This window comes from Rhinolophus ferrumequinum, chromosome 2, assembly GCF_004115265.2.
Source record: "Rhinolophus ferrumequinum isolate MPI-CBG mRhiFer1 chromosome 2, mRhiFer1_v1.p, whole genome shotgun sequence".
NCBI classification, from domain to species: domain Eukaryota; kingdom Metazoa; phylum Chordata; class Mammalia; order Chiroptera; family Rhinolophidae; genus Rhinolophus; species Rhinolophus ferrumequinum.
The window spans coordinates 35,711,323-35,783,411 of NC_046285.1; the positions used below are offsets into that span (position 1 = coordinate 35,711,323).

The window sequence follows — 72,089 nt, forward strand, 5'->3', positions numbered from 1 at the left end:
TACAAGAGTATTAAATTTTACTAAATGTGATGCTTTTGAAAAAAACTGAAAAAAATTTTTGTGTGTAATTTCAAACACAATTCTTTCAGGCAATTAATAAATGCCCAACGATCTTATCCATCGGTTTAAAGTGTACGTCAAGATTCCATAATTTTCTGAAAGCGTTTTTTTAATAGACGTGAGAAAAATTGGTATTTGTTGATGTTTTCAAATATATATTCCTCCATAGGATTCCAGAGTAATATTTTCTATTCTGTTTAGTAATAGTTGTTACCAGAACAATCTCTGTTTACAGCTAGGCATATAGCTAAAGATATGAGAAAGGGGCTCTACTGAAACCAGGATAATCAAATTTTAAAAAATCCAAGATATATACCTAACCAGTTCAACTGTGAGAAGTGAATACTTGATCACATTGCAATAAAGAAAGGTTTCTTCGGGTAACCAAATTTATGTATCCTCTCACTTGCAAAAATGAGGCTTATGAACATTACATTCTAAAAATGTCGGCTTGATCTGGGGGTGGGAACTCCCTGGGGAGTGAGGAGCCTCGCTTGAAGAGCTGCCTAGGAGGTGGGGTTGGAGGTGCGCCGAGATGGGGTTCTCACCCAACGCAGTGGGGCCGCTATTCCTACAAACGCTAGGGAGAGGTGCTGTAGTAGGGAAAGCAAAGGTTCCAGCACTTTCTAGTTGCCCTCAGGATGAGAGATATATTTCCCCACAGAATGAGTTACAAATACGATAATTGGTTTGTACACAAAAGTTACCCACCCATAATGCAGCTTAACTACGGCATCCCCTCAAATAAACAATCTTTTTAATAAAGATGACTAAGAAAGCCTTTATGGACTGATCCAAAGAGCTAAATTACTATTTATTTTAAAAATAAGTCAGCAGAGATCTTCCATGGAAGATATACTCCATGTTTTACACAGAATACACTTAAACTTCGCAAACAATCCATCTGTTTAGGGAGTTTATCAGCTTAGATGTTGTGAGTTTAATCTTGAGGAAGTTCGCAGGCACGTCACAGAAAATCAGAAAACGAAAAGCAATAGTTGTCTTTTTTGGAAGGCAGGCCTATGACCAAATATGACTATTTGAAGAGGAGGATGACACGGTGTTGTAATATCTGAAAAGAACAATCGCGGCAGTTTTGCACATCTGCACACTTGCATGCTATCTGGCATCTAGACTGGCACCAGATTGCAGTGTACAGACCTACAAATCACCTCTCTCCAAACTGGGCTTCTTACCAAGCATTTCCTCTTATCCAAATTGGGAAAAAAATATACCTGTTCTTCCCCAACTGGCTATTATCAGAGCTGAAAAGCTCCTCCCTTTTAATCAAAATGGCCAAATGAGTGAGTGCTAACTAGAATTCTGATTACTAAGTCCCCTCTCACTCCTATGCAGTCTGTAGTGCTGTTGTCATTACCTTCAGTCCAATTAGCCCTAACTCAGGGTTAAATACTTCATTTCCCTCTCATCTGATGGATGGGTACTTGAGCCTGAAGCTTATACGTATATGCAAAACAAACCCTGGATGTAGAGTTCAGACACAGTCTCACTTCATACACCGAAGACTGTCAATTGTGTTTAAATCTGAGCACAATTGAAATCATGTCCTATAAGCATGGAGTTACCATAATCCATTATTTTCAAAAGCTGTCAAACTTGAGGCCTTGAGCTGGAAAGGTGCTGCACAAAAATGAAACCCAGTTGCATTTGGAAGGCTCCCCCTCTGTGGGAGTTCTAATCAGGTTGAGTAAGATTCTGTGCTACACAGAGCAGCTTTCAGTGCAGGAGGCAGGCCATTAAATGCTTTCTGAACTCCATTAGTTACTCCTGCTGAGAGTGAAAAAGTCCTCATAAATGCATAAAAATTAAATTGCCTATGAGGTAAGGGGATGAGATACTACCTTGCTTCCAAATATTATTTTCCATTCAAATGGTCTACAATCACACGTACAATACAGACTCAGGACATACTTGCAGGAATGCACTGACTAGGAAGCCTGTGCCCCCAAATCTATGACATCTCATCATCTGGTAACAATCTTGATTTTGCTTCAAGTTAACTTCGCCTCAGTCCTCCCCGCACCACCCCTCTTGCTTTACTCCAGAGGGAACCACCATTCTAGGCTAGACATGGGCCTCAGGCCGGCTCAGTCAGAGCGTCAGAGATGCTTGGTCTCTGGGACTGGGTAAGGGAGGCACACGACCCAGTAAGAGCTCTGAGGTGCTGTCTGGGGTGGATGGCATTGCTGAGAGAGATGCCCTCTCTTTCCTCCCTTCTACTCTCCTTGAGTTTGGGAGAAGGTGGGTCTCGGACTGCTGCCAGCCTTTTGCCATCACATGTAACCTGCAAAGGAAGGCAACAGGGAGGAGAGGAAAGCTGAAAGCTGGTGAGACACTGGATCCTTATGACATTGTTTTGGGCCTAGAACCCAGTTAGTTGCACATCTGAAATTTCAGTTATATTAGCCAATAAATCCCATTTTTCTTAGATTTAGGTTTTCTTTCATTTGCAATTAAAATAGCCTTAATCGATAACACATTAAAACAGAGACCCATTTTAATCTACATTTCAGTTTTGGAAGAAGCTTCTCTCATTCTACAGATGAGGAGGGACGCTGAGACACAGGGAGGTGGCTTGCCTTACCTCCCAGGTCCTCTGTTAGTAAGCATAGCTAGGACTACAGCCCACGTCTCCTACTTTCTCATGTCATGTTTCCACTACACCGTAGGAAAAATGAACACATTGGACTTGTTTAAACTTTTAATTAAAACTTTGTTCCAATGAAAAGTTTCCTTATTGGGCATTATACTTTAAAAAGAATTTATAAATTAATATTTTAAGTCATCCTTTGCATTGTTACCTAGGATATGGACTTGAAAATACATTGATAAATGAAATTTCTCAGAAATGTGCTGTGGTCTGCTGTAGCAATAGAAATAGCCCAACAAAATAGCTTAAAATGTTTTATTAAGTATATAGAATATTACAGGGTAATATTTACAAAGTTATGTTTTTTAAATAAAAAAGTACCTTGGCAAAGATTGCAGATATTCAAAGCTTCAAACAGTGATAAATTGATTTAATACATATTAAAAACAAAACAAAAACCTTTAACAGTAACAGCTGTAAAACAACTTTGGTCTTTAAATCACTGCAAAAAATGGCTACTGACAAATAGCACACCTTTAATTGCTACGGAAAGAAGCCCCTAAGAGAGGATCTCGCACATAGCGACACTGGACTTTTCTTTACTTAGAATGGTTAATGGATATTCATCTGGTGTGGGATCTAATTCTCAACAATGGCTTTTTGTAAATAATGCTCCATTTAATAAAAACAAAAATGTTTCCCTCTCTCACCAACTCTGATAACAACACTTCTAAGATTCCACTGCGGTTGCCTTACAGAGAAGCTGATTACAAACGCTTTTTTTTCTCCCCAAAAGGCTAAATTTATGGGAAAGCTGGTCTTAAATGATAAGTAAGAGCTGTCAAAAACCAAAGGCAGGAAAACTTCTTGTTCACTGCTCATCTCTTAAAAGTTACCTGGATTATACCTATTAGCCATGGAAAATGACTTAACAAAGGTCCCCAGTGGATGATGTCAGTTAGTGGTTTTGAAAATATGACACGTGTAAAACTCTTTCTAAACATACTCTCCATCAAATACAATAAAAAGATAAAGGGTTTCCCAGCAATCATTTCTGTAGTTTCCAAGGACAGGTAAATAAAGGGGTATGTATTTCTATACATACACCACAGATGTCCATTTTTGAATATCAATTTTAGTACAACAGAAATCTAGAAGGTGATATAGAGCTTAATTCTTATTAATGAAATGGAAATGGAGGAGCAAACTTATCACTTTTTGAGCTCTATTAACTCAAACCACAATTTATTTGGTCATTTACTCAATTGACTACAGCATCCTGAAAAGAGCAACATTCCCAATTATGGGATAGCCTCATTATTTTAATTCTGACACTCTCAGAAATTTAAACAGAATGGACCTGGAGTTTCCGAGTGACAAATCATCATCTTTTAAGATTTTCAGAGCATGTGAAATTTGTCAAAAAACAAAACTCTGTAGCTTACCCGATGAAAAACAGAGGGATACCTACATACAGCCAACTCTCAATCATCAAACACATACTCAGTATCTACTGCATGTGAAACACTGCGGGGAGAATGAAAACACATAGCTCTTGCTATGGAGAAATTTTAAAATCAAGTGAAAGAAGCAACACAAATAAACCAATAGATATAAGCAGAGACAAATGAAGTACTAGGAAAGGTATGGAAAGATGAAAGGGGCAGCTAGACAGATGGGAATAGACTGCAAAAGGGAGCCAGTGGAGGAGGAAGTGCTGGCTGGAGGGTACTGTTTTGAAGGAAAGGAAAAATTTGATTTGGCCAAAAAGGTTGAAAAGGTTGTTGCAAAACTGACAAATGGTGTCACTCTAAGGACACAGAATAAATAAAACCGAACAAAGAGTCAATGGTAAAAACTGGGTGAGTACAAAGCAGATTATGGTGGTGGTGGGGAGGGAAACAGATATATGATGCCCAAAATATTGTTAGCCATTTTAATTAAGTGTGACAGAAAATTTAGAGCCATTACAAATCTGACTGAAAAAGAATGAACTGGCCCAATGATGCCCAAGCAAGAGGGCTCCTGCTGCCGTGGTCCCTTTTGCAGACAAGCTGACAAGTAAGAGCAAGAGTTGATTTCCTCTGGCATTTCTCCTGCTATCTCTCTCTATGCGTTGTCTAGGGCAGTGAATGCCTCATAAAATAGGCAGCATTATGGATAACATAAAGGATGGATAAGTTCCCAGACTGAACCCCAAATAAAGGAGAATTTACCAGATATTAAAAGGTACAATGTTAGTTTATAAAAAAGTTTACTAGAAAGATTTTCACACCTGACTTTTTCTTAATACAGAATAGGAATTTGGATCTTTGTCAAGTCCATCCGTTTTTCTCCTTTCAACAAAATTCATTTCTAAAGTAACAAATGATATTACTAAAATATAAATATTTTCAGAAGGAAAAAGAGCAGCAGGAGCCATGAGATTTGTATAAAGGGATACAGCTCCCTCTACATATGATAATATTTTGGACAGCAATCACAACTAGGAAAAAAATTATTTTTATTTTATTTTTTCAAGAAGAGCTGTTTTCATAGTGTGTTCAGTTTTCTGAGAGGCATCAGCAGGTCATAAATAAGTTAGATTTGCCATGGGCAAACCACTTGGTCCCAACATGAAATATGACAATTAATTTGGCATAAAAGAGGCACATGGGAACATTCAGTGGACTAAGAAATAACTATTAGTAGTACAACTACAAATGTGAATGTCTTATCATTACACGAAGAGGAAGAATCTCTAGTATTTTTAGAGGGTATTGGTGAGCAGTCAAAAAACTTGGCAAATTACCTAGAAGTTTTTAAAGTTTTACGTGATCAAATATTTGCATCAACTATAATCCCACCCAATAAAGATCTTTGTTTTTAAATGTTTTTGCTAAAAGCATGAATAGCATTTGCTCTCCTGTAGGTACCCCACTGTTGTCCATACAGAAGATGCATGTGCCTATCTGATACATGTGCACATACAAACACATACCCACAAAGGAGGAAAACGAGTGCTAATAGTCTAAAAGTACTCCAGGCGATCACAACTGTCAGAATGTTAGTTTTCTTCTAATGGGGGTAGGAAATGTGGGGGTTTTGTTTTACTTTTCAATCTTAGAGTCAGGGGAGTACGAGGCAGGACTACAGGAGGAAGATGATGAATGTTTATCATGCAACATAGATACAACAGTAATAAAACCACCCTTTCGAGGGCTGGTCTATGGCCTGACGGTGACACACATTATGTTGCCATGCAGGAGACTCATAGTTCAAATCTCAATCTTGGTTTTTCATGCCCCAGATCAGAAAAGAAGTGAAGAAACACTGTAGATTGTGCCTTCAAATCCAAGGAAGGGAATGCATATGTTACAACCATCGCTATTTTTGCTGAAAAGTGTGAACACAGTTCTCTGAGAACAAGTCTGGCTCCTTTCTGCAATGACGCTACTGTATCACTGGACCACGTTCAAAGAGGAGAAAAGGTGCTGTATCTTGTACAGCAGAAGCAAATAACAGGAGGACAAGACAGGGTTTAAAGGGTTGTGTGAATAAAAGAAAAACACATACATCAATAAAATTACCCTTAGTCTGGAAAGGATCTGTTACACTGTATGTTGAAGGAAGAATGTGTGAACGGCAATCCCAAGAATGAAGACCACAATCTCCATCGGCATTACATCACATGTAGGCAGAATACAAAATGTTCCCAAACTCCTGTCTGCACTTAATTTGCTATTCCCTTGACCCAGAATTGGCAGACACATTATTCAGCTGACACCGTAACTGCCAAAGTGGCTGTGAACCTGAGTTTGCTAAGGTTCCACGGAAGCCACTATTATTCAAAGACATCTCTGGGTAACCACCAGATTAGTGCCAGGTAATTCTCTTCTTGAACCAATTCCCTTCTGGTGACCTAGAGTCAAGAGGTCGCAGGACCTGAAAGGCATCATTCTTGGAAGTTGCCAACTCTAATTTTGCCCCTAACTGAATAAAAATCACAACAAAAAAACTGGATCTCAATTGGGCACAAAACACAGATCATAACTCTTTTATTAACTAAATTAAAAATGCTTTGAATAAAAACTCAACTTTAACAACCATTTAAAGGTCAATGATTTACTTTCAATAAGTGAAAACTCCAGTTACTTTTCTTGTTTTCTTCTCTTGAACAGTGAATCAAGGCCATGGTGCTTAAACACAAGTGTATTCATTTCACATCTTACTATTCTCCAAATCAGAGTCCATCACTTCAGTTACTCTGGAAAATTGAAAAATGAACATATAATTGTTATTCATGTCTATTTTTTGTGCATTAACAAGTTGATACATTTTAAAAATTTAGAATTGTTTCAGAGATGTAATATCTAAAAATAAAGGAAAAGTATTTGTAAAGGTCACAGACATAAACCAGGCAAATAGCCTTTTTAGTTGTAGGGCCAATGTCCAATGAAAATAAAGATAAGCAAAGCCTGATCATTTCCATTTGCTGGATTAGCTGAGAAGCCAACACATGCTGATTTTTCAAAGCAAAAGATACTGATCATAGAATAATATTCTATCACATTTACGTTAGATCTGTATCACTCATTTAATGTAAGTGAAATAAACAGGTGACTAGGTATAAATAAAAGAGGAAATAGTACTATGGTCCCTAGGAGGGTACTTTGAACCTCACTCACCAACAAGTCACACTATAAGCATCGTGTAGTTGTCAGTTGGAAAAGCCCACCAGACAGACATTTAACAGTAATTAACAAATTCTGAACAGTTAAATATTAGTGAAATTAAGGCAATTTCAAAGGTCATTGTAGATTTTATGTGCTATGAACAAACAAAAACTGCTGTAGCTCCTGAAACAGTGGTTGAAAAAAGTCACATCTTCAGAGAAGTTAACAAAGAAGAGGTACTCAAGGTTCTTATACTGGTTTTCTGACAGTGGAGAAAAGAAATTTAGTTTCTTCATACAACTACAGAAAAATGACATCGCAGTAGGAAAAGGAAAGAACAAAGAAATTAAAAAATAACACCAGAATGAAAACATGGACAAACCATGCCACTATTCCCAACACCAGTTTTTTTTTAATGCCATTTAATTTATTCCCATTAACTACAATTATTTTTTTTAAGGAGGGCCATGATTAGTGTAACAAAACATGCATTTCTGTAACAAAGCCTGTGACAGAACCTACAAAGTGGGATCATTCTGTTACTCCTTGTTGAACACAGCCTAAGCATTGTTTTAAACTTAATCCACCAACACACAATAGGTGTGTTTTTAATCTTATGCAAAAATTAATTGTACCCAGGGATATAGCCTCTTGAATTAAATGCTATACTTTGCTATAGAGGTGAGCAGGTAGGTCACAGACTTTAAAACAGTAAAATGGAAAGTGAACTATTTATATGATCAAGGCATGATTGCAAATACCAAAGGTATGAAGAAATTCTTGATAAGATACAAACACATTAAAATGTAAACAGAACTGAAAGATCATAGCATGTTAAGATGAAATCAAAATGAAATCCAGTACTCAATATCTCTGGCTTATTTATCTTTAAGAACAAATGTACGTCTTTACAATATTTAATAAAATTTTTAAGATGTTAGCCCAGAGTCCCCAAAAAAGAAGCAAAAGCTGGAGTGACTAAACATTTTTCTTTCTCTCTTGTTAAATCCTCTCCTAAAAGGTTAAAACCAAGTTCCTGCTTAGAAAAGCAGAGATATTAAGTCGCCATGGGTTAAATGCAACAAAATCAGCAACACAAGCACAAAAGAAACTCTGTCAAGATGATAAAAGATTTGTGCCAGATTATCTATGTGTCTTACAATAACTATTTTAAAGTTACAATCACCAGACACTAAATCTGAAAATGTTTTTTAAAAAGCAGTAATTTTGCTATGAGCCATATAACTGGAGAGTCTGATTAGTGACACCCTACAGCTTTTATATTACTAGTTTTGCAATTTTAACAGAGTAGATTTAAGTTTTATAAATCAAGAAATATAAACTTTTATGATTTGACAGTGTCCCTTTTATTAAAAAAAAACATTTTCAAGAAGCAATTTTATTTCTTTTCACTGGCCATACTTTAACCAATCTGTAATTGTAGGTGCACTTTATACTTACCATCGTTCATCATTCCTTTTGATTCTTTAAATGCTAAGAATTAGTAACAAACCAAGCAAGCAGTTAGTAAGGTTCCACAATTAAAAACCATTTCTAAATATGCAGTAATATCATGCCACCTCGTCCCCAGCTATAAATCCAATTAATTTTAAGGCATTTGATTCCAAATGCCTTTCTGTGGATCATACACACACAGCCCCCACAAGGAAACAAAGTCAGATGGGAATATAGATCTAGATTAAGGGAGAAAGAATGTGAGATGTTTTGGTCTCACTCCATGGTGAGAGCCTCTATCTTTCTGAAATTTATAAATCAGAAATTAAAATTAATTGAAATTCTACTCTACTGGGGGTATCTTGGCCAATATAAAAAGGCAATGAAAGGTCCCCTCGCCCAGTATCACTTGGCTAGTGCAAGCAGCTACTTGGGAGACACAGAACAGTGCATTTTTCTCAGAGATAAGAACATTACAAAAGCAATAGTTAATTCTTGATAAAAATTTTTTAAAAAAGAGTCAAGACAAGGAAAAGAAAAATAAAAAAAATAAAAACCTAGATTCTTCCCAAGGCACAGACAGAACATTCTAAGTGCTTTTGGGACCAGTTCAAATTATGATCTGGTAATTAAGAAAAATACACAAGTTTGTAATAACCACATACCATTAAGGGGTTCCTCTACAGCTTTCTGGAAAATATTTAAAATAGATGTATATAAAAATGGAATTTATTTCATGTTCTTTTCTACTAAAATGTATATACACTAACATTTAAACCATATAGTAAACAGTGACTCCTACAGTCTAAAGATAAGGCAAAAAAAGCAAAGCTTGCCAAGTCTCACGAATAGTTTAATAATAACTGTATTATTCTCTTAATATTATTTTTCTATGTAGAATTTCCCAGCCCACCCAGCCTCTCAGTTCAAGAAATCCTAACTTCTCGAAAAAAATTATTAAAGTGCAAACATAAATAGCAACATAATAAATAATACAGTTAAACAAGAGATGAGAGCAAAACAGAATCATTTTAAGTCATGCAACTTGAACTTGGTAACGGAAAGAAAATGTATTAGGATTTAAGGGTCTAATGGCTGGATTATCTCTAACAGAGGCACATTAAAAACTGCTGTGTGTTTGTGACCAATGTAGCTATGGCAGCGATTGTTTTAGAATAGACACCTGTGGTAGATGCACCCCCACACCCCTTGCCTTTCAGGCATGTCTGCTGAGGCTTGTCAGATTTAGGAGCATATGTAATCTCCACTTCCTGCCACACATAGGAGTTTCACTTTTGGCATTGCGGACAGAGCTATCATTAAATCTTTCATAGGAAGATGAGTACAGTATAGTCCTTTCCAGATCTTATTTCCATAAAGTAGCTCTTGTGCCTGTCATCATGATGAATCTCCATTTATAAAGGTTTTTTTTTTTTTTTTAACCTCCCCCTCATTTCTCCCTCTCAGTTTATCTCCTAAATTTACTCCTTTTCTTGGACTTTTGTCAGATAGCTTACTGAGGTAGTAAGATATAATGTAAACTACGGTATAGTTTGGAGGGAGAAAAATGCTTATAAAATGGGGGAAGGAGGGAAAGGAATCATCATGCGGAGCAGTTATTTTTAAGCAATATTTCATTTATTTTAGATTATTTAATAAAATCAATTTAATATAAATCTCTCTCCCTCATTTTTAAGCCTGAAATATCATTTTGTATATGCACATCAAATGAATCTAACTGGTGATGCAATATATTGGAATCAGCTTTCCTTCCGCAGAGATAGTGACCATTATTTTTACATGTAAACTTTCCAGAAGTCAGCAGAATCTTAAGGAATCATTTATTCTATCCCATTGCTAGTAAATGATCAAATATAGGTTTTAAAATAAAATTGGATCTGTTTATGCAAAGGTCATGAAATGACTTCAATGTTCTCTTAATTTGATGTTTAAACAGTGAAAGCGTTCAGTATCTCAATTACCATTCCTGAATCTAAACCATCAAGTCATCAGACACAATTCATATAAGGCATTTTAACTTACCCTAGGTGGCTGTATAGTCCTCTGATTGGTAGCTGATAAAATTAAAAATTAAGAAAATGAATTTAATAAATGAAATTAAGGCCATATAATGTTTAATTTTAAAATAAAATGATCAAGGCTGAAACTAGAGGTGCCTGAAATTCCACTGAAAGAGTTCCAGCTTTGATAGTCTATTAAAAAAATACAGAATATCTTGATTTTATGAATTGATAGAACAAAAGGGTGCAAATACTTCATATAGATCACATAATAAACGTATACACTCTCTCACTTGTGCATGCCATATCTTCCCCCAGTCAGTCACCTGTTACACTTAGTGGTGGAAACATGCTGTCATGTACTCACTCCCACTGCAGACTCTACAGCCTTCCGTACTCAACCCAGCCAGAAAGTGGAATGTGGTAATGACCTCTACTCCATCTCCCACCCTTAGTTCACTGCTCTTGTTCCTTGTAGCCTTGTCTTATTTTTTTTTTTCTCTTCTTCTATCTTTCCAGTTTTCAAAGCTCCAGGTAGCTAACAAATGAAGGAAAATATTCAGATCCGAGTTTAAAGAATTATTCTACACAGCTATAGTTTTAGCTGCAATCAAGCCCTTCTCTGTGTGTTCCTTCTTAGCTGATCCTTCACTGCTTCTGCATGAATTGGTTAATGAAGTTGAAGGAAAACAGGGCATTAAAAAAAACGATCAAAGGAAAAAGAACTGCTCTAGTTATGTAGGGAAGGACAGAGAACTTCCTTACACAAACCAAGTGAGGAGGACTCAGAACAGCTAAAACCAGTCCTTAACACAGAATCAGAGTCCTACAGATACAAAAGCATCAACGGGTGACATCCGGTGAATGAGTCTGCAGGAGGGCAGTGCTACTGGTCAGAGTAGTCAACCCCGCTGTTCTCAGAATTGGATGACAGCACTGGGTTCGCTTATTAGTCGGTTGAGGCAGGCCTCCAGAACTGCTCTAGCTTTGTATGCTATTTATTTACTACCACTCTTCCATGTCCACACTCTCAAGGTTCCAAAGTGGATGGGAAATGGGGGTGAGACTGGACCAAAGTGTAGCCACTCTGTAGGCTAGCCAGAACCTTATAAGGCTCTCTCAAACAGGGAAAATGGCAAGTGACTGGCCTGAAATGTTTCTCTCTCCCACTAAAATCTGAAGGGAGAGAAATAGAAAGACTAGAAAGTTGGTGATGGTAAAGGGAGGTGACAAGAAGAGAAAGTAAGTAAGGAGAAGCTCAAAGCTTAGAGCTATAGGTAAGAAGAGCTACCAGTGAAAAGACATAAATAGGATGAAAAATAAGGACATAAATGAGAGGATGAGCTAGTTGGCTAGCAGGTAAAGAACCACAGAGAGAAGAACTAAGAAAGTATAACTGGCAGAATGGCTAACTAACTCTGGTTACTGAGAAGGCAATGTGATGACTCAGTCCTTCGAGATGTACTGAATCCTTCCAATTGCTAAACTACTTATTGTTCCATTCTCTGTCAGGCCAGTTATGTGTCTGCTCTCATGAGATTTCCATCTCTGCTAGTTTCATGTGTGGCTTTCAGGTAAATCTCCCTTACAGGAGGCACCTGGAGAGTGGTACGGTCCTTACAACCAAACAAGAAGAAAACCTCTTTTTAAAGTACTATGGAGTGAAAATGGGTTGGGAATATCAGCGAATTCACATTTTAGCAGCCTTTCAAATAAACCAGACAGAATTATAGACTTTATTAGGCACCATCATGATTGTCACATGTATATACAACTTACTTCAACTAAACCATGCCTCTATCTATGTTCTAGCAAGGAAAAGAGAACTAACAAGCTATGTAAATTTCTGACTGGTAACGTGAAGGGTCATAGGTAAGATTTTAGAGTTATATTTTTGAGCTCAGACATTTATTCATCAGAATTAGTATTAAGAACTGCCAAGTAACTCCTTTTCTACCCTAACAATGCATAAAAAATAGCTTCTGAGTTCCAATTCTCAGGCACAGGAAACATCACATTTGGCTAGCCCATTCTGAAAAAAAGGTATCTATAAAGAACATTGATTTAAAGGGACACTAGTCAGCTGTGATCCCTCTAATATTATAAAACCAAACAGTGTAGAAGTTAATTTTGCTTGAGTTAATCCTCTCCAATAAGCACATGACCTACGTGACAAAAGAATGACTGTGATTTATCTGCTGCCACCATGGGCCTAAGGCTTTGAAAGCCATATCTACGTATTTTTAAACCTCAGTCATTAAGCATTCATAAGCTCACTTGCAATGCTTCTTGATTTGTTCTTTCCCTGAAACACTTACACATGCCATAAATATATTTCTAGGTTTTGAATTTCCAGGAATACTTTTTCTATTGCTACAGATTCACCTCTCAACAATGGGGAAAAAAAATCACTGAATTTTTTATATCTATATCTATCTATATCCTACTCTGTCATTCTAAATTATCTGAGATTTGGTAAATATGGTTTCTGAGTGCTAGTAGGTTGATTTGTATCAAAACACGATTATATGCCCTTATAGTGGAAATGGCTTTAAAAAAATGAATAAGTATTGACCCTTATAAATAAATATAAACACCACATGTAAATAAAAAGCCCAATTTTAACAAGTTTACTTAGTTCTTTTAATTTTCTATATGCTCTCATATTGTTATTGTTCCCAGTACCTAATTTCATTTTATAAAATTTAAGTGCTTCCATTGAAAAAAATCCAACACAATTAAAAAAGAAGACCAGAAAAAAATGAAAGTTAAAATTATACTCTTTAAAGCAACAATTAAGGCTACAAATTTAAACTTGGAAATAATAAGAATGATAAAAGTTAAACTTCTCATAGGGACATTAACTTAATCTTAAAAAAAAAAAAATCCAAGCTCTCTCTTTAACTATCTGAGGATTTATTGCATTTAAGTCAAGGCACATTCATTAGGATTTAAAAAAACAGAGCATCTGCAATGAGTAAAAGTTACTTTGAAAACATTTATAATTTTTACTTCCTGATTCAAATGCTCAAATTTGCAACCGTAATGCTATATATACTCAGATTTACAAATTCAGATTAATAAAGAAAAACACATCCATTTTCCTAGTGTACTACAGTATCTAAAGAGCAACTTTCCTGTACCTTTTTCTCTTCTTGCCTTCATCTGAAGGAAGGTAAGCTTCTGAACTCTGGCATCAGACAGGTTGATATGAAAAGTTAATTTAGAATATTCTCAACATGTCAATAAAATTGGACTAAAGTCTTAGTGAGGGGTGATCAAAAATACGATGAATGTTTAAATTGAAAAAAAAATATTACAATAAAAGGCACATTATCATTAACCTCCCTCAAAATACTCCTTCTCACTTCAAATACATTTATCCTATCGTTCTTACCACTTTCTGAAGCAGTGCTCGAAGTCCTCTTTTGTGAGTGTTTTTAGTTGCGCTGTCATGGCTGCCTTGATATCCTGAATCATTTTGACTTTGGAGCCAGAAGTTGCACAGTGCCAGATACAGAAGTTGCACAGTGCACAGAGCCAGAAGTTGCACAGTGCCAGATACGGTGAATAAGGTGGATAAGGACACACCGTAATGTTTTTATTTGACAGAAATTGCCATACCAGAAGCGATGTGTGACACGGAGCATTGTCGTGATGAAGGATGATTTACGGCACACTTAAAACACACCTTCTCTCAACCGTAGCTCATACCCGACTGACTGCACTGAACAAACTGAAACTTGTCACACACTGTTACTAAGGTTCAACGTGCTGCTTCCTGTATTGAAGATCCCTGCCTTTCTGTTGGATGGCACTTGGCAGCAGCATTCACCGTATTTTTTTATCACAATGGAAAGGCTCCGTGTCACCTATCACTTCTGGTACGGCAAACATTTTTTTTTTTTAAAGATTTTATTGGGGAAGGGGAACAGGACTTTATTGGGGAACAGTGTATATTTCCAGGTCTTTTTTCCAAGTCAAGTTGTTGTCCTTTCAATCTTAGTTGTGGAGGGTGCCGTTCAGCTTCAAGTTGTCCTTTCAGTCTTAGTTGTGGAGGGCGCAGCTCAGCTCCAGGTCCAGTTGCCGTTTTCTAGTTGCAGGGGGCACAGCCCACCATCCCCTGCGGGAGTCGAACCGGCAACCTTGTGGTTGAGAGGACGCACTCCAACCAACTGAGCCACCCGGGAGCTCAGCGGCAACTCAGCTCAAGGTGCCGTGTTCAATCTTAGTTGCAGGGGGCGTTGCCCACCATCCCTTGCAGGACTCGAGGAGTTGAAGCGGCAACCTTGTGGTTGAGAGCCCACTGGCCCATGTGGGAATCGAACCGGTAGCCTTTGGAGTTAGGAGCACGGAGCTCTAACCGCCTGAGCCACCGGGCCGGACTGGTACGGCAATTTCTGTCAAATAAAAACATTTCAGTGTGTCCTTCCCCCCCACCTTATTCACTGGATCTGACACTATCAACTTCTGACTCTTCCCCAAAGTCAAAATGACCATGAAAGGTATAAGTTTTGAATTCAGGACATCGAGGCAGCCACGACAGTGTAACTAAAGACACTCATGAAAGAGGATTTTCAGAACTGCTTCAGAAAATAGCAAACACAATGGGATAACTGTGTTCGAAGTGAAAGGGAGTATTCTGAGGGGGATTAATGGCAATGCATCTTTTACTGTAATAAATTTTTTATTTAAATGGTCACTGTATGTATTGATCAGTCCTCATACATACGGCATATTTATATGTTAAACTATGATAAAGAAAAAATAACTTGGGGAACTTTTCATAATTTCACTTTCACTTTGATTTGAGAACAGTTGGTTTGTAACTACACTTGTTTCACAGGGATGTAAACAATAGAAAAGGGGGAAGAGCTAGACAATGCCTATTTCCACTTGAGTCCGCATCTCCAGATCTGTTCAGAAGTGTACTGAACATCGTTCTTTGTTAGACATGGAAAGCACGGCAATAAAAGAGAGGGTGATCTAGATAATGAGGGAAAAAAGAACAGAGAGCTGACCATCAGTCAATGAATGACATCTAATACTACATCATGTTGTATGGCTACTGCAGGTCATACACTGTTCTCAGGCATTCATCGGGAACAGCATAATCAATAGTGTTAACTTCAAGCATCAGACAAATGATGATTAGAAGACTCAACAAAAATAGAATGTGTATCAACATTCACAACGTGATGCTCGTGATATCCCCAAATGAACGGCATTCTGCTTCAGAAGTCTTAAGTGCATTCAGGGTCTTATGAGGCATGAACTAAGAAAACTGCACTGACAAAACAACTCTGATATTATGAACACAAACTAAAGACAGGTAAATTTTATGTACGCACTGTATTTTAATTGTTCATCTAATAAGCATTAATTAAAAGGAGATGAAGAATATGTAACAGAATTAAACTCAATTATCAGTCAGCAAAAACTGAAGTTGAGCAATAAAGGTAAAATTTCTTTGAAAGTACTAGGCAAGTCATATGGAAAATTATTTGACTATAACAATTCAAGGTTTGTGTGAATTTTTAGAAACACATACAGTAAACTTTGCATAAAGTAAAGCAGGAAGACTTTTTTCCCACTTCATTAGTTTGCAACTTTCGATTATTTTGATAAACGTTTAATAGTTTGTTTACTTCATAAATAAAAATACAGAGCTTTTTATTTTATTATTGTTTTTGAAGGGACACTAATATAAACCAGATTGTAGGGAACATCTTTAGCTTACGTAAGACAACACCTTAGTTTTAGGTATGATTAAAAGCATCTATCTCTCTACATATGTATTAAAATAACTTATACAGAAACCAGTTAATTGAAAATTGGCAAAGTAAATAGTTTAGAAACAATAACCTAATTCCAAACTTATCAAAACTTGATTTTAGAAGTCATAAAAGCCCAGAGATTTCCAGTCAAGATGGCAGAATAGGTAAATATTGTGCTTCCCTCCTCTAATGACCACATCAAAACTACAACTAAACTACAGAACCACCAACATTGAAAATTGCCTGAAGTCTAGCTGAACAGAAGTCCTACAACTAAGAACATATAGAAGAAGTCGCATCAAGACTAGTAGGAGGAGCAGAGAGGCAGAACGAGCTGGTCTCACACCCACAAGTGACTGTTAAAAAGTGGAGGGATATCTTTCCACTTTGGAGGTACGCCCCCACTTGGAGGCATGAGGGGTCTCAGCCCTACACCAGGTTCCCTAACCTAGCATTTCAGAGTCAGGGAGAGAAGTCCCCATAACTTCTGGCTGTGAAAATCAGCAGAGATTATTGCTGAGTGAGGCCAGGTCAGCTCACGGGGGGGATGAGGAGGAGGAGGAGGAGAAGAAGAAGAAGAATATATATATATATATATATATATATATATATCAATAATAAAATGGCAATAACTACATATCTATCAACAATTACTTTAAATGCAAATGGATGAAATGCTCCAACCAAAAGACACAGGGTGACTGAATGGATAAGAAAATAAAACCCTATATATGCTGCCTACAAGAAACTCACTTCAGATTTAAAGACACACACAGATTGAAAGTAAAGGGATTGAAAAAGATATTTTATGAAAATGGAAACAAAACAAAACAAAAGCTATGATAGCAATACTTGTACCAGACAAAATAAACTTTAAAATAAAGGCTATAACAAGAGACAAAGAAGGACCTATTTCTGGGTATTTATTTGACAAAACCCAAAATGTTACTTTGAGGGGACATTTGCATCCATCCGTATGTTCATTGCAGCATTGTTTACAATGGCCAAGATGTGAAGGCAGCTTGAGTGCCCATCAATGGATGAATTAATAAAAAATAGGTGGTACATATATATAATGGAATATTGCTTGGCCATGGAAAGTAATGGGTTCTTGACATCTGTGGCAGCATGGATAGACCTGGAGGGTATTGTGCTGAGTGGAGTATGTCAGACAGAGAAAGACAGATTCAGTGTGATTTCACTTATATGTGGAATCTAAAGAACAAAATAAACAAACACACAAAATAGAAACAAACAGAGACAGAGAACATTTTGATGGTGGCCTGATGGGAGGGGGTTGGGGCGATGTGTGAAAATGGAGAAGGGATTAAAAAGAACAAATTGGTTGTTACAAAGTGGTCATGGGGATGTAGGGTGTAGCAAAATAAACATGGTCAGTAATATTATAATAACTATGTATGGTGTAAGATGGGTACTAGGTTTATCGGGGTGACAGATGGGTGAAAAAAGTGAAGGGATTAAGTACAAATTGGTAGTTACAAAATAGTCATGGGGATGTAAAGTAAAGCATAGGGAATATAGTCAATAATATGGTAACAACTATGTATACTGCCAGACTAGACCAGTCAGGGGGATCACTTCTTAAATTATGTAAATTATATAACAACCACTATGCTGTCCACCTGAAATTAATATAAAATAATATTGAAAATAAACTGTAATTGAAAAATTAAAAAAGGAGGGACAAAATGAAAGTACCAAAAGCCTAAAATTTAAAACTCAATGTTTTTATTGTATTGGTTTTAACTTAACATATTATATTGGTACAAAGGTAATTGCGGTTTAAAAGGTTAAAAATAATTGCAAAAAACTCAATTACTTTTGCACCAACCTGATATTTTGAAGTCAAGTATCAGAGGATACTGCTCTTTAATTAACAAAAGTGACAGATTTTGAATTTCAATTCCTGTCTACTTAGCGGAGTCTATAAGAAGAGCAAGTGACTAACAGGTCTCTGTGAAAGAGCTCTATCATAGAAATGACGGAGCAATTAAAAATCTTTTCCTATTTATTAAAATGAATCCTCAACTTGATCTCCTTTACTTGATTTTAAAACATAAAGGAATTTTCTTTTAAACTAGTCCATAAACTTGTCATTAGTTCCTATGAATTCTACCCTATTTCATTGGTTACCAATGTATTTCTTTAATCTTAAACTGTAAGAACTGAAGCATTTTCCAAATTATATTCATATATTTGAAATTCTTGGCATAGACTATCAAAAATAAGGTTGACTTACCAGTAAATTTCATATAAACTAATCCAAGTAATTCTGCTAGAGCTACAATTCCCAAACCTGAAATCAGAAGAGGGCCGTGCACTGGGGCACACACTGTAAAAACAAATGAAATTTTGTATTAGAAATTCACATGAAATAACTGAATGTTTTAAAAGAACCAGCAATAACAGTAATAATATCAAGTTTTATATCAAGGAGAACAATTAATTTTCTAATTATCAAGAAACGAAAATTATCTACGTATGTTCATCCATTATTAACTCAGTCAGTAAAATGACTCCAAATTATTACAATAAGAAAAGCCTTGGCATGCATTATATTTACCTTATTATATCAAAACTAATGAAAAATAGTGTGTAAAGCCTAAGTCTCTAACCAACTGGAGCCTAGTTACTTTAAAAGCTCTCGTGCGAATATAGGTGTAGCCGTTTGGCTGCTAGAACAGTCAGCCAGCCCATAAGCCATATACAGCCAGCACTCTCAGGGCAATGTGGAAAGCACTGTTCTCAGTGGGGGCAAAATGAGAGTTCAAAGAGAAAAGCTCTAGACACTGTGTGTCTAGATCTGTGATGTTATATCAAATTAATACCTTTGCAATGTACTGAAAGCAACCAGATGTCCCTCAATATGTGAATGGATAAACAAACTGTGGTATATCCACACAACAGAATATTACCCAGTGCTAAAAATAAATGAGCTATCAGTCCATGAAAAGACATGGAGGAATCGTAAATGCAGATTACTAAGTGAAAGAAGCCAATAGAAAAGGCTACATCCTATATGATTCCAGCTACACGACATTCTGGAAAATGAAAAAAATATGGAGACAGTAAATAGATCGGGGGTTGCCAGGGGTTTCAGGGTAGGAAAGATGAACGAGAAGAGCACAGAGGATTTTCAGGGCAGTGACATTTTTCTGTATGGTTTTCTCTCTATGACTATGATCCATATCATTACACATTTATCAAAATTATAGAACGTACAACAGCAAGAGTGAACCCTAATGTAAACTATGGACTTTGGGTGATAATGCCATGATGACCATGTTGGTTCAATGGACTGTAACAAACCTGGGGTGCGGGGGAGTTAATAGTGGAGAAGGCAATGAGTATGTGGGGTATATGGGAACTCTGTATTTTCCACTCAATTTTGCTGTGAACCTAAAACTGCTCCAAAAGATAAAATCTATATATTTAAAAAAAAAAAAAAGAAAGAAAAAGAAAAAAGCTTTATCCAAGAGAAATTCCTACTAAGAAGACAAACTGGGACTAGAGAAGAGCGTGCCCCTTACCTGAGACACAGAGGCTTAGTCCAACCACAGAGAGCACGAAGCCCAGGACCTGAAGGATCAGTATGGCAATGCTGAAGGAGGACATCCCGATAGCTGGAGCTTTGAAGAAAAAGCATGTTGAGAGTATTGAAGAAGCAATCACTCCAACTTGTATTTTGTGCAATCAAGAATAATATCCTATGACCAAGGATTGACTCTGGAGCTCCTTGACAGATGGTAGCTGCTTTCCCAGGGATCAACATCATGCCTTTCCAAACAAGTAGTCAGCTCCAGAGTCACACACTCAGCAGTCTTTTATTTTCGCAGTGAGCTGAGCTGGACTGGCAGTTTTCACTCCAAATCTTGGAACAATGCTGCTTTTACCATATTTGTGCATTTTATAATATAAATGGCTATTATGCATGGCTTCGCCACCTGCACACAAATTGCTCTGGTGGAGGGAGTTTACATAATGATTTTACACAAGTATGCCCTTATAAACATCATAACTAGATCTGTGTTTTTATAACAAATTAATACCTTTCCAATATACAGCCACCCAGAGATAGGCTCTAGGACCAAGAGTTAAATGTACAAATAAGAAAAAAAAATCCTTTAATACTAACAAAAAAAATGTTAGTGATTTACTCCCCAAATGCAGTGAAAATGTTACCAATTATAGGCTGGATATTTATATTATCTATTAAAACTACAATGTTAAGATTTCCCAATAACTAAAAAAATATGTATTTCCACTATCTATGATTTAAACCCTATTTTGTAGAACTAGTTTTTGTTTTTGTTTTTTTAAGGAGTGCTTTAGCAAAAGAAGAGAAGGGGTATGTTTAATTATCTACTTGTAACTTCAAAAACTTGAAATAAGAATATAAAGTTAATTAGTAAGAAATTATATAGCATAGTTTTAAAAAGCCATTGACTGGCATCAAATATATATGTGAAAATCACTTTTTACAAAATAACTAAATACCTTGAAAACCTATTATAACCTTGAAATTAATCCATGTGGGGAAAATGTCACTAAGAATAGCGTGGGAAATATTTTAATAAACCAACTTTTATTATATTATAAAAAACCATGCAAGAACATTTTAATCAAAAATGCTGTTTTCTTAAATGAAAAAGGTGGGCAAAATCATGCCAAAACGACAAATACTCACCTATCATAAACACAGCGTACTGAAGTAATATTAATACCACTGTAGGAACAACGATTAAACCAAGTCCACTAGCCCTCTTTGTTGAATATTCACCTGTTAATACATAAAAATAATATTTAAAATATTTTCCTACATGCTTCCTACTCTACAGGAAGTTAAAGTACTTAACCTATTAAATGTATTCATCTCAATACTACTCTTATATACTGCGAAACTTTTAAAAATGTATGTTCCCCCCAAAATTTCACACAAACTAAGTGCTTATTTCTTGATTATTTAAGACAAAACTTAAGACATCTAAATGTCAACATCTAAGTCTCAACATGTCGAAAACTTGAATTGGCTCTGCCTCCTTCTTAACTACCTTACAGAATTCCAGTGAGAAACTTTGGAGCCTATCTTACCTAATCCTTCATTTCCTATATTCAATCTGTCTCAAAGTCAAAGCAGTTATTCTTCCTAGCCATCTTCTGAATTCATGTCCTTCCTCCCCACATCCTAACTCCAGATGCAAGAAGAGCTGCCAAACTTATGTTCCTAAATATTACACCCATACTGTATTGTGCTCAAAAAATAAAACAAAACAAAATAAAATGGCTTTCTACAGTCTATACTTTGAGTCCTAGCCTACCTTTGCTGTTCCTTCCATGTGCTACATACCCTTGTTTTCTACTCCCACTCCCATCCTCCAAATATAAAGGCTGTTTCAGATCCATTTGTTTCCCACAATCATTCCCACTTCCATATCTTGGCCGGTGAAGTTTCCCTCTGTAGTGGGTTGAATGATGGCCCTAAAGATACGTTCACCTCCTAAATCCCCGGAATCTGTGAATATTAATTTATACAGCCAAAGACTCAGTATTACATTATATGGCAAAAGATGTGATTAAAATGAGGATCTTGAAAGAAGGAACTTATTCTGGATTATCCAGGTGGGCCCTTAATCCCATGACAAGTGTCTTTGGAGGGAGATTTAACATGGAGGAAACTGGAGTTATATTGCCACAAACCGAGGAATTGCAAAGATTGCCAGTAAACACCAGAAACTAGAAGAGGCAAGGAATGGATTCTTCTTTAGTGTCTTGGGAGGGAGTATGGTCCTAATGACACCTTTATTTCAGACTTATGGCCTTCAGAACTGTGAGAGAATTGCTATATTTTTAAGACACTCAGTTTGTAGTAATTTGCTATAGCAGCCCCAGGAAACTAATATCCCCCCCCCACCTTCTGAATGTCCTCAACCTTATCAATCTTGCCTTCCCTCATAGTAACTGTACGTCTTACCTGGGATGAAAAGAATGGCTCCAACAATGACAACTATAGTGAGCACCAGTCCAGCAACAAACAAAAGAATGGTTTTCTCCTTCATAATACTGGAATTAAGTTTAAGTGCTTAAAAAACAAAGAAAGAATTGAATGAACTCATTAAGAAGAAGTGAAGCCATTTCCATAACTTAAAAAGTACAGACACAAACTAATAACTTCCTATAATTGAATAACCTTTGAGGAATAACTGCTTCAAATCATGTTAAGCCACCTCAAATCTTTTTCATCATAAGTCAATAGCTAAACAGTGCCATGGCAGTATAAATATGAATGCTGAATTTACAGGTGATGCTTTTATTCCCCTACACTTTAAATATGAAGTCATATACATTGTACTTTCTCAATTGAAGCATCATTACCCGTTTGCGCCAGATGATTCTTTGTTGGGGAAGGAGGCTGCTCCGTGCATTACAGAATGTTTAATAGCATCCTTGGCGCCTACAAACTACACGCCAGTAACAGCCTCCTAGTTGCGTCAACCAACAATGTTTGTGGACATTGTCAAATGCCCCCTGAGGAGAAAAACTGCCTCAGGTTTACAACTGATGCAGATAATGCTGATGGGAAACAATTGGTTAATTAATTAGTAATATTGAGAAAAAGAGGAATTTGTTCCACCTTATATAAAATTAGTAAAGCATCTGGAAATCTAGATAGTTCGTTTTGAGAAAGTAGAATAAACACATTGGACAAATCACACCCTCTTGAAATCCTGAGGGGGGAAAACGCTTAAAATGTTCAACTAAAATAACTTCATAAAAATAAACTATAAATACTCAACAGGACTGATCACATATGTTACTGTTTTTGACACTAGCTCTACTGTCAAGCATCTGGTATCTTCCATAAAAGAATAATGCAATGGATTTGCCTAAAAATATTACTTCTTTTACTATACCTTCACCATTTGGGTTTTGTTTTCATTAATATTAAAATTAATTTTTAACCAAGAAAGTTGTTTAAAGTAACCTAAAAGCAGATTGAGCAGCAAAGAAAAACAGAGCGTACGATTGAAATTCTGTTTTGTTTCATCCAGGCCATTAATCAATGCCCTGAGGGGAAATTTTTTTTTAAATGTTGTATTTAGCATTAAATTTGCTTCCACTAAAATGCTAAACAGGTCAAATACAGTAAAAACAATAAATAACACCCTAAATGACCATGATAAAATCTATTTTTAAGGTATTATAACCTATGGTTATATGATAACTCTTGGTTGAGGTATTCAAGGTATAACATAGGCACCTGAATCCTCTTTTAAATCGCTACCTGTTCATACTTTAGAACCTCAACTTTATTCTTTTTAGGTGGAGATAGAAGGTTAACCAATCATCAGTTGTAAAGTTGAGTAACTGAAATCCACATTAATCAGAAAAGAGTGAAAAACAATATGGCAAGTTCCCCAAGCTTTCATTTGATCCATCCCGACTTGGAACTTAACCACTCAGTTAGTTACAGGACTCATGACTATTACTCAGTCATGACCCTGCCTTATGGGGCACAGATTTTCACAGCTTCCCTATATTCTAGAATCATAAACTGGCTAGGATAAAATTCCATGTATAGGTTACAAAAGGCACAGACACAGATAGAAAAATAAACTTTCTCTATACAGATGTCAGTTTTTCCATTTTAATTCAATGCATCTTGTTACCTAAATAGAGTTGGAGAGTTCTGCAAAAGGGTTACAAAATAGAAGTTGTTTCAAATGCACCTCACAATTAATAAAACATTCAAAAGGCACTCTTCCAGGTTTAATACATAAAAGAGCTACTAAGATCAAGCAGCAACAATTCACCTTCGAATACAGTAGAAGTTCATGTAAAAAGGCTGACTTAGATTTCCAGTCAAGATGGTGGAGTAAGTAAACACTTTGCTCTCCTCCTTTCATGACCACATCAAAATTACAACTACAGAACAATCATCCTTGAGAATGGCCTGAAGTCTGCTGAATATAAGTCCTATAACTGAGGACATATAGAAGCCGCCACATCAAGACTGGTAGGAGGGGCAGAGATATGAACTGGCTGGTCCCACATCCACACATGGTGGTTAAAAATCAGGAGGGCTGTTTTAGCTGTGGAGGTTTCCTCTGAAGAGCGAGGGGTCTCAACCCCATACCAGGCTCCCTAGCGCAGGGTTCCAGTGCCAGGAAGAGAAGTCCCCATAACTTCTGGTTGTGAAACCAAGTGGGGTGATGGCTGAATGAAAGGGAGGGCGGCTGATGTCCCAGACTCTCCTTTTAAAGGACCCACACACAGACTTAATCGCTGACAGACCTACTTATTCTGGGCTCCAGCTATGGGAAAGCAGCTTCAATGATGCCAGGGACAAATCTGGGTGAACTGAGTTGTCTGGCTTCAGGGCCGGCTGGAGGGGTAGCTTTCTCCCAGACAGAAGTGCTGGCAGAAGTCATTATTTCTTTGTTGAGCCCTCCCCTTATTAGCATACAGACACAAGGAGCTACCAATATGAGTCTCCATCAACCTGGCCTACATCATTCAGCCCACCCTGATGATTCCCTGAAACCCTGCCACACTCAATATGCAGGCCCACCCAAGCCACTTCCAGTGGCTTTTCCATATAAATGGCCTATCTTGGCTCTTGCTGCAGACTTTCCTAAAATTTTTCAAAGGTTCACAAACCCCAAACAAGCAGCATTTCGCTTCGGCATGCCGTGTACTTGCTAAGCAGCCCCAAGCTGGGCACTAGTGGCAGCCGACCTTAGTTTGTAGCTTAGTCTCTACCAGGCACCTCCAAGCCCAGGGCAAGTGGAAGACAACTGTAGAATGCTTTATGGTTAATGTCAGGTGGCCCTGAGCAGGGAACAGGCAGAGGCTGAACTTGGCCTGTGGCACGGCCCCTCCGAGGAGGCCTCAGGGCTGGCACACCCAGTGGCTGGCTTTGGACAGCATGCTGGAGCATCATCCAGCTACAGCCACAGACAACACATCCAAAGAGCAGACTGGGCAGGCACCAGAGCCCTGCTAAAGCCAATCTTGCTCTGCAGGGTCAGCCCTTGCATAACAGTTCCTCCACTGTAGTCATGGTCATTCCTCACAACCAATCAGCCTAAGAATCAATCCCTCCTACTGATGTGCAAACAGCTCAACTACAACAGGAGGGTATACAGAACCCCCATAAGGAACACATCTATAGCACCTGGCTCAGGTGCCCAGGGAGATTGCACCACTGGGTCCCACAAGACACCTACTACATAAGGACACTCTAATAAGACCAGGAAATATGGCAGCTCAACCTAATACATAGGAAGCAGGCAAAATGGGGAGACAGAGAAACATGTCCCAAATGAAAGAACAGAACAAAGCTCCAGAAAAAGAACTAAACAAAATGGAGAAAGCAATACACTAGATGCAGAGTTCAAAATACTACTTATAAAGATGCTCAATGATCTCAGTAAGAACTTCAACAAAGAGATAGGAAACACGAAAGTGGAGATAGAGAACATAAAACAGTCAGAAATAAAGAAAACAATAACTGAAATGAAGAATACATTAGAGGGAACCACCAGTAGATCAGATGAAGCGGAGGTTCGAATCAGCAATTTAGAAGGTACGGTAGCAGAGAACACCCAGTCAGAACAGCACATAGAAAAAAAGAATCCAAAAAATGAGGATAGTGTAATAGGACAGCATCAAACATACCAACATTTACATTATAGGGGTACCAGAAGGAAAAGACAGAGGGCAAGGAATTGAAAACCTATTTGAAGGAATAACGATGGAAAACCTCCCTAACCTGGTGAAGGAAATAAACATACAAACCCAAGATGCACATTGTCCCAAACAGTATCAACCCAAAGAAGCTGACACCAAGACACATCATAATTAAAATGCCAAAGCTTAAAGACAAAGGGAGAATCTTAAAAGCAGCAAGAGAAAAGTAGTTAGTTATCTACAAAGGAGCTCCCATAAGACTGTCAGCTGATTTCTCAACAGAAACTTTGCAAGCCAGAAGGGATTGGCACAAAATATTCAAAGTGATAAAAAGCAAGGATGTACAACAAAGACTACTCTACCCATCGAGGCTATTAGTTAAAATTGAAGGAGAGATAAAGAGCTTCCCAGGCAAGAAAAACCTAAAGGAGCTCATAATCATCAAACCAGTGATACAAAAATTGTTAAAGGGACTTCTTTAAGAAGAAGATAAAAAAAGTATAAAAAATATGAATAAAAAAATGGCAACAACTACATATCTATCAACAATTACTTTAAATGTAAATGGATGAAATGCTCCAATGAAAAGACAGGGTGGCTGAATGGATAAGAAAACAAGACCCTTACATATGCTGCCTACAAGAGACTCACTTCAGATTGAAAGGCACATAGACTGAGGTAAAGGGATGGGAAAAAGATATTTCATAAAAATGGGAACAAAACAAAACAAAAGAATAGCTTGCGTAGCAATACTTACACCAGACAAAATAAATTTTAAAACAAAGGCCATAATAAGAGACAAAGAAGGACTCAGTAATCCACTTCTGGATATTTATCCATAGAAACCCAAAACATTACTTCGAAGGGACATGTGCATCCTTATGTTCATTACAGCATTATTTACAATAGCCAAGATATGGAGGCAACATTGCTGTCCGTCAATGAATGAATGGATAAAAAAGAGATGGTACATATATACAATGGAATATTACTCAGCCATAAAAAAGAATGAAATCTTGCCATCTGCAACAACATGGATGGACCTAGAGAGTATTTGGCTGAGTGAAGTCAGATAGAGAAAGAAAATTCCATATGATTTCACTTATACGTGAACTCTAAAGAACAAAATAAATGAACAAATAAAACAGAAACAGACTCATAGATGCAGAAAACATTTTGATGGTGGCCAGATGGGAGGGGTGTTGGAATAGTGGGTGATAAAGGAGATGGGATTAAGAAGTACAAATTGGTTGTTACAAAGTAGTCATGGGGATGTAGAGTATAGCATAACAAATTTAGTCAGTAACATAGTATTAACTATGTATGGTGTCAGATGGGTACTAGATTTATCGGGATGATCATTTCGTAAGTTACATAAATGTCTAATCACTATGTTGTACACCTGAAACGAATATAATATTGTATGTCAACTGTAATTAAAAAAAATTAAAACAAGTGTTTAAAATTGTGGACTTATACTATTCCTAATAAAAATAAGAGTTCAACCTCTCAGGCTTATAAGAGTTATAGAGGAAGAACAATGCCAACAACAGTAACAAAAATAAAACACCACAAAAAAACTACTATTTACAGTGTTTTACCATAGAATGACCTTTTCAAAATCTTTGCATATTAAGTATTGGAGGTAGGTTTAGTTTCTACTGATTGGTTCAACTACTATTTATTTCCAAGGCTTCCTTCAACTGTTCCTTAAATTAAGCAGCCGTTTCTAACAAATATGTTAGTGTGATCTACTTAAGTAACCACAGTCAATGAAAGAGTACACAAAATAAAATATGAGAAATAACAGTATTTACACTTTTTAAATACTTTGTTAAAGCACAGTTTTAGGTTTACAACAAAATTGAGAGGAAGGTACGGAGAACTCCCATATATTCCTTGCCCCCGCACATACATGACTCCCGCATTATCAACCTCACTCCCAGAATGGCACATATTTTACCAAGGATGAACCTACATTGATACATCATAATCACCCCAAACCCATAGTTTAACTTAGGTTTCACTCTTGGTTTTGTACATTTTATAGGTTTGGACAAATGTATAATGATACATACCCATCATTATAGTACGACACAGGGTATTTTCACTGCCCTAAAAATCCTCTGTGCTCTGCCTGTGCATCTCTCCCTGCACCCCAATTCTAGAAACCACTGATCTTTTCACCATCTCCACAGTTTTGCCTTTTCCAAAATGTCTTATAGTTGGAATTATACAGCACGCAGCCTTTTCAGATTGGCTTCTTTCACTTAGTAACATGCATTTATTGTTCCTCCATGTTTTTCTGTGGCTCGATAGCTCATTTCTTTTTAATGCTGAATATTAATTAGCACATTGTCTGGATGTATCATAGTGCATTTATCCATTCACCTACTGAAAAATATCTTGGTTGCTTCCAAGTTTTGGCAATTATGAATAAACTGTTATAAACATCCATGTGCAGGTTTCTGTGTGGACATAAGTCTTCAACTCTATTTGGATAAATACCAACACGCACAACTGCTGGATCATCATATGAAAGAGTATGTTTAGTTTTGTAACGAATTGCCAAACTGTCTCCCCAAGTGGCTGTATTATCGTGTGTTCCCACTAGCAGTGTATGAAGGGTTCCTGTTGTTCCACATCCTCACTAGCATCTGGTGTTGTCAGTATTTACATTTTTAACAAAACGTGTAAACTTAGTGCTCCTGACACAGAAATACCAAAAATATGGGGAGACAATATTACATTTTGTCAATAAATTAGGAATTCTAAAATTTTCCCTTTTATACCTTCTGTAAAATAATTAAATCTAGCCAGCTCTTTCCCAGAAATGAGCTAGCTTGGTTCATTCATTTGTTCTATAAATATTTACTGTGTAGCTACAATGCACCAGGCCCTTTTATCAGTCCATCTCAACCAAATCAAGGTACACGTAGATTGCTTTATTGGAGAATTCACTGAGTACCTACTATGCAATCACTATTCTAAGTGCTGGCAGCTGCCAAAGACAAACACTCCTGCCTCAAGGCCCTTACGTTCTAATGTGTGAGTGAGTGTGTATGTTTGGAGTGGGAGGCAAGTGAATGATGGGAAGTGTTACTCTTAGATATTAATCCCCAGTTAAATAAAAGGTGTGGGTCTACTCTAGCCTAAGAAAGCCCCTTTATGTAATCTTTCAAATTCATGTGAATAAAGAAAAGGCATTATCCCTCTAGCCACCTGAAGAAACAGCTAATCCATTAGGGTTGTCTCATCTCCTAATCACTGATATAAAGCACATATAAGATAGAATGCAGGTTGTGGTTGATGAAATCTAGTGAAATTAGCAGATCAATTTGGAAATCAAATAATATCTATCACCTTAGTTTTCATGATATTCTGAAGACGGGATTGATAAGCCTGTATAGGCCTACACAGACCAGTCTATGAACAAAACCCCCAAATCCAAGAATTCGAAGCCTGCTCAAAGATATGACATTTAGATGGTCCCTTTCTAAGTGATTAGTGATTTAATGATGATACGAGGCTAACCAGTGAGGTATAATGCATATCAGAATAAGGATAAATCATAAAGGGTTGATGTGTTTAATTTTATTATTATAGTGCTATTTTCTGATAACTCTAGGAAAGGAATTTTTAGGATCTTTTTTGGTATCTGATGAGCTGAAAATCAATATTGTCTTCAATGCAGGATAAAGAACATGCAAAAACTTTTAAAATAAAATTACAATTTCAAATTTTAAAATTATTTTATTAAATTTAAAATACTATTTATTAAAAAAACTTAACATGCTCATAAAACAAAACAGGCTTTATGAAACTGGTACTAGGGAAAAAATGAATAGTAATGCCAATGATAAAGAGGTTACTTGCCAGAAGGCAAGTGAAATAATTTCATAATAAGCTCCATACACTACCCAATTTGCTTTGATGAAACAATTTTGTCAAATGAATAATAACTAGAAATCACATTCTCAGTCTATCGGACCCAGAAATAAAAGAGCCCAGGCTTTGTATAGCAAGTACTTTGAATATAAAAGATTGAAGAAGAGGCTGTCCAACACACTAACTCCCTTTCCTTGGTTCCAAATGTTCGCTGGTCTCGTGGATGATGTCCTAACTTCAGAGTGTATGCAGGAAGTTGGGATGTTGGAATGGAAAAGATCAGAGCAATAGCAACTACATTTCTACATTTCTACAAGAGTGTATTGCTGAGCTACAGTTTTTCGTGTGTGTTTTTTTGTGTGTTTGTTGTTTTTTTTTGGCTTCTGCTACAATAAAATCAGTGCGCAGAGCATTATTTAATAACAGAATGTGATAATTGTGTGGACAGGACCAAGAAAAGGCACTGGGAGTTCAAGATTATTTAATGGCATTCAGAGTAAAGTTAAGAAAAATGTCCTATTAATAGTAGTCATCAACCAGGTCACAGAATGATTCTTTGTAATATTTACTGTGATGATATTTTACCTTCCTGGATAGAAATTTCCTGGTGCAAGTTGGTATATATCCTCACTTCTTCAGAATGATTTTTCTAATTTACAAAGAAATTCCTCGGTTCATTACTTTTTAAAAATGTGCTTTCATGGACTAATGACTTTCAATATTAAGCTAGACTCAAGGAAAGACTTAATAGGATCTCAGGCTGTTGTGACAGAGAATTTTTTTCCTTGAATTCCCCAACAATAATTTCTACAGGGACATCTAACCAAATACCTCAATCAGTAACCAAAATCCTTGTGGCATAATCTTGTGCAGAGACTAGGAAATTAGAAAATGAAAGGTGCCTAGGACGCATGAGTTTTAAATACATCACAGCAGTCCTGGCTTCGCACAGTTCTGATATGCATGAATTTCAGTTACCATGACTTAATTAAATAACACAAGTCTCCTAAAAACACAGTTCACATTTCAGTTATCACAATAGGTAAACTGAGTAACTGATAACGTGCAAACTTCACTGCTATCTCTTCAGTCCACAAATCACTACATAAATAACAGATGTGCATCATGATGACTGACCAATCATGTCATTTCTTTCCAAGAGGACCAATCATGTCACTTCTTTCGAAGACTGTTGGTGACTGGTCGCTGCATATCTGTTACTCAATTCACGCACAGACAGCAAAGCCTATGTTGTATGACCTCCTATTTCCCCGTGATAAACCACTGTGACATTTTACAATGGATAATCAAAGGAGGAAACTGGGCAATAAAGATGAAAGAGCAAGGAAATGAAAAGTGATAATGCTAAAAGTGCAATTCAAACAGAACATAAATGGCATTACAGAAGAAAGAGCTGATTGTGGAAATGTCAACTACTGCCATTGAAGAGACTCTAGATATGCAGCCAGAGGAACTTTGTAAAACTTATTGGCATACATTAGGACAGGGAGGAGGTTGTGACACAAAGAATAAAGATGTCCCAGAAGAAGTGACTCTGGCAAAAAGCTTTACATGAAAGGAACTCTCAGAGGTAGTTCATGACACTGAAAACACAATGGATAAAATGCTGGAAGCTGATTCAAACTTAGAAGGAGTATGGCAATTCACCAAGGCATTGAAAAGATGCTTGCTCTGTATTCGAAGTCTTATGACAAGAAGGCAAGCATTGTTAAAATGAACTCTTGATAAAACACTTTAATTTTCAGTGTTTTTAATGTTTTAATTTACTATGGACTAAACATTAATTTTTTTACTTTTTTCATTACTGAATAGTTATTACTGATAGTAAGAGTTTAAAAAATTATTTTTCAATTACAGTCAACATACAATATTATATTAGTTTCAGGTGTACAGTAAGAGAGTTTTTAAATGTTGGGACAAAAATTTTAGAGGTCATGGAGCAACAGTAATTTTTCCCTTGTATTAGGTTGCTTTCCAGAGTTTCAGCTTACACGGTCATGCTTATGGTCTCCCAAGTCTGTGTAAAGGGAGGACTCCTGGTATCCCCGTACGACCAAAGTTCCAAAGAGGGAAAAGTAAGCCTAGATACACCTATCTCAAAGAACATCAAAATATTAGCCATTCTTGATATGGAGTTGAACCTTCATTGTACAGGAACTAGAGGTCTTGGTAGGCAGCACTCTTGAAATCACTTATCAAGCATGTAAATGATGGAAAGTACCTGTTATATTGTCAAAGTGAAGAAAAAAAGAACCCTGAAAATCAGCCAGAAACTTAATTGTCAGTGGAGTGGGAAACTGTGAGTCAGAACAAAAACAAGTGCCAGAACTTCAATGCTATCAGAGATTTGTTACTTCGGTTAAGGCTTAGTGTTGGATTCTAGTAATCTCCGAACTGTTTGCTGAGCATAAGATTCTGCTTAAAAGTTTGTAAGTTAAAGCTAAAGGACAAGGTATTTAGGAACATTTCCCTGTAAGAGACCTTTGTCTTTAAAAGGTGAAAGGTCTAGAAGAGCTCCCCATACCTGAGAGCCCTTGGCGTGGCTTCAGGAGTTCAGAAGGTTCCTCAGTCTACCTCAATAGGACCAAGGGCATCCTGAGACCAATTCCAAGACAGCCTTCTGGTATAAAGACACTCTTTCTCCTTCAAGTGAAGGCATAACTTGCTGTCTTCACTGAAGGCTTATTTAGCCTACAGAAGGTCCAGGTTTTATCTTGGACCACCAAAAGACAGAGCTGGGAAAACCACTGAGGGAAACCCCTGTGGTCATGTACAGACTGTAAATGGTAATCAGAAGTGAAGGAGAACTAGAAACAGAGAAAGTGAAAGTCACAGGTCTGAGTTACTATTAATACTCTAGGGACTGTAAGGCACCACACCCCAAAAAGTGTGTAACAAAGCAACAAATGGAGGGACTCTCCTGTTGGTTGATTCCCCAGGGCATAAACAGGAGGCCTCTTACAAAAGGTACCGGAAGAAAAGTATTATAGATTGAGATCCCTGTCTATCCCAACGATGTGACAGAAGGCACAGAACATGCACACTTACTTGTCTCCTCAACAGAAGTGTGAGTGCTACAAAGCTAGGGGCAATATGCATTTTCCTTCCACATTTTCTGCATACAGCCCTGTGCCTAGCAATCAGCAGGCATCTGTCAACAGACATTTGTTGACTAAATAAACAAAGCAGGTCCACATTCTGCTCCATCAATAACAGTTTCATTTATTTAGTCTGTGTACCCAGATAAAGGTTCACTCTTCAGGGAAAAAATAATTCTCAAAGTAAGTTCAAGACAAATGGGATCAAATACATGGTGATGGAAGGAGAACTGACTCTGGGTGGTGAACACATAAAGTGATACATAGATGATGTATTACAGAATTGTACACTTGAAACCTATATAACTTTACTAACTAGTATCACCCCAATAAACTTTAATTAAAAAAAAAACTTCAAGACAGGGAGGAAATAGTGTAGTAGTAAATAACACTGGTTCAAATCCCAGTACCACACAGAAACACCTGGATGATTGTGGGCGAACTGCCTAACCTATCCATGCCTCTGTTTCTTATCTATAAAATGGGAATGGTAATAATACTACCTAATCCCCATAAAGTTCCTGGGAGAAGTAAGTGTGATTTCAGATGGAGAGAACTTTGCACAGTAACTATCACACAGAGCAAGAGCTCCACAAATGTTTCGGTATTTCATAAACAGCTTTAAAAGTCAGTCCAGGCAAGGCGAATCAGGTATATACTATGTACCTTCTACACACACACACACACACACACACACATACACACACACACACTTATTTGTTCTAAGACGAGCCTAAAAAAAAATCACTACCAAAATATTTTCAGGTTGATAAGCACGCTCCTTAAAATATGACCAGTAGAACAAATATAAAAAATAACATTTACCTCACTAACAGAAAAATGAAATTAAAATTAAAACAAGATTTTTTTTTTTTTTTACCTATCAAATTAGCAAAGATTTTAGAATTATAATGATGTCAGGATTGTGAGGTGAAAGATAGGTGTTCTCATCCGTAGTAGTAATTGATACAATGTATCTAGAAAACATTTGGCAGTATGTATCAAAAGCCTTAAAATTCTCTCCTATTTCCAGCCTCACGTCTTTAGCAGAGTGATACTTTGATACTATGGTACCTTCATAGTATCAAAAAAACAAACAAAAACAAATTAGAAACATCCTCAACATCTATCAAGATGAGAGTTAATTATAGTGCATTCCTAAAAGAAGAGCATAAGCAGCTATAAAACGATTTCTGAAAACATGGAGGCAGGAATCAGGATGTACAAGTATATAAGCTATATGAGTCCATTTATAGTTTTTCTTTTTTAAAGAGAGATATCAAAAATACATAGAAAAAGACAGAAAAGGAATCAGGAAAGTAACTAGAATATACCAATAGTTTATCTAGGTTGTGGGACTCTAGATGATTTTTGTTTTTTCTCTAATAACTTCCTATATTGTATAAGGTATCCTAAAGTGCTCTGTATACTTTTTTAACTCAGAAAAAAAATCTGTAAAGCTTATTTTGTAAAAATATGCCTAATAGGAACAGATTCACTCCTGGTTCAGTCCACTAAAAACAATGTTACTAGTGAAAATGCTATGATCAACAAACTGTAATCAATCCAAAAGCAACAAATCACACCCTGTGAAATAATTTCATGATCTTAAAAAAAAGGCAATTTCCTCCCTAAACTAAATGTCGGTCTGAAGGCCCGGTTCTGTCGACAGGGTTAAAAGACTTCCTAGCGTCAGTGAAGACCAACGAGGTCTTGATGCTACATCAGTCTTCTGCTTCCCCAAATTCTAAGAAATTTTCCACAGGAACTCTAGACACCATTTTGAAAGTGAGAGGTGTGAAATGTCTTGACTGTTGTCACCATTAGTCCTTTCTTCCCCTTTTCTGCCTTTTAGACAAAAGTTGAGGATAGCTTTGAAATCACCAAGTACTTCCAGAGTGCCATCCACTGAGAAGAGCCCTTAAAAATGTACAACCAGTCATCTCATCTCATTTTTCATGTTGATATATCACTTTAGATGTACATGCCTTAAACTTCTGAGTAGAAGTAAAATTTATGAAATATACAACAAGCCAATCCACGACAATATTTTACCAGCTTTCATTAAAGGTTGCAGAACGAAATAAATAAATGAAATCAGCATTATTTGCTCCTTGCTTGCATAAATGTTAACTGGCTTTCAATGACTATGTCAGTGCACTACTGGGAGAGAAGTAATACATCTTACATTTAAAAGTTTAAAAGTTCAGACTGTCACCTCAAAACTTCACTAATTTAATAAATTTCGTTTACCGAGTTGGTATGGAAATACAGTTGATGCTTGAACAACGTGGGGGTTAAGGGAGCTGCACAGTCGAAAATCAGCATATAACTTTAGACTCACTAAAAATTTAACTACTACAATGGCCTATTGTTGCAAGGCTTACTGATTAACTCAACAGTTGATCAACACGTATTTTATGTTATATGTATTATATACAATAAAGTAAGCTAGAGAATAGAAAATGTTATTAAGAAAATCATAAGGAAAATACATTTACAGTATTTATTGAAAAACATCCACGTAGGAGTGGACCTGCGCAGTTTAACCCTGTGTTGTTTAAGGATCAACTGTACAGCTGAGTATAACCATCAACCAGAATGCATATTACCTTTTTACTTAGTAGTGACAAGTATACATTGGTGAAGCTAAATCTGATACAGCCTTAAGATCTGCCCTGAGATGTCTGGTCACGTGATTATTGCAGCAAAACATGATCAAAGAACACAACCCTCCTGTGGCGACTTCCTTAGAGGCTGCAGAATTACACGGTAAGGATGATAAACATGGTTCACACAGGGCTTTTCCAAGGATGAACACAGGTATACAAAGAAGTTCAAACTGGGAAATTAAGACAGAGAAGTCCTAATGCTCAAAAGGGCAACATCCTATCTTAACACTAATGTAAGCTGTGGCCATCACTTTACCAAAGAAAATAATGTGTGTAAGTCTCTCTAAACATTAAAATCAGCACGAATTTAGGTACATTAGGATTCCCACTATTCATTGTTTTAAAAAAACCTTCTCAGGAAGGCAGCAAATTATGGGGGCAAGGGGGAGGGAGAATATATATATGTACATATACATATATATCCATATATTCTTAATATTAAGATTATATATTCTTATTTATAACATGATCACACTTCCTAATACAACTTAGTTAAATATTTCCCTAATATTGCCTCCCAGAAATAATTATTTCAGCACTAAAACAGAAGTGAAAAATAGAAATTAATACTTACTCACAATACCAAACTGTCCCCAGAACAGAAGTATAGCCAACATTGGGAAAATAACAATAAGGATATTTTCATTTGGAGAAAACCATGAAACTGGAAAGAAAGAAAACAAAAATCACAATTAATATTTACAATAATAACTTTAAGTCCTGTCAAGGAATGATCAACAATATATTTTATTGTGGAGATAGAAAATAAAAATTCTTAAAACTGTGGCCTTAAAATACAAACCTACATACATAATTACACATATAATTTACTTATATAACACATTTTATTTCTAAAACAAAAACTAGTTGTTTAAGCGTTTCTCACCCCCGTTTCCCTAACCTAGGGTTTACGGAAGGTCGCATGCCACAGGAGCTGAGAACAAGGCTTTGCAGCCCCACTGCCTGGGTTTGACCCAATTCTCAAGTACAATCTTTGTGACCTTGGATAGCCTCAACACCTCTCTGTTCTTCAACTGTTACACTAGTACAAGCCAGGACCTCCACCTTGAAAGACTGTGGTAACTATTAACAGAGTTAAGTTAGGAAAAGGGCTTAAAACAATGCTTGGCACTTACCAAGTGCTCAGTAAATATTAACTCCAATTATCATTATGTGCTCTTACAGGAAAATGCCTGTATGTGTACAGTGCCAAGAGTTTACCTAAGAGGAACAGTGAAGTAAGTCTTCCCGTAAAGACTGACTCAGGGGACGAAAGTGAGGAAAGCAGTACAACTGAGTACTCTCCCCTGACTGACTTAAGACCCAGACAGATGTGCGCCCTAGCTTTTCTGAAACTTACTCTGGAACAGAAGGTGTATTTGTGAATAACGAGGTTCGAAATGCCTATTTATATGTAAAGTAACACAAGGAGCTTGAGATACTAAGGAAGCTTCTAGTAAGTGGTTCACATGATACCTAGACAGTGAAAATATCGCCACCCATTCTATATAAAGGAAACTGTGATAGTCAGACTTCAAATGAAATTTGTTGACAACTTTTAAAAATTAAGTTGAATCGCATTTTGTCAACTCTTGAAATTTCTTCTGTAACAATAAAGCCAAGTAAATGCACTGAAAGCATTTCAGTGTTTGCCTGTGCAGGGGGAGAAGCTGTTGTGTGAAGAACACTTCTTCTGAGTACTGGCCAAAGCAAGCACGGGTGTTCCTTTCAAATTAACCCTTTCAAGCCCTCCACTGTTCTGCCTGTCTGTATCAGCATGTGACACAGCACTGGGGGCTGTCATACCATAATGCTAGCCATGCATTTCTTGTGTTAAGTTTATAATGTTAAACTCTGGTAAATGTTCACAATAATCCCCAGAATACAACAACGCTACAAGTGTTTATCTTAGAGGTATTAGCTTTCTAGCAGCTAGCATTTTGCCTTATACGTGGCAGAGACTCAATAGGTATACTGGCGAAGGTTGCAATGGTCGTACGATAGTTCAGTACGTGAATGTAAGACTTTTTTTTTATGCTCCCACGGTTGCAGATCTCCACCAAGATACAGATGTTTCCAGATAATCTGAATCACCACCACCTTAATTTCCAACTGAATTACTCAACATCTTCCTATAGCACAGAAAACTTATTTCAATTCGGCCTAAAATCCTACCAGGAAAAATGTTTGTGAATTTTCCTTAGGTTTTCTATATAATGCCCAAAGGATTTGGTAAAAGCTTTATGATCTAATGACTATTCTTAATCAACTTACTTTTCTCTACGCACTTTCTCGACTATTATGTTTTGAGTTGGGTACATTTACTTCTCAAATTCTCACAGTTATTACATGAGAAATTATTAAACCCTTCTTAAGGCTGAGGAAACTGAGGAACAGTAAATTAAGGATCTTCAGTATCTTAAATTTTCATGTCCCAAACTGACTCGATACACCCTTCCCACTTCCAGACCTCCCCTCTTGGTCTTCGCCATTTCAGTGGTGGAGACGCCATTCCCCAGTCGCTCAGACCGAAAACCCTGGAGTCATCCTCGCCTCCTTGGTCTCTCTCACCCCCCACATCTGGACCAGCAGGCAATCCTGTGGGCTCTCACCTTCACAGTATAGCCAGTATTTGATCTCATGCTCAAGATGCGCTGACAATGAAATGTTCCTTCACTGACCTCTCCCCCCACACAACAGAACAATCTGCAACAATCTTTGGATCTAGTAACAGAAATCTATTAGAGAAAATAAGAGGTATGTTTGACTGGGGTCTGACCACTCATTTTGCACTTACTACACAAACAGTTATTGAAAGCCCAACATGGGCAGGATATTCACTCAGCAGTGGGTGAGCCAGGTGGGGCCAGAGGTTGAGGAAGGAGAAGGGATGAAGAACAGACTCTTGTGGGTAGTAAAGAAAGGCCCTGGGGAGAGGAACTGGACCTAAGTCTTGGATGGGAAGGAGTCTGCCATGTGAAGACAGGGAAGAAGAGACTCCAAAAGAACAGCAACTTCAAGCAACCAAATGATGGCCACTGTGGCTAGAATTTAGTGATACACAAGGAGGCAGGAAGAGTTTGCTGGGCCAAGACCATGTTGGGTCTTAACAGCTTGTTAGGAGAATTTGTATTTTATTCTGAGAGCAATGACAAATGATTGGAAAGCCTGAAATGCAGACGAAAAATGACCTGATTTATTTAAAATATTCTTTGGTGGCCTTGTGAAGAATGAATTCTAGAGAAACAGGACCTATCAGAAAGTTACTGCAGCAACTGGGTAGAGACAGGAGGGAAGATGTGGCCCACAAATGCAGTCTTGAGTTCACTTTTACTCGTATTTAAAGACATAACAAGGAATCATCCCAAAGGAAGGTGGCTAGATGGGGATCCTGAAACCACGAGCAATGGCTGAAAGAAGTGGAGATTCTTACCTTAAATAAGAATAAACTTGGGAGAGAAATACTATAGCCCTCCTAGGGAGTGAGAAATATTGCCTGGCTGCAAGTTTTAGCTTGACGAACAGAAGAATCGGAACTGCCTGATAATAGACCAAGATCCATTAGGAAGTAACAGTCTCATCATGTCAAGCATTTAGGCAAAAAGTATGAATGACCAATTACCTGGGGTGTGACAGAAGTAATTGTTGAATCAGATGGCAAGATAGACTAGATCAGTACTAGATGACTCCAAACCTCTGTGCAGAAATAATATTTCAATGACAGAAGAGGGTAGAATCATAGAACAAAAAATATTATTGTCTAAGTGATTCTTAAATCACTTACATTTAAGTGATTTAGATTAAGTCATCAGAATCACCAGAGCGTTCATTCAAACTTCCACACTCGCCCCTCTCAGCTCCCACCTCAAGATTTTAATATGTTCCCCACGGTAAATCTGTGTGTGTGTGTGGTGGGGGGAGAGTTGCCCATGATTCTCTCAGATTAAAAATCACTGCTGTAGACCTCTACAGTATGAATGTGTTACCTCTGTCTAATTTGTTAAAGTGAGAAGAGTTTGAGGATGATTGAACGGGATAGTCAAGTACTAAATGAGATACTGGAGAAAAACCCAATGTTTTATATAAAACCACTCATATGCCCACTAAGCTATTGATTTGTTATGGTTGTACTGTCAGATGACTTTAACTCTGGTTTCCTAAGGGGAGAAGGAGACAAGATTCTTCTTTAAGGTCCTTTTCAGCTCTAAATTTCTATGGCACTAAGAAACTAAACTTAAAATGGACTAAGAACAATATTTGATATTTGCTGACCTCAGGATTAAGAAAAATATTAGGCTGGTGCAAAAGTAATTGCAGTTTAAAAGGTTAAAAATAATTGCAAAAACCGCAATTGCTTTTGCACCAACCTAATAACTCAAGGTCATGTACACGCTCATTCTACTCAAGCTATGGCTGACGACGCTGCCCATTAGTCTCCCCCAGTTCCTGGTCCGGTACAGTGGCTCCCAGGAAGATAACTTTCTTATTAGTGCAAAGGCAAAGAAATGATATTAAGTAGGTGTGGTCTACGGATGAGCACTTCAATTTTGCTCCCCAGACTAAGTATGATAAAAACCCAGTGCTTCATTTCTTTTATCATTGTGTCCAAAATGAGATAACCCCAAAAAGTGAACAAGTCGCTCAAGTGTGCCTCTCCCTCAAACATATACAGGCAGAGCTCATTTAGCTGTGCTTCGCTGATTATGCTTCATAGATGTTGTGATTTTTACAAACTGAAGGTAAAACCTTCCAGCAGTCAAACTCGCTTTACTGCAGTGGTCTAGAACCAAACCCACAATGTTTCTGAGGTATACCTGTACGTGGTAAACCTTCACAAACACACAAAACACCAGTTTCCACAAAAGAAGCTCACAATGCAATTTAAAACACTAAAATTCAAACCAGTTTTTACTTGATGTTTCAGGACTGTGATTTTTTTTTGGAGATACTGACTTGGCTCGGCGAGAGTCCCAGTTATTTAATCAAACCCAGAATTCTAAGGTGGCTCCCCAAATCCCTGTCCCCTGCAAGCAGTCTTTTATAACCTCTCTCCCTTGAAGGACATGGTACTGTGAATAGGGTGGATTTCATTCCCATGATTATGCTTTGTATATGGAAAAGGGGATTTTGCTGGTGGAATTAAGGTCCTCAAATCAAATGACTAAGAAACAGAGATTGCCTTGAGATCGAGGGGGCTGACCTAATCAAGCGAGTCCTTAAAAGGGTCTGGGCTCTTCCTGGCGAAAGCAATTCAACATGTGAGAGGAATTCAACAGGACGAAGATTTTCCACTGCTGGCTTTAAACATGGAAGTGACTGTGTGCAAAGAATGGGCGCAATCTCTCAGATCCGAGAGAAGCCCCTCGAGCAGACAACCAGCAAAGAAACAGGGACCTCAGTCCTACAACGAGAAGGAACTGAATTCTGCCACAATCATGAGAGCCTGGAACAGGACTCCAAACTCCTGAGAAGACAGTCTGGCCAACGCTTTGAGTATAGTGTGTAAAACTGAGTGGAGGACCCAGTCACACCGCGACCAGCACGGTGACCCGCACGACTGCGAGCTAATCCATGGGTGTTGTTTTAAGCTGTTCCACGTGTAGTTATTTGTTACACAGCACTAAGAACGAACACAAGGATCTTGTAATGCCTTCATGTCAACATCAGGAACATTCTATATATAATGTTGACAATGATGGAAACAGCAACTCTGCTGAACTTGAACTGACCTTTTTACACAAAACCTTCATAGCCTACCTGGAAAAATGTAAAATGTTCAATTCCAAGTTTTTGTATCATTAATAATATAACTATAACAAATTTCATAACTATATTTACATTTAGTATTTGGTTGTTTACAAGGTGTTGTCACAGAAACCATATACCATAGTGGTAAAAAACAAAACAAAACAAAACAACACAAAATAAAAAGACTGGGTTTTGAAGACAGACAGATCTAGGTTAAAACCTTGGCTATGACGCTGACCTTGAACAAATACCCTAAATCTCTCTTCTGGTAAATGGTAAGGCCTATATCTATCCCCCAGATCCCTGAGAAGAGCTCTATCTATCTCCTGGAATTCCTCATCTGTTAAATGGGAAGACCTGTATATCTCAGTCCTAGAATGTCACAGGATGCAACATACACCAAGTGTCTGGCATGTGCTCAAATAACTGTTAGGTTACGTGACTGGTCTTAATTGGACTGTCATCACTTCCTTGAAAGCAAGGATCACATCTTAGTCACCACTGAATCCCATGTGCTTGGCACAATGCCTGGCACACAGTGGCACTCATGAATCTTTTTTTAAGTAAGAGAGACATTAACTTATTTACATCTCAAACAATCCTGTGATGGAAATGGTATCCCCATTTTACAGGTAAACCCAAGCCAAATAGATTAAATTTCTTTTTTTTTTCTTTCCTTTTTTTTTGCCTTATCTAAGTTTTCATAAGCTAGAAAATGGTGAAGTACAGGAAAAGCTTTCTAAATTCAAGTCCTGTGTTCCTTCCTTGGTACTATATTGTATATAGGCACCAGAGGTATGTAGAACTATACCTCACAAATAGTATTTTCACATATTCAGTCCTAGTGCACCCCAAAGGGAAACAAAGCATGGCCACCATTACTTCACATTCTACTATGTAGGATTCTCTACTAAGCAATTTCTAGTTCTCATTTATAACTATATTTGAAAAAAAAAAGCACAACACAGTAAAAATAATTTCTATTGCCTAACGTGCCAAAGTCCACATGATGGGCAAGTATCATCACAATACGTCTGTAAGGAATCTTTTTGGGCAGAAAACTTTTTTGTTCTTTTAGTCAAAAATGGTGGAAAATAATAACACCAGATGCTTGCAAGGATGTGGAGGAACTAGATCACTCATATGTTGCTGATGAAAATGAAAAATGGAACGAACCACTCAGGAAAACGGTTTGGCAGTTTCTTTACAAACTAAGTCTATACTTACATACAACCCAGTAATTGTACTTCTGTGCATTTATCCAGAGAAATGAAGACTACATACACATAAAAACCTGCACACAATTGTTCATAGCAGCTTCACTTGTAACAGCCAAAAGCAGCTGGAAACAACCAAAATGCTCTATAGGATGTGGATGGTTAAACAAGCTATGATATATCCATACCATGGAATAAATACTACAGAGAGAGAGAGAGAGAGAGAGAGAGAGAGAGAGAGAGAGAGAGAGAGAGACGAACTATTGATACATACTGAAACATGGATAGATCTCAAGGGCATTGTGTTGAGGGGAAAAAAAAGCCAATCTCAAAAGGTTACATACTGTATGTATGACTCCATTTATATAACATTGTTGAAATAACAAAAGTATAGATATGAAAACAAATTGTGCTTGTCAGGTAAGGGATAGCGGGGAAGTGACTTATAAGGGGTTGCATGAGGGAAGTATTTGTGTTAATGGAATAGGTCTATAGCCTGATTGTGATGCTAGCTACATAAATACACGCGTGATAAAATGACAAAGAAATATATACACATGGTAGTATTGTGAACTTGCTGGTTTTGAGATTTAACTACAGTTATATAAAATATAAACATTTGGGAAAGCTGGGCAAAGAGTACGCAGCACTTCTGTGTTCTATCTTTGCAATTTTCTGTGACTCTAATTATTTCAAAAAATATAAATGGGTGCAAAGCCAAATGTCTGAGACCTCTGGTAGAATTTTCTACATTCTCTACAACAAAACAATCCCACCTCATTTTCATCGCCCAAAGAGTAAGCATAGCTCATATTTTGATAGGGTACTTTGAAAACAAGGAAAAACAATCACACATAAAATCATAAATTTTGTCTTCATCTCAGATATTGGGATTCCTTTCCCATCTGTCTTCATTCCATCCTCTGGACTCTCAAGTCTCTCGAGTTCACCAATTTCCCTCTCAATGACCTACACTACACTCTAAAATTACTATTCCCCCATGTCTTGTCTTTTCATTACCATGAAACTGTTCATTCCCTCAGAAAAATTTCAACTTGATTATAGATTATCTAATTTCAGTCACTCACAGTGCATATGTCCCTTGCTGAAAGGTGTACTTAAAAAACAAACAAAAAAACAAACAAAAAAGACAAAACTCCTAGCCCAATTTAATATCAAATTAATAAAAGTTATAATGTAGGCCAGATTTCTGAGCAGAAAAGCCTTCCCCATTCTGCTGGACTGATCTAAGCCATCTCTGGCCCTCTCCTCACTGCACAACGACCCCTCTCACAACACTCCAGCTTCAACAACTCTTACTTCATAAAATAAATGTCCCAGGAACACAACTAACATTTGCAAAGCACTTTGGTTTACAAAGGACTTGTATACAAGGGATCTCATTTGATGCTCATTACACTGTAGAATATGTAAAAGCAGGAATCTATTTTCATCCCCATTTTAGAGATAAGGTAACTTGACTCAGTGAAGTAACAACTTCTAAAGTTCAATACGGGCAAATAGTTAAGTTGCAGAACAGGGGATATAACTCAGACCTCATAACTCAGACCTCCCGATTCCCAACCCTAAACAATGTCAAAACATTCCATCAAACTAAACACCCCACTCCCAATCTGGTAATGGACATTTTGTAACAGTAAATGCTAGAAGAATAGAAGGCAAATAGTTGATACAATTAAACTGTTCTGATCCCATCTAAAGCAGAGGTTCTCAAAGGATGGTCTTATCCTGAGATCAGTAATATGTCTAGTGATTCTAAATAGGGCTTTCAAAATGCACCTGTATGTGGTTGAAGAAATCAGCTGGGATAGCAAGGAAAAGAAACGAAAGAGACTGTCTACTTTAGCTAACTTTACTGCTTTATACAACTCACCAACCCAAGTTTGTGAAGAAAGGGCAGAATCAAGGTGCAATAACCAAGGGTGAATTCAAATCAATTAACTCAGATCCCTAGTTCTCCCACATCTTTGCCAAAGAGAAGAATACCATAGCAAGGCAAGACACAGGAAACCTCAAGGAGACATCCATGATAACCTGATTTCTAATCTCTTTATGCTCCTAATTTATTCTTTCCCCAGAAGTGCATGGCTGGGACTTGTCAACCCTTGATCAAAGTGTAGGGGGAAAAAAAGGCTACATAATTGGAAAGAGCCTGGAAAAACGAATCACATCAAAGAAAGTGCTTTTGATGGCAGCAAACAGAAAGGCAAAGTAGATGATCCCAGGACCAGTCACCCCAACAGAACAGGCCTCATACCACAAGTTTGGGAACCACACAACACACAAATAACACACAGCTAAGAAGTTTTACTATAAAAATATATAAGAGGAAACAAGACAAAACTCATGATCTTAAAGCTGCTAAACATTATATCAGCATTTATTATTAATAGCCTGCTTTTTTATTCAAAGGAGTTCCTTGTCCCATTTTGCCCCATTTCTAACAGGATCAGGTTGCTGCAGGACAAATAAAAGGGAAGTTTTTATAGAAATCTTACCAAGACGGTATTTCAGTTCTACGACGGTATCGCCTTCTCTGCTTAATTCTGTTACTTCACAGGTGTAGTTTCCTGGAATCGCATGCTCCTTATTCATCTCCAAAGAGGCATTGCCTTTTAGTAAATCATCCGGAAAGATTTTTGCACTTGAAAAGTTAATGTTGGGTTTGGGCTCACGTTTAGCTCCATCATAGGTAAAAATGTATTTTCCTCCAAATTTCCACTTTACAAAGAGTTCCTCAAGGCCAGTTGCCTCTATGTTATAAACAATGCATGGGAGTAGAACAGTTGTATTGCAATTGGTATATTCTACAAATTTGGTTACATTCAATATTAGCTGAGCCGAACCTGGAAAAGAAAAATAAAAGTTTCATTTCATTATAGAATTATAGACTATGAGATCTTAGGTACTTAACAAAATCCTTAAGATAAAAGACAAATGCTTCAATTGTTCACTTAAGCAAGTGGTGCAGCTAAAGAGAGAAGATGGGCAAGATGAAAAAGAGAAACAAATTATTTTAATATTAAGGTGTACAGCTGGTAGACAATACTGTAACTTTTCCTTAATCATTCTCAGTAATACCAAGTATACATTACTATGTATCTTGGGAATAAATTCAGCAACCTGTATTGGAATATGCAGGTATAGTATCTGGCTTTTGGAAACTTTGAAGTAATCATTACTGCCTACTAACGTATGTAGAAAACTATTGTCCTTACCATGGGAAATTTTTGAACAGAAATTCAAACCAAATATTATATTCAGTCTCAACTTCTATACACTTCCTCCAAACAGAACTTGCTAAACCGATACAAAGTTTTTCTCTATTTCCAAAAAAGGTGGTGGGCTGTACCATACTTGAATATAAAAAGGAAATCAGATGATTCACAGCACATCTTTCCACTAGGATGGAAAGTCTTAGAATGCTAAGGAAAAAAAAATATTCTCTATGGCTATTTCCCCACTATAAAATATAGACAGCAACATATATTTTATATGCAAGTATTATAAAGGGTTATATACAATTGAAAGGCATTTTCTCACCCCCACATTTCACTGAAACTACAGAACAACAATTTCTAAATAGATAGTACAGGTATGCCTTCTTCCTAGAAACCACAAACCACTTAAAATAAAGCTAAGAAACAAGTTGAAACCATGAGCAGATACTGATAATAAGCAGGGTTTATTCTATCAACTCTTCTCAATAGGATAAACTACCAGTTGTTGCCTTGTAAAATAGAGATTGGGAAAGTAAATGCAATCACTTATTTTACATCTAAAATGTGCAAGAATGTGGAGAAACTGTAGTTGTTTTCCATATTCTTCATCCATTTATCAACTTTTATCTAAGTAGCTGGTTGGTTCTTCCCTCAAAAAACAAAGCACTAACAAATATAAATATCAACTTTAATATTAAGTTCATGCAAAAGTAATTACGGTTTTTACAATTATTTTTAACCTTTTAAACTGCAATTACTTTTGCACCAACCTAATAATTCATCCTTAAGATTTCTTCCCACTATTGGTGGGAATGCAGACTGGTGCAGCCTTTATGGAAGGCAGTGTGGAGGTTCCTCAAAAAATTACGAACAGAATTACCATATGACCCAGCAATCCCTTTCCTGGGTATCTACACAAAAAATCTGAAAACATTCATACATGAAGACAAATGTGCTCCAATGTTCACTGCAGCTTTATTTACGGCGGCCAAGACATGGAAACAACCAAAATGTCCTTTGATAGATGAATGGATAAAGAAATTGTGGTATATATACACAATGGAATACTATTCGGAGGTAAGAAAAGATGATATAGGAACATTTGTGACAACATGGATGGATCTTGAGATTATAATGCTAAGCGAAATAAGTCAGACAGAAAAAGCAGAGAACCATATGATTTCACTGATATGTGGTATATAAACCAACAACAACAAGAGAACAAGACAAACAAATGAGAAACAAAAACTCAGACACAGATAATAGTTTAGTGGTTACCAGACAGTAAGGGGGAAGAGGTAGTAGATGAGGGTAAAGGGGGATCAAATATATGGTGATGGAAGGAGAACTGACTCTGGGTGGTGAACACACAATGGGATTTATAGAGGATGTAATACAGAATTGTACACCTGAAATTTATGTAACTTTACTAACAATTGTCACCCAGTAAACTTTAATTAAAAAAGAAAAAAAGATTTCCTCCTTCAATATAAACTAGGAATAAAAATCAGGGGCATAGGATGTTATTATTCTAGGAACATATTATTGAATAAATGCCCACTGAAGTGGACGTTAGGATACATAGAGGAATGTGAACTGGACAATAATCAGAAAGCCTGAGTACAGATCCTATGTGACCTTAAGCAATTCACTTTTCTGTGCCTTGGTTTACTCTCTAAGTAAGAAGATCCAAATGAACACTGGGCCACTTCACAGAATTGTAGTGAGCACAAAAGGAGAAAAATATATGGGCAAGTGCCCTCTAAACAATACTGTGCTATAAATAAGCAAGGTGATACTATTAAAAACTAGGCAACACAGTATTTTAATGCAATGATCTAGACCTTCTCTGACTGGCAAGTGCAAATTATTATATTTCTGGGAATTTTCAGTCTGAACCAAGGTTGTGGGCATCCACAGGCCACCTCTTCCCAGTTCTCTTTCTAGCCATCCCAATATTAGCAAGCCCCTGGGTAAACCTGGACTTCCACATGCATTCTTCAAACCCTTAGGGTTTTGAGTTACTTCCCATGAGAAAGAAGCATTGAGGGGGAGACTACAGTGTACAGCAAGGAGAGAAGAAAGTGGCTGTGATGTTGGAATTAGAAAGGAAGGGAAGTGTCAGAAAACGTGGTGAACAATTTTGAAATAGACAAAAGGATGACTGGCTGTCATTTCAATGGCGAGCTGGGCAGTGTCTGACAGCTCTTTTAGGAATATCTGATTCTGTAGGGGCCTGTGCCTTTCGCTGTGTTTGACAGGGCTACTTTACAATTTTGTAAGTTGTAGAAAAATGACGGTAATGCAAATGATTCATGTCCATAGAGATACAAATAAACTTTGTTCTGCAATTGATTTCTGCCAGGTGGAAGAAAGGATTTCAAAAAATTACATTTTATAGCCCTGAGGATATTGACCAATTTGCATATATTCACAAATTCATTTCAGCATTCCTGACTGCCTATAAACGTGTCTGTTCTTCCAGTTTTCTTTAAAAACCAAGATGGTCTTACCATCTTGATGGTTTACTTATTAATGCGTGAAATAAAATCTTTGACACGTGTTCATTTTATATTTGAGTCAAGATTGTACTTTCTAAAAATTATCCTTTAATAAAAGAGATACAAGTCAAGAGCTCAGTTACACTAGTGAACTCCTTTAGAAAGCTCCAGGTAAGTAAGAAGTGGTCAGCAAACACTCTACAATTTCATAACTTACGCTTCAAGAATGAATTCTTTAAAGAATATGGAAAGCACTAATGCACTGCATTGTTGCAAGAAAAAATCTTATAGCTGAAGCAGTTTAAATAGAATAAATGCTGTCAATAAAATTCAAAGTGAAATTGACCTGGATAAACCATAACTTGAATAACCCTTACACTAATAATTAATAAATAAGGGTAGCGCCCCCCCAAAAAAAATCACTCCACTAAATGTCCAACTTCCATAAACATTTATTTAAAAACTATTAAGTAGTCCAATTATCTGATTTGGGTTTTCTCTTTTGCCTACTATCTTCTGATGAAACAGCAAAATGAAGAAAAGATTTGAAATAGAGAGCAAATAAAGAAACATAGATAATTAATACGAATAAGGAAATGCTGAATAATCAAGATATGCTATAGCAGTCTAAATCAGATAGGAATAGATAAATATAACCTTCAGTGATGCCAGGGTTGCCAATAAATTACAAATGAAATGGGAAAATTATTATACATCAAATGCCAAAAACATTGGCCCTTATAACCTGTGTGAATAGAGATCACCAACCTTAACCACCTCATACCACAGTCCTGAAAACAACCACTATGTAGCTGTAGAGAAAGCTCAACACATGGTAGTCACAGCACACAAGTCCAGCTCAGAAATTTAAAAAATGCAACAAACATTTGTTGAAAATTACCTGATCTGAAACATCATGATAGGATGTGGGGATACAATGAAGGAAAAAACAAGTATGAATTATCTTTTCAAAGCTTACAATTCTCACTCGGGGGAATGATTTCTACTTTTTATAACACGTGATTAGAAGTGCTATGCTTCCTGTATGAACACAGTGCTATGGAAGGGCAGGAGAGGAATCAGCCTTACAGGTTTCTGAGAAAATGTGTGTTGATACTAGAACAGAAAGTTGTCATAGTCCCAGCGCATCAGGGTTTTCAATCTTTTCAACATGTTCCATGCAAATTTTCTCTCCTTTGTAACAGCTCTTAAATCACTCTCCTTTGCAAGAGCTGATCCTATACTCTCCAAAGGAGCCTTCTGTCATTTAATTCAAATTGAGTCCTTCAGATGAGAAGCCAGAAGCTTCCAATATTCCCCACCTAGAAATTTACCTGCAACCCTAACTATCCACACCTCTTTCCTCCCCACTTCCCCCTCTTCAGAAATGAATCCCTTCACCTGAGAGCTAGTTTCCATTTCTGTCACCACAGCCATCAATCTCCTCACAAGGACTTTCCCTAGTTCATTATCAGCCTCCCACATTCCCCTATTCCATTTATATAAGATTTTTTTTTAACCTTTAAAGACTGCTTGAATATTCACCAACTTTCTAAAAAAAAAAAAAAAGAAAAGAAACGAAAAGAAAAATCCATCATATTTCTCTGTCTCTTCCCTAGCATCCTAAAATAATAATCCAAAACCATTTCTTCACTTCATGTTCATTTCTTCAATCTCTGCCATCTGGCCACCACCTCTCTACCTCTATGTTTCACTACAACAGCTCTTGCCAAAGTCACCAAAAATCCTCTGTGAAAAATCAAATGTGCATGGTTGCCTTTCTATCTTAACTTCACACCAGGTCTGGAGCCAATGGGCAGGTCCTTTCTTGCTCTTGTCCCTTGGACTCTATGATATCTCTTGATTCTGAATTTCCTACTCCTGTTTTGTCCACCCATCCCAACTTCCTTTCTTTACTGAAATCTATTCCTTCGCTCCCAATAAATATAATTAATATTAATAGTATTCCCAAAGGCTTCATATTCAGCAATATCCCCCCCTCCCCGAAAGTATTCTCATTTTAATTACCTACATGCTTTTTATTTAACCAGGCCCCACCTTTCTCCTTATCTTAAGACTTTGGAAAGCCAACTGTCGGCTGTGCATTTCCACTTGGATGTACTATCATTACTTCAAAGTCAACATGTCCAAAATCTATTTACCCTCTTTCTATCCTTCTCCAAATCGTCACCTCCCTAAAGAATATTCTATTATCCACCAGTCAGCCAGACCTGGACCTAAGAATCATTCATGCGAGATATTCTTCCCTCTTTTTAACATAGAGAATTTTGGGTAGACTCAACTTATTTAATAATATAGTTCCTAAATCCAATGTCTGTTCAATGAATGAATTAGACATTCATCATTTCTCCCTTGAACTGTTACCATTTAACTAGATCCCTGCCTCCAGTTTCAATATTTCCCCATCCCAGCCATAACTTAATTTGCCACACTTCCCAAAATAAATGTTCTAAATGCAAATGTATATTCCTTTGCTGTTTCTCCGAAAATAAGACCTAGCCGGACAATCAGCTCTAATGCATCTTTTGGAGCAAAAATTAATATAAGACCCAGTATTGTATTATATTACATTACATTATATTAATTTTTGCTCCAAAAGACACATTAGAGCTGACTGTCCGGCTAGGTCTTATTTTCGGGGTAACATGGTATACCTTAGGCAAGTTATTTAACCTCTGCACCTCAGTTTTCTCATCTATAAGATGTGAATGAACAGTGATAGTGTATACCTCGTATTTTGTTACGATTTAATGAGATAATGAACATGAAGTTCCCATTGCAGTGTCTTTCACATACAAAGCCAAGGCTTGATAAATGGCAGCTCTGGTTGGCTAACTTGGGCTCTTCCTGCTAATGCACAGTTAAGATGTTGACTACTCAACTGCATTCACGCTCTCCTTATTGCTCCCATCGCTCAAATGTTGTCATTGCACTTACTACTGAATCTTGCCATTACTGCTTTACTTAACTTATCTCTCCATTAGGCACGAAAGGTAAAAAAGCAAGAACAGTGTCTTCATTTGTTACTCTGTGGATCTAAGCCAGGGTCCAGCAAGTAGGACCCAGTATGTTCCTTATGAATGTAAAAGTGTTAAAGTATGACTCCAAAGAAAGGAATATCTAAAAATCCTACCAGAGAGGATTCACTCTTGTTCCACACATCAAGAGAATCCTCCACCGATCCTCACTTCTATACGCCTGATTACATAATCATGAAGCTAAATATTTTAATGGAAAATCTCAATTAAGTCAGTTGCAGGTCGGATGAAAGAGTTCCTTAAAAATTACATGAATGTATCTAAGAATGATCCTTCTAGAAGGTGATGTTTAAGGATGAGTAGAAATGTTATGGAAAAGGAAGGGCTTTCTAGGCAGAGTAGTATCGTGTGCAGGGGAATGAAAGTGAAAACTGGCAGCAAAAGATGATTCAGATGAGCTCCAGAAAAAAGGAGTGGAAAAGACGGCTACGGAATATTGTAAAGGCTTCCTTGAATATCATTCTGAGGTGTCTGGGTTTGATAACATAAGCAATAGCAAAGCACTCAGATTTACTTACACTGAAAAAATAATATAGCGGGGTGGTGGATGGCTCAGCAGGTTAGCGCACGAGCTCTCAACAACCAGGCTGCTGGTTCAATCCCCGCATGGGATGCTGGGCTGTGCCCCCTGCAACCAAAGACTGAAAATGGCAACTGGACTTGGAGCTGAGCTGCGCCCTCCACAACTACCGTGTTTCCCCGAAAATAAGACCTAGCTGGACAATCAGCTCTAATGCGTCTTTTGGAGCAAAAATTAATATAAGACCCAGTATCATATTATTATATTATATTATATTACATTACATTATATTATAAAGACCTGGTCTTATTGTAAAACCGGGTAAAGACCCGGTTTTATTGTAAAATCTTATTGTAATATATTAAGACCCGGTCTTAATATATTACAATAAGCCGGGTCTTATATTAATTTTTGCTACAAAAGCCCCATTAGAGCTGATTGTCCGCCTAGGTCTTATTTTCAGGGAAACACGGTAGATTGAAGGACAACGACTTGGAGCTGATGGGCCCTGGAGAAACACACTGTTCCCCAATATTCCCCAATTAAAAATGATAATAATAATAATAATATAGCAATATGAAGGGCGGCTTGAGGGCAGAAAGGGAGATAGAAATGGGAGGCCCATGAAGAGATCACTGCAATAGTCCAGGTAAATGACCACTGGAGATAAGACCAAAATTACAGTAAAACGCAAACAAATTAAATCAACATAAGTCAGATGTGGGAGGTAAGGGAGAAGAAGAGGGAAGAATTAGTTGTTAACCAAAATGGTATGTGTAACTAGTTAGATTATGGATTAACTATAGAGAAAAGAAATTTAGGAGAATTATGGGGGAATATTCTTTTAGTATTTAATAGGCTGAGTATTAAAGTACCTGTGGTATAATGAAATGGAGATGTCTAGTAGATACCAAGATATACAGATCTAGATTTAAAGAGAAAGGTCAGAGCTACAAAGACTTGGGAATTACCAAGAATATAGCTGGTAATTGAAATCGTGAGCATAAACAAGATTGCCCAGAATCCTTCCAAAGCAAACAGAGCAGGTACCAGAGAATACAATGTTGGGGGAATACCAATATCTATGGAGCCAAATAGTTTGAAAAGAACAAACCAAGGAAGTGAGAAGTGAGAGCAGCCAAGTGAGGCAACAAAGAACACCAAGGAAGGGTCTTAATATGGACAAAATAGATGTTAAGTGGGATGAGTACAGCCTCTAGATTGAAAATTACTGACTTCTTTATCTGCAGCAATGTCAATAGACTAGCGGGATCAGAAGTCAGATTGCATTTGGGAAGTGAATGGGCGGAGAGAAAGAAGAGGCCATGGTTCTTTCAATAAATTTGTCAATGTCAGAAAGCAAAGAGAAGACAATAACGGAAGGACTGAGGAGGCAGGGACAAAGGCAAGGTTTTTTGGGTTTTCTTGTTTGTTTTTAACATTGGGTAAAACTTGAACATGTCTGCAAGCTAAGGCGAAGGAACCAATGGAGACGGAAAGATCAAACATACAAGACTAAAGAATTAAGGTGATTAGGTAGATATCCAAGATGGTGGACATGAAAGAGCTGTAGACAGGTAGGTATACTTAAACAGGTGAATGAATAGCTATACTTCTGAAACTGGGTGAGAAAGGAGAAAGACATGAAGGTTGCCTAAGATATTACAGATTACAGGTAAGTTTAGCAATGGTGGGAGGGAAGTTGAGCGAGTCTGTCTATACCACACATCACTATTTTTCGCAGTAGAGTAGAAAGTTAATTATCTGCTTGGCATGGATGTTCAGAAATGGGGTAAGAAGCCCCAGCAATCACTAAGGTACATAAAGCAAATCTCAAGAGTAAAGCTACCTGCTACAAATGAATCCTACCAGTTTTTGCCATCAGACCTTGACCTTGGTATGAAAACTGAAACCTCAAACTGAAACAGATTAGAATTAAGGTCAAAAAGGATGACTGAGTCAGATCTCTCCTCAATAGAAATCAAATAAGATCTGGGGTGAAGTGGGGATGTCCACAAAGTGTTTAGTTCTGACTCAATAACCCCCTACTAGATTTAAAAGCGGCCTTACGAGAATGGAAGTGGTTGACCTAGAATTCCAGAAAAGCAGCTGAAAGTCAGCAACACCCAGAATGATGGCCTTATCAAGCACTTAAATATATTTAACACCCCTGAAAGATAAAAACAAAAAAAAAATCCTACTCTCTATAAACGACATTTATGTTATTAAGAGGCATCGAGTCTGAGATGTGTCTGTATGTCCAAGAGGGCCTTACAAAGTGCACAAGAGCATAGCAAGGGCTCATACTTGCTTGAAACAGAAAAGGCAATTTTGACAGACTCGGCCAAATTCCCTGCCTTAACTTTTATCCCATAAGTGTAACACGTATTCAAATACACACATTTACTCTAAAACCCTGGAGATGACCAGATTCTGAGTCTTCCACAACTGCTCCATAGATGTGGAATGAAATAGAGGAGGGTGCAGCTTTTAATTCAACTCCACAGGACCACAAAGGAGGAGAACCTAGGTTCTACTGTCTTAGTCTAGGTATGTCAGAATCACATTTCCTGGGTGCTCTCTATTTTTTACTTTAGTACTACAATGGGTTTAGCAAAATTGATCCTACACTATTATTCTTGGTCTTTTACCATAGAAGAAATATCTGCATTGCTACAAGTCAAAGTAGCTTTATAGCAACCCATTATGTTAGGCTGAGACACAAGATATAAAAATATAGAAATTTTGATCTTGTATAAAAAGCTATGACAGTAAAAATCTAAAAGATGGGTAAAATGGTTTTATGAAAATTATGTCATAAAAATAACATTAATGTATTAAAAACAATGCCTATACTAGCAATACTTGAATTAACATTAAGGAATGCAAAAGATAATATGAGTGATTATTTTGGATTTAGAATATTTATCAATTTCAGGAAAACCACCTATATTTCATCTTTAGAACCTGGCCTTTCAAATCGCCATTAACAACTCAGTGGCAAAGATAAAACATCTGCCAAAATACATATGACAGCATGAGCAAATGTCCTAATGGTAGGCATTTAGTATAATGCTTTAACACACTTCCTCTAGACTACTGGGGCAGCCCCACAAATAAGTACTTTTAAATAGGCATTTGCGTCCTTAAAATGGCAACTTGCGTTTAAAAGTAATATATTCTTTAGGAGAAAAGAAAATATTTTTGTTTAAGCAAGCCAAATTACTACTAGACTTAGACAATAAAAATGTGTTTTAATAATGTCCATACTTGACTTTAAAAATTTACTTTGAACAAAGAAAAATAGCCTCAACCAGTGCAAAGACAGTTCACAGACTCACATTATTTGAGTACGGTTTTATTTACGAATTTGTGAGTACCACTGAAATGGCTGATGTGCTTTTAAACAAAGTATAATTGGACATATGGGGCAGGGTAAAGGAAAGGAGCATAGTAATTCATTCTGCATCTTGTAAACCAATATAGGGGGTTGCAGTTTGCCTGTAATTACACAGAATGGGCATTTTAAATAACTTATTTTACTACAAAGGTAAACTGTAGTGGCTACTAGGAAATGGCCTGTAATTGATAGAGTATGTAGATAGATAGAAATAAGCAGGAGAGACCTAGCCCGGGGTTAGAAAGCCCCTTGTTGCAGCACCTACTTGGGTCAAGACCCCTTGCAACTGCCCTCACTTAGGGCACCAGTGCCTTACTAGCCCAGCAGGATTCCAGGCTTACACATACCCCTAAATTAAAGGGATGTGCTTATAGCCAGAGAAGGAAAGAAGACATCCCACTTATCAGAATATACATCCTGCTTGTCAGGACCATTTTAGTGAGCTTCTCAAATAATTAGACACAAATGTCTTTCTAGCCAGCAGGATTCCAGGCTCACACATGCCCCTAAATCAAAGGGATGTGTTGTTAAAAGCCAGAGAAGGAAGGAAGACATCCTGTTTGTCAGAGCATACATCCTGCCTATCAGGACCATTTTAGTGAGCTTCTTAAACAAATCACAAAAAGAAAATTGACCGAAACTACCTTGAGAACTGAAAGGGAAGACTGGGCACTTCAGCAGAAAAGAAAGAGAGAAGAAGGGAGAGGTGGGAGGCGGAGGCAATTCTACCCATAGGAAAAACAGCCTTCATACAATGTAAGAAGAGGCCTTTCCCCCTTTTGGGATTGGTCCGCTCCACATCTTGGAGTGTATCTGCGGCTACTATTGAACTTCTTACTATCCTATATTTGCACAAAACTCTGTCTCTCAACTGAATTCTTCTCGAGAAGTCAAGAACCAAGGAAAAATTACCACCACCTGGTAACACTATTACCAGTCATTTATAAATGAAACTGAAAGCAAAACCTATGTTCAAGTATAAATAAACCTACAAATCCAAGGACTTTCTTACTCATTCTAGATTCTTGATTCTGTCTCCCAAATACCTGTGTTCTGAGACTGTTAGCATCTCTTTATACATGTCCTTTCAAAACTACAATTGTCCTTTTTAAACACACACACACAATCCATTATATCTTATGACAAACACTATCATTTCCTGGTTTATATTTAACACATAACAGAACTCAAATGCATAATGCCTGTTTTGCTTTTTTAGGTTATTATTAACTAAGTACAAAATACCATAAATTCTGAATTCTATGACTCTGTATGGACTGGAGGCCATTAATATTGCATGTAAATAATTGTTAGTTATACATGATCTTAACTATTACTAAAGGAGGCCTAACAGAATTCCTATGCCCAAAAGTACCATTCTTGCAGTTCTTTCTAATGTACTTGAAAATAGGACCCCATTTTTACAGTTTTTATCCTTCAGACTAGCTTTGATGCCTATAGTCTGAACTAATGATATTTTATCACAAATTTATAATCTAGTTCAATATGCTTTCTGATCATACAACAGGTTTCTGAAAGCAGTATTATTTTAGCTATAACAACAGTAATGTCAATAAGCCATTAATGACAGAAAACACTACCTTGTTGTCTAATATTAACCCTTTAGCTGGTAAAGATAGTGATTATTAACAGCTCCGACATCCTGGAACATTCAGAGCCTGTGGAAAGCGGTAAGCAGGGTCTTCAAGGCGTCTTGAAAATAGCTGAAGTCATAAACCTTTATGAACAGCTCAGTGAGACTAATAACCAGTTTAAAATCTAATTAATTTAGCCTTCTAGAATTAAATATAACAATTGCTTGCTCCTATTACTCAAACTAAATTCTGAATCTTAACAGGAAGTTCACAAAAGGCTCTATTGATGTGAAGTGTGACAAGCACTGAATATAGAGTCACGAAAATTCTTATTCCTTCCTCAGTTCTTAGGAAGGACCTGTTTTAAAAAAGGCGAAACCGGTTCCAAAAGCTTAGGGGCCAAAACGACTTTGGCGTGGAAAAACACCAAATCCTACTCAGCTGCAAATGACTGGAGGTTATTGTTTCATATTTCAAGTAAAATCTGGATTACTTTAAAAACGTTTCCCCCAAACAAAGTGGGGAAACTTGAACGTGCATTTGGTCTGTATTAAAAGTGGTTGATGGGGCGTGTGGATAGCGAGTTTCCAGGAAGCTTATTTCTAGGGTTTGACTGAAAAAGGAAAAAAAAAAAAAAAAAAAAAAAGGCGGCCAGTAGATTCTTCAGATTAAACGGTAGATGGGAAATAAAACTTAATTGTGTTCCTTATGTCCCCTTAACTCCCACGCTCATGTGGGAGGACAAACAGGAGAAACCCCGTCTCGCAGACTTCGCCAAAATGCACCCTTCCATCGCAGGAGGCCCAGGCCCTCCAGGCTCCCTCCTTCATCCTAACTGCGTGCAAGCACTGAGGAGGAAGAGGGGTGCGAAAGAGGAGGGGGGGACCCTAAGAGCTGCCACCCACTCGCTTCCGATCGCGCCCTTTCCCTCTACAGTTAATTTCTGCGCAAGGTGAACGGTTTGGAATCTTCCTCGGGGTATGCATCCGGAGGCGGAGACGGGGGAAGGAGATGAGCCCCGCTTTCACCTAGGGGGAAGAAGTAAAGGAGGAACAGAAAGGAAGAAAGGAAGGGGATGTCTGATTACCCGCGGGGGCCTCCCACAGTCACACCAGGGCTCGCACGGCACGCGCACCGCGCGCCCCGACCACCCTCTCTAGGGCGCCCCGGGGCCAGCCTGGGCGCAGCCCACACGCCCGTGGGGGAGCCGCGGAGGCGGGGAGCCGCAGAGCCGGCGGCCAGGGACCACTCACCGCAGTACGCTGAGTTCAGCAGCAGCACCACCACCAGGGGCCACATCTCCGCGACCGCCGCGGGGTCGCTGCCGACGCTGCCGCCACCGCCAACGCCGCCGCCCGTGTCTGGAACAGCCGCCGCTGTCACAATCAGGACCGCGCGCCGCCGCTCGTCACAAGCAAGACCCACCGCCCAGGCTGCTGGGCTGCGCGCACGCGCGCTCCCGTGCCTCCCGCGCCTCCCGCCCGCGCAAGCCGCGCACGCGCACTCGCCCTCGCCCCCGCCCCCGCCCCGGTAGCTGCTGACTCGGGTCCTCCCAACTCGCGGACTCGAGTCCACGCCCCCGCCGGCTCCGCCGAGACCCAGAGACCGCTCCCCGGAGGTGGCGCGGGCCAGGCTTCCTGGGCGCGCTCCGCCGCACTCTCCCAACCGCGCCCGGCTGCGTGTCGCCGCCTGCCATTGGAGGCTGAGCTTGTGTGCTCACGCACAATGGGGACCTCATTGCACCTGCCTCTCTCCGCGGCTCCCTTTCTTTTTCTCGCACCGCCCTGGGCCCCACTGTCCTCCCCTGGCTTTCACTCCCACCATCCCGCTTCAGGAACTCGGCCAGGCGCTGTTCACCCTGACCTGGCTGCCTTGGCCCAGCCTGCGCCCCCGATCTCGCTCCTCTCCCGGACTTCGAGGTCTGCCGCGCGCGTCGACCCCGATGCTTCCTAGCCTCTCACTTCTGTGTATTTCCCCTAAACTCCGCCACCTGCCCCAGAGGCGCACAGCGCGTGTGGGGGTCTCTACACTCCCTACGCAACCAGCGAGCAGGAGGGCGCCACGCCGAGGGCGGGCGATAGCTGATATCTGTCCGCAGGGAGCTTCCACTCGCGGGTGGAAAGGTCTCGCGTTCTGCTCCGTTCATCTGTCACCACCTGCTTTTGCTTTCCTTGGAACTGCGAGTTCTTCTTTCTCGCTTTGTTCTTTAGTGTTTTCATCCATTGCACAGGGTTAAACAAGTTCCACCCGAGGTGGTAAACATTTAGAGACGTGGTTAACGCTGAAACCTCAGGGGCGATCAGGTGTGGTCACAAACGTTAGCCGACATTTCCAAGACATCCCTTCCAGCAACGGATTTCAGCCTGGTTTGTTACAGCGCCATGTGCAGCCAGCCCACTGTGCTGCTTGGCTTTAACATGCTTGAAAAAATGGGTTCAAAATGTGGCTGCAAGCCACAATATGAACAAGAACAAGGCCTTTGAATATCTCACTGAATCACGTAGGCCACATCATTCAAACTGAAGCAAAAGCCCTTTTAAAACTACCTGTAACATTTATCCTAAATGATGAACTGTCTTGTCACAAAGTCAGGCTCTGGTGGCTACTCTAATGGGCTGCATAACCTGTCTGCTCCTTAGGTTGTTTTTCTCTTACCTGCTGGAAAAGAAAGCAATTTCCCACTACAATATCCCGCTACTCCAAATCCTCTACCGATGGTATCTCCTCCATTGCATCCCAGCCCCATAGTAATAAAATCCAGGAAATAAAATTGCCACTCTCTGACACTCTGCAGTAGTGTATTATGTACTATGTAAGTTTTCCTTACAGTTTGTGTGTGTCTGTGTGTGTGTGTGTGTGTGTGTGTGTGTGTGTGTATCTCTTGCCCACAGCACATCAATGTTTAAAATCGGAGTATTTTAAGTATTCCCTCCTCTAAGACTTCCTGTTGAACTGGGTAAACAGAAGAGGTTTAATAAAAGTGTCGATGTGACTTGAGGCAAGCATTGCTCCACTGAAATTTGGTTGTTTTTAATGGTTAAAAAAAAAAGAAAGAAAAACAGGTATCTCACTAAAACAATGGTTAATAATTATGTTCGAAATAATTTGAATGGCGGCCTTGACACCCTGAGGCTACCAAAGCGACTGACGGATTTTCCTCCAACTGCTGCTTATATGGATACAAAAGAGTCATCCACCAGACTTTGAACATTCGGGACACTGTGTCTCACAGAGCAGCTGGTTGGCTAAATAAGGCTGTCAGCTGTCCCTGAGACCAACCGACACCCCTAAAGCTAAAGAGTGACTGGGAAGAACTGTCCCCAACCTTTAGAGGTAGAGTTTGAGTGATGCTCTATCTTATACTGGCAGCTACTGGGGCCATGAACTTAATGCAGATTTGTATGGAAAATAGAATAGATTTAAGTCCAGTAAATAAAAGTCCCCTTGGGTGACCACCTCTGCTCTTTGGAATCTAGCTGGGATGTGTTTTGATGGTGGAGCAAGAAGAGGCCTATTCCAGGAGAGAGAATCCAGAACAAGCTGCCTAGTTTTGATTATCTTCTTTCTGAGATAACCTTGGGCTACTTTCTTAAAGTATCTAACTACTTTTCATTTGTGTTTCCGTTTTACCATTTCCAAGCATTGTTATTTGGACTGTGAGCTCACCTTATCTTTATGTAAGGGGTTTCTTGGGTGGAAGGTGACAGAGTAGTGCATCTTAGAATGTTTTAAACAGAGGTAATACACGTTTGATTTATTACCTAAATTCATCTTCCTACCAGTCTTAGAACAGGTATTATGGTCTCCATGTGGATAGCAATGAGGATACAAAGGGAAGGGGCTAATGAGCACTTTACCTATGGTTGTGTGTGATGCTTCTCTGTCCCCGTCTCTCTTACTTATGTCTATCTTCCTGTCCTTTTTCCCCTACTTTTTGTTTTCACCCTATACCATTGAATTACCTCTTCCATTGCACTTTGTTTATGCTGCTGATAAAGTATATCTATGTATTTCTTTGTACATATCGGTCTCTTTTCTATCATGTTAAGTAGGAAAAATGAAATTTTTCCTGGGTACGTTCGTTTGTATTTCCAGGGCCTGACACAGTGCCTGTTTGAGACCTAAATCTCGGTGTGTTGAATCAACCAAGAAAATCAGTGCAATATGTAGGATACAGAGACACTTTAGCTTAGGTTTGAGTTAGAGCTTCAACCACGCACTGTTGGCTAACTTTGGACAAGGTTACCTTTCTGAGCCCTAGTTTCCTCATCTGTAAAGCTAGATGATAAAAATAATAGAAATTAACTCTTTAAATTGCCTTGAGAATTTGACGTTAACACTTTTATATCTACATAGAGCAGTGCTTGGTGCACAGTAAGCACACAATCCATATGAGCTCTTATTATTACAATCTTATAGCGAAATGAGTCTCCTAGAAGGACAGTGGAAATTATTATCTAAAGGATCACCAGTTGCTGGTCTGAAACCTTGAGGAAGCACTGAGTTGCCAAGGGTCTACAGTTTTGATTCAAGCTAGAGTCACAAGTCTGTGCCCAGTGGGTAACCCTTAATCCTTGTGCTCTTCTGCACCCCTTGTTGGTGATTGCACGCCAAAGGACCCACATCTCTGACACCTGGCTCAGGTCCTAGTGTCCTAAGATGTTATTTCAACTTGAACCAGTTGTGAACGCATAATTGCCCCAGTCATCAAATAAAGCAGTGTAGCAATGAGGGTCTGCGCTCAGTGGGCAAAGACTGGGTTTAGATGGTTAGGCAGCTGTAAGATACTGACATGCAATTAGATGGATTTGGCTTAGGAAAACAGAAGGAAACTCCAGCAGCAGGAAATGATCTTCTTAGCTTGTGTTTCAATGACGGGCAAATATTAGCAATAGAAACTGCCTCCAGGTGGGAAGATGGTAGGACTGAGGGTTTCAGGTAGAAGACATTCTACCAGAGAGATGACAGTCTGATCTGTCATCAATTTCCTTCTGGGTGTCTGATGTCCACAGGCTTCTTTTGCCTAGGTCAGAGAGGAGCATGGCACTTTCTCCTCCTGCTCCTGCTGCTGTGGCTGGAGGCTTCTCAGGTAGGGGGCTCACGCTCATGACAGCTGGAAAGCACTAGGAAATCCATCTTCTAGGTGAGTTCTAAAATCGCAGCAGGCTTGTTTCTTTGAGAGCACTTAATGGTTGGGGTGCTGGGAAGGCCTTTGTTTACCTTCCCTAACTCTCATTTGAGGACAGATAACATACATGTAGTGGGTACATACTATGCACCAAGCCCTCACCATGCTAGCAATTTATTTCCTATTGCTGCCGGAACAAATTGTCACAACGTTAGGGGCTTCAAGGTCAGACTCATTTATTATCTCACAGTTCTGTAGGTCAGAAGTCCAGTGGTTTCTTTCTCTGTTTCTGATCTCACAGGGCCAAAACCACGGCACTGGCTGGATTGCTTTCACTTCTGAAAGTTCGAAGGGGAGAATCCCTTTTAAGGTTCAATCAGGTGGTTGGCAGAACTCAGTGTCTATAAGATTAAGGTTCCTATTACCTTGCTGGCTGCCATATGAGTGGGGCTTAGCATCTAGAGGCCTGCTTTGGGTCGTTGTATTTAGTTCCATGTAGTCTCTGAGCATCTCACAACTACCTTAAAGCCTTCTGCTATCATGTCTCTTCTGCCTCTCCTTCTGCCACAGTTCTATGACTGACTCTTCTGCTTCCCCTTCTACTTTTAAGTACTCAATTGATTAGATTGGGTCCTGATAATCTCCCTATATTAAGGTCTGCAAACTTAATCACATTCACAAAGTCTCTTTTGCCGTGTAAAGGAACATATTCGAAGATTCCCAGGATTGGGGCTTGGAAATCTTTGGGAGGCATTATTCTGCGTCCCACAGTTAGGTTCCTTTTATACTTAACTCCCTGAATCCTTGAACAGCTTAATAAGGGAAGCCTTGTTATACCCATTGTGCATGTGAAGAAACTGAGGTTCAGAGAGGTTTATATCACAGGTAATAAATGCTGGAGCTGGAGTTTCAGTCTTGCTTTGGAGCTCATGTTCCTTCCTCTGCTAGAGTGAAGGAGTAGTGGAAGCAAAGCAGTTGAGTGATCTGTCACTCACACTGCAGTTTCCTCTGTTGCTTCTCAACTCAGTGAGTTTGTCCCCAGCATATCCACCGACTTTCCAGTTCTCCTCCTCGTTCCATGATATGTGTATTGACTGGGTCTCAGCAGAAAACAGATGGCATGCTCAAATGAGGTACTGAGAAGAGATTAATAAAGGAACTATTTACAAGGGTGTGGGCAGGGTTAATGGAAACCGACAAGGAATGGAGATGTTGTTAGCTAACAACAGCTGTTGCTTGTAGGTCTTTAGTTCTGGAGGTGCAAGGGAAAGAATGGTTATGAGAACCTCTAGAGAAAAGAGAAACTGAAGGAGGGCTGGCTGGCAGAAGTTATGACCTTTGGTAGAGTAACACAGCCACTACTGGCCTGGTGGACAGGAAGGTGGTCACGTAAATACTCGGACTTCACGTTCCTCCGACCCTCTGAACACCTGCTTTGGGCAAATCTCAGCCAGAAGCCAGAGGGAAAAGGGTCTGTTTATGTAGTCGCTGATGTTTAGCTTTCTAGGCTCAGAGTTTGGAAGGATGGATAGTGGACCTAAGGGAGACTGTTCAGCACAGTAAGACTGTGCGTCCCCATCCCCTTGAAATTGGGTTTGATAATGTGACTTGCTTTGTCCAGTGTATGAGTTCCCTAGGGCTACCCTAATGAATTACCATAAACAACGGGGCTTAAAATAAAAGATTTATTGTCTCATAGTTCTGGAGGCTAGAAGTCTGAAATTAATATATCAACAGAGCCATACTCCCTCTGAAGTCTCTAGAGAAGAATCCTTCCTTGCCTCTTCCAGCTTCTAGAAGATCCTGGCAATGCTTGGAGCTCCTTGGCTTGAGCTCCAACACTCCACCCTGTTTCCATCCTCACGTGGCCATCTTCTGTCTGTCCTCTCTTTTTCTTAGTAAGGACACCAGTCATTGAAGTCAGGGCCCACTCTAAATGCAGTATGATAGCTTCTTCAGATCTTTCACTAAATCCATCTGCAAAGACCCTACTTCCAAACAAGGTCACACTGAGTTTCTGGGAGGGGACATGAATTTGGGGGGATAGTATTCAACCCATATAGCCAGTAAATGTGTTACTTCTGGGCAAAAGCATCAAGGCCTAGCATGCAACTTGCCACTTTTTCTTTCCCTCCCCCAAGGCAATCAGCAGTGCTCCAGACAGTGGATGTTCCCTCAGCCTGGGTCCTTGGGTGATAATGAGGCAAAGTAGAGACCCAGCTGACCTACAAAGAAACTGCAACATGTATTGAAGTATATACGTTATCTTTCCTGACAGACACCAACAACAGCACTTAATCACCGCAGTCCAACCCTTCAGAGAGATTCCCAGCATCTACGCCAGCTCCCCACTTCCTTCCTTACATATGAACACACGCTTGAATAGGGGCATTAAATTAACGAAAACCACTTTGTAGGTTCCTCTTAGTCCCAACTCCACTGGCAATAGTTTACTGCATTACAGTTCCTCTTTGGGGCCAAGATGTAGAAAGAAATAGATTTTAAAGACAGCCTTTTGTATGCCTAGAGGGGCAAGTTTTCTAGAAAACATAAACAAACAAAAAGAATGAGGCCAAGAGTGCATGGGTGTTCTTTGAAATTAGCTGCAGAGTGTCTGTCTGACTTTCAGGCTGACAGTCTCATCTCCAGTTTCAGAAGAGTGCCCCACCTGCAGCAGCCAGGAAACTCTGCTCAGAAACCGTTGTTCTCTGCCTGAACCGGGGCTCTCGAGGTGTGTCCCTCCCTGCTCTGCTATGGCCACCTGTGCAAAATTACTTGAGATGCCGTGCTTCATGAAGTTTGATTATTGATGCTCCATGAGTTCTCTGGGTACATCTGCTAATCTCCTTTTCTTTAATACTGGTCTAATTGCTATGGGCGAGGGGCATATCATCAGGTGGACTATCATCAGATGGACTTTTAAAGTGAAGTGGAAACACTAGGATCAAACTGCTAGACAAGGCACACATGCACACTTGGAATCCCGAGATAGGTTGCTTGATTCCATGTCCCTTTAACCTCACTTACCTTTCTGTCGTGAATGGTAGCCTGGACTTGAAGGCCCCCATCTGCCAGCTGCTGTTGTCACAGTTGCAACTTCCGCCCTCTCTTCCCTAAACACAGCCTGCATGAACCACAGTAAGAGGAGGAAAGGAAAAAGTTAGATAAACACTGGGCTTAGAGGGACGGTTCTAAAAATTTGGTATCAGGATCAGCAGCATCTGCAGTACAATATAAGGAATTTGCGAGAAATGCAAATTCTTGGGCCCTAGCTCAAACCTGTTAAAACCAGAAACTCTGGAGAGGGGCCTAGCAATCTGTGGTTTAGGGAGTCTTCCAGGTAACTCTGGTGCACACTAAAGTTTCATAGCCACCTGCTTAGGGCCTGAGCTCAGCAGTCAGGTGGCCTGCCCAAGAGGTGATCCATCATGATAAAAATACCATCATCAGGGGGCCAGCCCGGTGGCTCAGGCAGTTAGAGCTCCATGCTCCTAACTCTGAAGGCTGCCGGTTGGATTTCCACATGGGCCAGTGGTCTCCCAACCACAAGGTTGCCAGTTCAATTCCTCGACTCCCACAAGGGATGGTGGGCTCTGCTCCCTGCAACTAAGATTGAACACAGCACCTTGGGCTGAGCTGCCGCTGAGCTCCCAGATAGCTCAGTTGGTTGGAGTGCGTCCTCTCAACCACAAGGTTGCTGGTTCGACTCCCGCAAGGGACGGTGGGCTGCGCCCCATGCAACTAGAAACGGCAACTAGAAACGGCAACTAGAAACGGCAACTGGACCTGGAGCTGAGCTGCGTCCTCCGCACACAACTAAGACTGAAAGGACAACAACTTGAAGCTGAATGGAACCCTCCACAACTAAGATTGAAAGGACAACAACTGGACTTGGAAAAAAGTCCTGGAAATACACACTGTTCCCCAATAAAGTCCTGTTCCCCTTCCCCAATAAAAAAGAAGAAGAAGAAGAAAAATAAAAAAAATAAAAACCTTAAAAAAAATACCATCATCAACTCTGTCCCCTTTGATTTGGTCCCCTTTGATTTGGTGGGAAAGACCTACCTATAGGACAGTGGATCACGCCTGGGAACCCCGGTTGCCTCCTGGCCCACTGGACATTTTGTATTAGCTGTGGCCACAAGTTCTGTCTGGCGGTGGCAGTGCCCTGGAGACAATCCTGTTGGCTCTGAGAGAAGCCTCTCCTGTGGAAGCAGGATTTCTAGAATGTCTCATGGTAAAGGGACACATATTCTGCTTCTGTTCTGATAGAAACCAATGTGTACTTCCAAGTGGCTTGAGGATCTCTTTAGGTCTATATTTAGTGAGTTTAGAAGTGGTTTAAGATACTGGTTTCACTGTAGTTTACAAACTGCCTTTTTTGTGTGTCCATCAAGGAACTTAGTATCTGAAATCTGTGCTAATCTCTTGTAAGTTTCCACTTGCAAGATGCCTTTTGATAAAATGTACAAATCTTTCATATGGTTACGTAATTGTGTGTCTTTGTCTAGAGAATGAAGTCAAGAAACCAGAAGATTCCCTGGAGGAATGACAAATCAATACCCATTTCACCAGATGATAAATTCAGAGGCCCCTCCATGGCAGTACCTGAAGTAGGGGAGAAACGAGTCATACTCTATCATAATTCCAAAGAAAATGATTCATTCATTTACGACAGCCATATGGGCTAGACCACCTGGAGCTGGTTCTGGTAAATTAAGGTAAAGGGCTCATCTTAACTCGTGCTATCCTCAAAAGGCAAGCGGCATCCTTGTCCCTGGGATGGGCATGAGTGCTTCTTCCTCTGAAGATGTGAGAACGGCTGGCTCCTGTTACACAAGTCAGTCTGATTTGTGAATGAATATCTTCCTCTTCTTCGGTTGTTCAGATGATTCTCTAATTTTGTTTGGCAGTACTGCATTGCCTGAAAAAGTCTACTGGTTTCCTTGCACAGCACAGAATCTTGTAAACCAGGAATTTTTTTATTTTTTTTGGGGGGGGGGTCCTTTTTTGGTGAAAAGATTGCACTTCTCAGTCTTTTCTTCCTCAGACTCTCACTGTGCTTTGGAGCGTGGTAAGTATGGCCCCCGAAGGCCAATGGAACATGCTTGTGGTTTATCCTCCAATAGTCACTCCCCTTTCCCTCTCTCACCTCTTTGGGGTCCGAGTCCTATTCCTATCCAGCTTCCTTTTCCTCCCCTAAGAAGTGGCTTTGGCTAGTGGGTCTGTAAGCTAGATGAAAGCTATCAAAGCACAAAGGAAAGGAATCGATAGTAATATATATAAGTGTGTACATATATCATAAGTGACAGGCTCATTTCCATGCAAGTTAAGATGGTCTCAGTGCCTCTAATTGACACCCTGTGTGTCTGTGCTTGCACACTCTAATGGAGATATACATGGCTGGACTCACCCTGTAGAGGCACAGTGGACAGCTGCTGATGGGCTGTGATTTGATTTTGCTGCAAGGACCTCTCCATGACCAGCCCAGCTGGTCCAGGCCTTTAGTCTGCTGGGAATTCCCACATCGATGGCCTCTTTGGATTCAGGCACTGAAAGCTGTTTAAATGCAAATTATTTTCTAGGAGGTAGAGACATTACTATTCATTAATATTAGGGCTTTAATGAGTTTATCAACTTAGAAGGGACTGGGCCAGAGTCTCTGGGTAATAGAAGCCAGAGAACTGTGTTTTAATAGCGGTAGGTGAGAAAGAAAGAGTGAGATCTGAAACACTATAGAAACTATAGACACAGACTCAAAAAATAGAACCACGACATTATTTACATGCTAAGAAGTAAGATGGAAACAGGGAAGTGGACAAATGGGAAATAAAATGCCTCATCAAAATCCGCAGGTCATTTCTGCCTGGAGCTCCTAGCGAAGCTTCCCTAAGCAGCAGTGTTTGTAGAAACCCTTGCTGCGACACCGATATATTTCACATTTTCTGTAGCACCACTACTTCCCCAAACGTATTCGTTTATTCAAACAGTTATTGAACACCTAGTACATGGCTAAGCATAGACAAAATCCCTGCCCTCACGGAACTTGCATTTTAGTGGGGAAGTGGGGAGAGACGCCAGACATAATGTATAAGGGAAATGTGATAGATGCCATGGAGAAAAATAAAGTGGTGAGGAGAGATGGGGATGGAGTACCATTTGAAATAAAGGGGTCAGAGAAGGCTCAATAGGAGGTGACATCTGAGTGAATAAAGTGAATAAAGAGTGAGCAAGCCAGGCAGATGTCAACGTGTGGAGATCCTTTGCAGCAGAGTGTCCAGTAAATGCAAGGTGCTTTATCAGCAGCCTGCCTGGCTTGTCTGAGGAAGAGCAGGGTGTGGGGGAAAGCGGGGTGGAGGGGTGCGCGGACAGTGTGGCCAGATGAGAGTGAGCACCATGGAGAATGGTAGGGGATAAGGTCAGCAGATCACAGGGGGTGTGTGTGTCTGTGTGTCTGTGTGTGTCTCTGTGTGTGCGCGCGCGTGTGCATGTATGGTGGGCGGGAGGGGCGGAGTGTTCAGTTTACACAGGGCCTTATAAGAATTTAGCATTTACTCTGAGAAAGTTTTGAGCAGGGCAGTGATATGATTCAACTTTCAATTTAATAGTCTATTGAAGGGGTTGGCCAGAGATGGTAAATAGGTTTCGCCAGCTATGAGGTCTCTGTTACAACTACTTGACCCTGCTGTTGTAGCATAAAATTAACTAATGAGTATAGCTGTGTTCCAATAAAACTTTATTTACAAAACCAGGTGGCAGGCCAGATTTGACCCATGCTGATCCAGAGGAGAGATGAAGGTGGCTAGAACCATGGTGGTAGCAGTGGAGGTGGTAAGAAGGGGTCAGATACTGGCTATATTTTGAAGATAGAGCCCATGGGATTTGCTGTTATACCGGACGTGGGGTGTGAGAGAAATCAAGAATGCCTCCAAGGGTTTTGTCCTGAGCACCTGGAGAAGTGGAGTCACCACGACTGAAATGGTGAAAACCCAAGGGGAACTTAGGTGGGGGAGTTGGGAGAGGGTATCAGGAGTCAGTGTAGGACATGAAAATTTAAGATGCCTTCAGGATAAAGGAATTGGATTAGATGTTCCCTAACTCTCCAGCTAGCTCTAATATCCTATGATTCCACAACTGTGAGAGAATAAACATCTACCCCTGGCTTCTGCTATGATCATGTTCTTCAGGGAGACCTTCCACACTGCATGACTCCATCTTTCCCAAATGCAATTGGTGATTATGCTGGCTAGAGATCAGTTGCTGGAAGGAAAAAATACTAAAAGGGAGGCGCTGCCAGCTGAAATTGTCAGGGGGACTTGGAACAGCCGCTTAAGTGGCGTATGTGTCCAAGGAGGCTTTGAGGGCTAGAGGCAAATTCCCGTGTATCTTCCTTTCCTGGAGGTTATTCATAATTCAGGGTTTTCAGCCAACCAGGCTAAGGATGTTTGACGTTCAACTCATCTTCAGAGAAAAAGCAAAGCATGTTCTTCAACTTCACCTCTGCTCTACTCGCAGAACAGCCATACTTCAAACCCAGTCCCCCTCTACATGGATACCCTGGAGTCCTGTACTGGTTTTGGTGGCCTCTGGAGACCCACAGGATATAGGGCCTTTGTCAGGAGCTTCTCCAGGCAATTTCCTCCCTCTTCTCCCTTATCACTCCTCACTGTGAGATATGTCTTCTGTCTGCCCAAATTCTTTCCACCCAAGAAGTAGCTCCGTGCCAGTGGGGTTGTTTGCTATGTGGAGAGCTGGCAAACACTTTGGGAGTGAGCTGAGAGTAATATATTTAAAATGTGAGCATTTATCAGAAGCAGCAGATGGAGGCAACAGAGTGGAGCTCCCAGAACCGAGGGCAGGGAGTATTTCATTCAAGTGTAAAGTGCATACCATCTAGACTCAGCTGGCACCAGCTCATGAAACCAGTGAAGAGAGAGAGGAAAACAAAAAAGACCACCTTTGTGTTAGGTTGGGGAGGTCACAGCATTCCCTGACCGAGAGTTTTCAGTGTCTCAAAGACTGTATTCACTCCAGGGTAGAAGGAAACTCTTCCACAATCACTTTCCTTAACATTTTTTGACTTCCCTAAAGCTTAGTAATTTTAATAAGAATTCTGACATTCATAACAAATGCAAATATAGACCATTTCATTCATGTAGGCATGCATTAATTCATTCAACAAATATTTGTTATATGCCTCGGACATGTGAGGAGCTGTGGGATACTCAGAAAGGAACCAGGCAGATATATGTGTTGTAATTCTTAAATATTAGAACTGCCAAAAGTATTTTTGTTTTCATTGTTTTACCACCATCCCCACCACCCACCCCTAAAAGTACAAATATATTCAAAACCTATCTTATTTACTATTTGAACTGAAGAAGTATATTTTTAGTAGTACATTTCCTCAGTGCACAAGTACAAAACTCAATGCATTAGTGGGGAAAAAAACAGCAATGATATTAATTTCAAATCGCTTGTTTGACAAGAGTGCTCTGATGAGACCATCCAATTTAGAAGGCCAATTTTAACAGTTGACCTAAGGTCTATAGAAGGGCCACAAGTCACACGGTGAAGGGCAGATATCTTACCCGTAACAATGAACCTTTGGGGGATGCCTATTTTCTAGTTATTTTTCCTTTTCCTTTTTTTTTTTTCTTAAGAGAGCTTTTAAAAAGTGCCATTTCTTCACATTTAAAAATGTGAAGAAATCACATATTTCTTCATATTGCTTCTCTATGAGAGTCCCAAAATGTGAACCTGTGCACTATTATCATGAGGAAGCTGTGATCCCAAATCCCCTGGTCAGAATTAATCACTCCTTCCCTTGGTGCCACCAGGGAGGCATAACATCAGATTTAAATATACCAAGTTATACGTACTTTGCTCTTTCTCATGATGCACCGTGAATTCCTCAAAGGAACATGCAGCTCAGTGCCTGACACAACTGGCACTGAATATATCAAATGAAAGAATGAAGACTGCAGAAATACAGGCAGTTATAAAGAGCAACCAAAAAGATTGCCAAATGTTGTCCATATTTCTCATGTAATCTTCAGGGTAAATTAGATGTATCAGAAAACATTTAGTTGTTACGGATGGCAATATCTCTAATCTAAAGCTCTAAGTTGTTTATTTACTATTATTATTTTCAAGTCATTTATTCAGAAACATTTGTTGAACATTTACTCAGTTTGATACTGTGCAATTCCCCAAGGGGGTAAGAAAATGATTAAGAGACAGTCCTGTGCTACGAACCTGCTCTCCTGCACTACCCGGGACTGGGCCGGAATTACTCAGGGGAGAGAAGAGAGAACCATAGAAGGAAAGAACCAGAGAAGCACTGGGGACAGAGAGGGTGGCTGTGTAAATTGAGTCTTGAAGGAAGTGCTAAGTGGATCAGGTAGAACAACAGTCTCAGCAGGAGAGGTGTTGCTCCTTTGGGGAGTTTGGAAATCTTAAGAGGCATTACTGGTGGTCACCGATGGAAAGACAGCTCTGGCATTTAGTGGATGGAGGCCAGAGATGCTAGATGTCCTGCTATGCATGATTTAGTTCCTGTATAACAAGAACCATCCTGCATCCAACATGATGTTTGAGTGACCCCCAGACATTAATATAGGTGAGATATGGTTACTATACTGATGTGAGCCCCAAACCCAACTCCTGACACTTTTAAACAGAAAGTATGCTCTGCACAGTTTCGATGA

The 72,089-nt window shown here is 39.0% G+C and overlaps 1 protein-coding gene across 4 annotated transcripts; it reads right to left on the reverse strand.

Moving 5' to 3' along the window:
* Positions 1–2,971: 2,971 nt before the first annotated feature.
* CD47 (CD47 molecule) lies at positions 2,972–58,771 on the reverse strand. Of its 4 annotated transcripts, XM_033127264.1 has the most exons (11): positions 58,505–58,771; positions 45,454–45,801; positions 36,544–36,633; positions 22,572–22,679; positions 21,288–21,380; positions 20,131–20,229; positions 18,840–18,932; positions 10,825–10,856; positions 9,447–9,471; positions 8,788–8,820; positions 2,972–6,917 (listed from the first exon to the last, which is right to left on the reverse strand). In XM_033127264.1, the coding sequence occupies exons 1-11, from the start codon at positions 58,548–58,550 to the stop codon at positions 6,913–6,915; spliced, it is 972 nt and encodes a 323-aa protein (XP_032983155.1). In that variant the 5' UTR covers positions 58,551–58,771; the 3' UTR covers positions 2,972–6,912. The 4 variants fall into 4 exon arrangements, with proteins under 4 accessions (XP_032983155.1, XP_032983171.1, XP_032983164.1 ...); XM_033127280.1 differs by lacking the exon at positions 9,447–9,471; XM_033127273.1 differs by lacking the exon at positions 8,788–8,820.
* Positions 58,772–72,089: the final 13,318 nt, after the last annotated feature.

Coding starts and splice junctions, on each gene's coding strand:
- CD47 (XM_033127264.1), bottom strand. CDS start 58,550: ATGTGGCCCCTGGTGGTGGTGCTGCTGCTGAACTCAGCGTACTGCG. Junction 36,634..45,453: donor AGAACTGAAATACCGTCTTG/GTAAGATTTCTA, acceptor CTTTCTTTCCAG/TTTCATGGTTTTCTCCAAAT. Junction 8,821..9,446: donor TGTAGAGGAACCCCTTAATG/GTATGTGGTTAT, acceptor ACTAATTCTTAG/CATTTAAAGAATCAAAAGGA.